Consider the following 72,089-nt stretch of genomic DNA (forward strand, 5'->3'; position numbering starts at 1 on the left):
GGGCAGAGCGAAAGGACGATACAAACGCTTGAATACATGCTACGAGCATGTGTTATTGATTTCGGAAACAGTTGGGATCGACACCTACCATTAGCAGAATTTTCCTACAACAACAGTTATCATTCTAGTATTGAGATGGCGCCGTTTGAGGCACTTTATGGTAAAATGTGCAGGTCTTCGATTTGTTGGAATGAAGTGGGGGATAGACATATTACGGGACCGGAGATAATACAAGAAACTACTGAGAAAATCATCCAAATTCAACAACGATTGAAAACCGCCCAGAGTCGACAAAAGAGCTACGCGGACAGTAAAAGAAAAGATATAGAGTTTGAAATTGGAGAAATGGCCATGCTTAAGGTTTCACCTTGGAAAGGCGTTGTTCGATTTGGTAAACGGGGGAAACTAAATCCAAGGTACATTGGACCATTCAAGATTATAGATCGTGTCGGACCAGTAGCTTACCAACTGGAGCTACCTCAACAACTCGTGGCTGTACATAACACTTTCCACGTCTCGAATTTGAAGAAATGTTTTGCTAAAGAAGATCTCACTATTCCATTGGACGAAATCCAAATCAATGAAAAACTTCAATTCATTGAAGAAGCCGTCGAAATAATGGATCGTGAGGTTAAGAAACTTAAGCAAAATAAGATACCGATCGTTAAGGTTCGATGGAATGCTTGTAGAGGACCCGAGTTCACCTGGGAGCGTGAAGATCAGATGAAGAAGAAATACCCGCATCTATTTCCAGAAGATTCTTCAACACCTTCAAAAGCTTAAAATTTCGGGACGAAATTTATTTAACGGGTAGGTACTGTAGTGACCCGAACTTTTCCATGTTTATATATATTAATTGAGATTGATATTTACATGACTAAATATTTCCAATGTGTTAAGCAATCAAACTTGTTAAGACTTGATTAATTGAAATAGGTTTCATATAGACAATTGACCACCCATGTTGACCGGTGATTCACGAACGTTAAAACTTGTAAAAACTATACGATGACATATATATGGTTATATATATAGTTAACATGATTTTATTATAAGTAAGTATCTCGTTAGGTATTTTAACAATGAGTTATATACATAAAAATGAGACTATTAAATTAAGAAACTCGAAAACGATATATATAACGATTATCGTTATAACAACGTCTTACTAGGTACATATGAATCATATTAAGATATTGATACACTTGGTTAATTATGTTAAATGATAAGTAAATATATCATTAAGTTTTTTAACAATGAACTACATATGTAAAAATAAGACTACTGACTTAATTATTTCAAAACGAGACATATATGTAACGATTATCTTTGTAACGACATTTAACTGTATATATATCATACTAAGATATATTATATATCATAATATCATGAATTTAACATCTCATTTGATATAATAAACAATGGGTTAACAACATTTAACAAGATCGTTAACCTAAAGGTTTCAAAACAACATTTACATGTAACGACTAACGATGACTTAACGACTCAGTTAAAATGTATATACATGTAGTGTTTTAATATGTATTCATACACTTTTGAAAGACTTCAAGACACTTATCAAAATACTTCTACTTAACAAAAATGCTTACAATTACATCCTCGTTCAGTTTCATCAACAATTCTACTCGTATGCACCCGTATTCATACTCGTACAATACACAGCTTTTAGATGTATGTACTATTGGTATATACACTCCAATGATCAGCTCTTAGCAGCCCATGTGAGTCACCTAACACATGTGGGAACCATCATTTGGCAACTAGCATGAAATATCTCATAAAATTACAAAAATATTAGTAATCATTCATGACTTATTTACATGAAAATAAAATTACATATCCTTTATATCTAATCCATATACCAACGACCAAAAACACATTCAATTTTCTTCATCTAATTGATCTCTCTCAAGTTCCATCTTCAAGTTCTAAGTGTTCTTCATAAATTCCATAAGTATAGTTTCATAAAAATCAAGAATACTTCCAAGTTGCAAGTCTACTTCCAAGCTTTCTAATCCATTCCAAGTAATCATCTAAGATCAAGGAACCTTTGTTATTTACAGTAGGTTATCTTTCTAATTTAAGGTAATATTCATATTCAAACTTTGATTCAATTTCTACAACTATAACAATCTTATTTCGAGTGAAAATCTTACTTGAACTGTTTTCGTGTCATGATTCTGCTTCAAGAACTTTCAAGCCATCCAAGGATCCTTTGAATCTAGATCAATTTTTCTCATTTCCAGTAGTTTTATCCAGAAAACTTGAGATAGTAATGATATTCATAACATCATTCGATTCATACATATAAAGCTATCTTATTCGAAGGTTTTAACTTGTAATCACTAGAACATAGTTTAGTTAATTCTAAACTTGTTCGCAGACAAAAGTTAATCCTTCTAACTTGACTTTTAAAATCAACTAAACACATGTTCTATATCTATATGATATGCTAACTTAATGATTTAAAACCTGGAAACACGATGAACACCATAAAATTGGATATACGCCGTCGTAGTGAAACCGGGGGCTGTTTTGGTCTGGATAATTAAAAACTATGATAAACTTTGATTTAAAAGTTGTTCTTCTGAGAAAATAATTTTTCATATGAACATGAAACTCTATCCAAAAATCAAGGTTAAACTCAAAGTGGAAGTATGTTTTCTAAAATGGTCATCTAGACGTCGTTCTTTCGACTGAAATGACTACATTTACAAAAATGACTTGTAACTTATATTTCTGACTATAAACCTATACTTTTTCTATTTAGATTCATAAAATAGAGTTCAATATGAAATCATAGCAATTTGATTCACTCAAAACGGATTTAAAATGAAGAAGTTATGGGTAAAACAAGATTGGATATTTTTGATCTTTTTAGCTACGAGAAATTTTAACAAATCATATCCTAGATAACTTATATTGTATTATACATGTATTATAATATATTATGTAATCTTGGGATACCATAGACACGTTTGCAAATGTTTTGACATATCATATCGACCCATGTATATATATTATTTGGAACAACCATAGACACTCTATATGCAGTAATGTTGGAGTTAGCTATACATGGTTGAGGTTGATTCTAAAAATATATATACTTTGAGTTGTGATCTAGCCTGAGACGTGTATACACTGGGTCGTGGATTGATTCAAGATAATATATATCGATTTATTTCTGTACATCTAACTGTGGACAACTAGTTGTAGGTTACTAACGAGGACAGCTGACTTAATACACTCAAATCTTTAAAACATAATAAAAATGGTTGTAATTATATTTTGATCATACTTTGATATATATGTACATATTTGTATAGGTTCGTGAATTGATCCGTGGCCAAGTCTTATTTCAGAGGAAGGAAATATCTGTGAAAGTGGGTTATAGTCCCACTTTTAAAATCTAATATTTTTGAGATGAGAATACATGCAGGTTTTATAAATGATTTACAAAATAGACACAAGTACGTGAAACTACATTCTATGGTTGAATTATCGAAATCGAATATGCCCCTTTTTATTAAGTCTGGTAATCTAAGAATTAGGGAACAGACACCCTAATTGACGCGAATCCTAAAGATAGATCTATTGGGCATAACAAACCCCATCCAAAGTACCGGATGCTTTAGTACTTCGAAATTTATATCATATCCGAAGGGTGTCCAAGAATGATGGGGATATTCTTATATATGCATCTTGTTAATGTCGGTTACCAGATATTCACCATATGAATGATTTTTATCTCTATGTATGGGATGTGTATTGAAATATGAAATCTTGTGGTCTATTGTTACGATTTGATATATATAGGTTAAACCTATAACTCACCAACATTTTTGTTGACGTTTAAAGCATGTTTATTCTCAGGTGAATACTAAGAGCTTCCGCTGTTGCATACTAAAATAAGGACAAGATTTGGAGTCCATGTTTTGTATGATATTGTGTAAAAACTGCATTCAAGAAACATATGTCGATGTAATATATTTCTATTGTAAACCATTATGTAATGGTCGTGTGTAAACAGTATATTTTCGATTATCATTATTTGATAATCTATGTAATGTTTTTAAAACCTTTATTGATAAAATAAAGGTTATGGTTGTTTTAAAAATGAATGCAGTCTTTGAAAAACATCTCATATAGAGGTCAAAACCTCGCAACGAAATCAATTAATATGGAACGTTTATAATCAATATGAACGGGACATTTCACCATTCTTCAAAATATTCCACGTTTCACACCCTTCACGTACACCATAAATACTCTATGTACAATAAATATTTGGGTCTTACATCAATATTGCAGGAAAGTACGTAGACGCAACGGAGATGATAAACACTAGTTTGACTCACGAGAAATACCCCCGAACCATACCCATAACTTCCATAGTTATAACCCATAATTTCTTTAGCTTTGTCCTGCTCATAAAACCCGTTTTGAAATAATTCGCTCATAACCCCGTCATAGTATTTTATGTATAATACTACTAAATAATACTAATACTTCTAATATTATTATTAGGATTAATAATAATAATAATAATAATAATAATAATAATAATAATAATAATAATAATAATAATAATAATAATAATAATAATATAGATAATAAATTATACAGAGGGATAGATAATTGAATGTGTATGTGAAGAAATTATCCAAACTCGTCGAGCTTTATAGACCATCTTAGGATTTCAAGCCCATGCGATCGCATGGGTTTTGAGGGTCACAGCCATGCAATCGCATGGCTACTGTGGCCAGCTCACATTCGTTTAACCTTATGCTGCCGACAGTTTATTTAATTATATATATATATATATATATATATATATATATATATATATATATATATATATATATATATATATATATATATATTATTTATTTAATTTATATAATTATATATTATATTATATTTATATGTATAGTTAACTTGTAAGTTTCGCTCCGATGACTTGTACGTTTACGCTCGACTTATGTCCCGGTTTCGGTTTTTTGAACGTTACTACGTACTCTCTAATACTTTGCATTCTACGTTTTGTGACTCGTACCCTTATCAATATATAGACTTCAATTATCAATAAATTACATCACTCAAAATGTAACTTTAACTTTCGAGTGTTTTGGTCATTTGCTTCTTTAAATCATCGTTTTGTTATTCACCAAAGTATATTTAATAATATTATTTTAAATCAAAACGTTTTATGACTAAGTTAATATTATATTTTATCACTTTGAAATATATATATATATTTTCATTTAGAAATATAAATTTATATATATTAGAAATATTTATTTAAATATAATATTTATTTTTTCAAAACTAATTATATTTCAGAGTTTATATAATTTAAATCGTGTTCATAATATAACATAATTTGATATGAATCATTTATGTACTAGCGTTTACTCTGACTTCTTTAATTATCAATCGAGTCACTAATCGAATACTAATATCGTTTATTAAATAATTCGAAATATATATATAAACACGTTTTTAATTAAACGTTGCAAGTTATTTATTTAATAATCCAACATATTATATATATATATATATGTATATATATATATATATGTATATATATATATATATATGTATATATATATATATATATATATATATGTATATATATATATATGTATATATATATATGTATATATATATATATATATGTTATTTAAACAAAACATTTTAATAATTAAATTCTATTGTATTGAAAAATGTTTTCGTACGTTTGAAACTAAATCAAATAATATTATAAAGTTTAGTTTTCCAAACTAAATGTATACGAAATCAAAGGTTTTAATAATAGATATTGTTATATCATAAAACATTTTTATAAAATACAATTATATAATTTATAATGGTTACCAGTTTCTAACTTACAGTTTATTCGTAAAACGTAGGGTTAAGTCAAGAGGATGATCAGATGTGTGAAATCATTTTAATGCAACATATCCAATTGTTTCACATGCCGACATTCAATAACCAAATTATCTATATTCCAAGTTTTAACTATTATAATAGTTAAATAATTAACATATCAAAAGTCATGAAAAATATTATTGTAAATGTGATGACCCGAAAAATTTCGACTTATTTAAACCAATTCTCTATACGATTTATTATTTTGACACGTTAGACAAAGTCTGTTAGATTGAGTCTCAAAATTTTAGAACTGTTTCATATATTCAATTACCTTTGACTGCTCTCGACGATTCACGAACAATTATATGTATATATGTATATATATATATATATATATATATATATATATATATATATATACATTATAAGATGTACAAGTAAAACACTATTTGCTACAGTAAAAACGACTTTGCTACAGTAAAACACTATTTGCTACAGTAAAACCGACTTGCTACAGTAAAACACTATTTGCTACGGTAAAAATGACTTTGCTACATTAAATACTTTTTACTACATTAAACACTATTTGCTACAGTAAATACTATTTGCTACAGTGAATAATATGTCGACAAACAAGAAAACAAAACAAAGTGAGCTGGCCATGCGATCGCATGGCAGATACACCAAAAGCCCATGCGATCGCATGGGGACCAAAAACACTATTTGTACAGTAAATATTATGTCGACGAACTAGCAAATAAAAGCAAAATGAGCTGGATCAGGCGGCCATGCGATCGCATTGCAAATACACTACAAACCCATGCGATCGCATGGGCTACAGGAAATGGAAAAGTACTATAAATACGCCAGTTTGCTCGACGAATTCTTCACACTCTTTCTTTTCTTTATTCTGTAATTTAAATTTATATTTATATTTATAATTTTAATTTTAATTTTAATTTAAGTTTAATAATAATAAAGTATATACGAGGGTGTTTTAATTCGGGTTTCAAACCGTTTTAAGCTAAGGAAATATTGGTTATTGTTCGTGAATCCAAGACCAACCATACAGTCATCCACTATCTTTACGTCTACGTAATTTGCCTACAATATTGAACCTCAATATTGAACAGTGAGTTTATAGATCCCTTTTTAAATGCTTTAAATATTTTTGGGCTGAGAATACATGCAATTTATTTTAAACGCAATGGATACAAGTACATACTAAATTCTACACTGAGTTAAACTGAAAATCCATTAGCTTTGGTAACTAGTAGCTGCCAGTACATAGGATATGAAATGGTGGGCGCGAATAATTGTATATGGATCCATAGGGCTTGACATCCCCGTCCCAGCTAGAGCACTAGCCTTTTAACGGACGTATGTTATTTGAGTTTATGACACGTTGGTTTGCGTGTATTAAAATGAATTGGGTAATTATCATTATAGCGTTAAGTTTAGTTACCAGGGTGCTCTGTTACGTAGAATCTATTGATAAACTTTTGATGAAATATTGTGGTCCATCTTTATATTTATGACTCGAGCAATTAAACCTATAACTCACCAATATTCGTGTTGACTTTTTAGCATGTTTTGTTCTCAGGTTCTTAGACTGCTTCCGCTGTGATGTTCTTGTTGCCTGCATGGAGTCTCTCATGCTTTGTATAAAGTTTATTGAATTCGAAACAAAACTACGTTGTGTAATAGATAATTTGACTGTAATGTCAACCTGTAAAATAAAGACTTATGTATTTTGGGGATTTGCTTATACTTAAGCACTCGCCCACATGTTTATAACTTTCTATGTTTAGAAAGTCACTTATTTTAATGAATGCAATATTTTATCAAAACGTATCATATAGAGGTCAAAACCTCACTGTGGAATCAATGATTAACGTGCCGCGTCAATAGCGATTTTGACGGGTCGTTACAGTTAGTATCCGAGCTTGAGGTCATAGGAAACCAGAATTTGCATTAGTGTGTTTAACTGGTAATTGTTAGGATGCATTAGTGAGTCTGGACTATGACTATAATTGTTTTTACCGATTTTTGCTTATCATTTTGTCAAAAACATTATATGTGATATATTTATATGCTAACGTAATTGTTGTTTCAATTATGTGATAGATGACTTCTTCTAATCCCATCATTTTGTACGACTCGGAATCAGACACTGAATCTATTCTATCCATAACTGAAAAGGGCGTTCCAATACCTATTAAAGAAGAAATTGTGTTAGACGGCGAATCTCAACTCCAGGTAAACCCAGAGGAGGTCCCAGCTCCACCCATCCCTGGTTTTTCGGACCCACAGTATCGTTTCGATGGAACTGTGATCCCTGGAATAAACGAGGGCCGTCCATTTCTAAAGGAACATGGACACTGGGCCAGATACACGGCCGACGGGCGGGTTGTGCCGATTACGCCTTTTAAATATCGGCTCATGACCACCGGTCAAACATATTATCCTACACATGACTCAGACAGTTCAATATGTGAGATCAGTGAGGAAGAGGGGGAAGTAAAGGAGATTACTAAAAAAGAAGTTAACAAAGGAAAGGAACCTGTAGTCACCAACCCAGAATTGCCGAATCCAAAAATTAATAAAGCAATTGTTGCTCCTAATATTGCTACCCATAGTCACCCTTCTCTTACCAACTCTATTGAGGTATCAAGTACCTCAGAACCCCGACAAAAAATATAAACGTACCGCTCAAATAAGCGTTATTCCAGTACCTGATAACAAGAAGCCTCACCGCTTTTAAAAACCATTTCCGCTACGACATCACTTCACGCATTGTATAATATTAATTAGTGTGCTTTACTTTATTCTACATATGTTTTATGTAAAATAAACTTATGTGAATAAGTGGTATTGTATCGTTGTACCATAATGCATTGAAGAATAAAGCGTGAAATGATAATGCATTAGTTTTTCATAATAGAATATTATTTGAATTGTAGTAGTTAATTTTTGTACTAAGCTATTAAGTATGAAATTTAACGGGTAGGTAATACCCTAGAAATAATTATAAAACGCTAATAAGAAGAAAAAGCTTTTATAATAATGGGTTCATATTATTAATATGCCATGATGTACCATTAATTACTCGCTACATCTATGGTAATCTATGGAACTAGTCGAGAAACGTGTGAATGAAAGAATTGCTTCAGCTGAGGCGGCAAAAGCAGTAGCCGAAGCAGCAGCTGTAAAAACAAACTCAAGAAATGGATGCTCATACAAAACTTTTCAAGCATGCAAACCACAAAAGTTTAGTGGAACCGAGGGACCAGTCGGTCTAACCCGATGGTTTGAAAAGATGGAGTCCGTTTTCAAAATCAGTAATTGTGCGGACGGAGACAAGTCAAAGTATGCTTCGTGCACGTTGTAAGACGGTGCACTTACTTGGTGGAACAATTATGCTAAAGCATAAGGAGTAGATACGGCATATGATATCTCTTGGGAAGAATTGAAAAAAATGCTTATCGAGGAGTACTGTCCTCGAAATGAGATCAGAAAAATGGAATCTGAGTTACGTAATCTGAAGGTTGTCGATGCGAAACTCAATAACTATGAAAAGCGTTTCATGGAACTAGCCTTGTTGTGTCGTGAATTAGTGCCAAACGAGAAACGAAAGATAGAGATGTATATTGACGGTTTGTCGATCAATATCAAAGGAAATGTTACATCATCCAAACCAAATACGATGCAGGAAGCCATGAGAATGGCACACCAACTTATGTACCAGATCACGGAGAGTTCGATTAAGGCACCAATTACCGAAGTCAAGACAACTGAAGAAAGAGGAAATGGGAAGACTATAAGGGCAAAAGTACTCACCTGAAGAGGCGAGAGACTTTTAAAGGTAAACAAGATGGGGCAACTGCTAGTCCAAACTATAAGGGACCCCATCCGTTCTACAAAAGATGTTACACACATCATGCAAGTTATTGCCAAGTGGTCTGTGATAAGTGCAACAAGAAAGGACATGTGGCGAAAGATTGTTATGCCACCGTTTCTGAAGTAAAGACAAAACTGACCGATGTCAAGAAATGTTTTGGATGCGGGAAGACTGGTCACTTTATAAATCAATGCCCTGATAAGGAGAAGAACAAAGAACCCGCATGTGGGAGGGCATTTAATGTTAGTGCCAATGAAGTACGTGAGGATCCTGATCTTGTCACGGGTACGTTTACCGTTAATAATCAACTAGCTTCTATTATGTTTGATACGGGTACTGATAGAAGTTATATGTGTAAAGACTTTAGTTCTAAACTAAAATGTGCATCATTGCCTCTAGACGATAAATATACTATTGAATTAGCTAATGGTAAACTGATAAAAGCCGATAAAATCTGCCATGGTTGCGAAATAAATCTTGCTGGTGAAACCTTCAAAATCAATTTGATACCCGTAGAATTAGGAAGTTTTGACGTAATCGTTGCCATGGACTGGATGTCCAAAACAAGAGCGGAAGTTGTTTGTGCTGAGAAAGCAATCCGCATCCCTCGAAAGGATGAAACGTCATTAATGATTTATGGGGAGAAGAGCAACTCGAAGCTGAACCTTATCAGCTGTATGAAGGCTCAGAAACTTATAAAAAAGGTTGTTATGCTATTCTGGCACACGTGAAGAAGATCAATACCGAAGGAAGAAGTATTGAAAACGTGCCGGTTGTAAGAGAATATCCCGAAGTATTTCCAGAAGAATTACCAGGGCTACCTCCACATAGATGTGTAGAATTCCAGATTGATCTCGTACCAGGAGCCGCACCTGTAGCCCTATCCCCATATAGACTTGCACCTTCAGAAATGCAAGAATTACAAAACCAGTTGCAAGAATTATCAGACCGTGGATTTATTCGTCCTAGTTTTTCACCTTGGGGTACTCCTATTCTGTTCGTCAAGAAGAAGGATGGATCTATGAGGATGTGCATAGATTACCGGGAATTAAACAAATTAACGATCAAGAATCGGTACCCATTACCGAGGATTGATGATTTGTTTGATCAATTGCAAGGATCAAGTGTTTATTCTAAGATTGATCTACGCTCCGGATATCATCAGCTGAGAGTGAAGGAAGAAGATGTTCCTAAAACCGCGTTCAGAACCCGTTACGGTCACTATGAGTTTTTAGTCATGCCTTTTGGATTGACTAATGCACCAGCAGTATTCATGGATCTAATGAATCGCATCTGTAGACCGTATTTAGACAAATTTATCATTGTTTTTATCGATGACATATTGATTTACTCGAAGAACAAGGAAGAACATGAACAACACTTAAGATTGGTACTAGAGGTACTCAAGAAAGAAAAACTGTATGCAAAATTTTCAAAGTATGATTTCTGGTTACAAGAAGTACAATTTTTGGGCCATGTTGTCAGTAAACATGGAATTAAAGTTGACCCTGCCAAGATTGAAGCCATTAGTAAATAGAATACACCGAAGACTCCAACACAAATCCGCCAATTCTTAGGTCTTGCTGGTTACTACCGAAGATTCATTCAAGATTTCTCTAAAATCGCCAAACCCTTAACTGCTTTGACTCAAAATGGAAAGAAGTATGATTGGTCCACGGAACAGGAATCTTCATTCCGGTTATTAAAGAAGAAGTTAATGTCTGCACCCATTTTGTCATTACCGGAAGGAAATGATGATTTCGTGATCTATTGTAACGCTTCACGCCAAGGTTTAGGATGTGTATTGATGCAACACACAAAAGTTATCGCATACGCTTCACGCCAACTAAAAATTCACAAAGGGAACTATACGACGCACGATTTGGAACTTGGAGCAGTAATTTTTGCACTCAAAATATGGAGACACTATCTATATGGCACCAAGTGTACAGTGTACACCGACCATAAGAGTCTTCAGCATATTTTTGATCAAAAACAACTCAATATGAGGCAACATCGCTGGGTAGAGTTATTAAACGATTATGATTGTGAAATCCATTACCACCCCGGAAAGGCTAATGTTGTAGCTGATGCCCTAAGTCGGAAAGAAAGAGTAAAACCTCATAGGGTCTGAGCTTTGAACATTATAATTCGTACTGATATCACAAAGCAAATTCAAGCAGCACAGTTAGAGGCTTTAAAAGTAGAAAACAAAAAGGGCGAAATGAGCAAAGGGTTAGAAAAACAGCTTGAAGTAAAAGCCGATGGAACCCTGTATTTTGCTGGTAGGATATGGGTACCAAGACATGGTAACCTAAGACAACTAGTACTAGATGAAGCACACAAAACGAGGTACTCAATTCACCCAGGAAACGAGAAAATGTACCACGATCTTAAGAAGTTCTATTGGTGGCCTAATATGAAGACAGAAATTGCTACTTATGTAAGCAAATGTTTGTCATGTGATAAGGTCAAATATGAGCACCAAAAGCCGTCAGGGTTAATGCAACAATCGAAAATTCCTCAATGGAAATGGGAAAGAATAACCATGAATTTCATTAAGAAACTGTCAAGGACTACAAGTAGTCACGATATTATTTGGGTGATAGTTGATCGTCTCACTAAATCAGCTCACTTTCTACCAATAAAGGAGACAGACAGTATGGAGAGATTAGCACGCCTATATTTGAAGGAAGTAGTTTCCAGGCATGGTGTACCTATCTCCATCATATCTGATCGCGACACCCGATTCATATCACGTTTTTGGCAGTCATTACAAAGAGCATTGGGAACTCGATTAGATATGAGCACTGCTTATCACCCACAGACAGATGGTCAAAGTGAAAGAACTATACAAACACTAGAAGACATGTTACGGGTATGTGTGATTGACTTTGGAACCGGTTGGGATCGACACTTACCTTTGGCAGAATTCTCATACAATAACAGCTATCATACGAGCATCAACGCAGCGCCATTTGAAGCACTTTACGGTAGAAAGTGCAGATCTCCTATTTATTGGAGTGAAGTAGGAGAAAGTCAACTCACTGGACCAGAAATTATTCATGAAACCACCGAAAAGATCATTCAAATACAACAACGATTGAAAACAGCCATAAGTCGCCAAAAGAGTTATGCTGATGTAAGAAGAAAACCGCTAGAATTTCAAATGGGTAACAAAGTAATGTTGAAAGTGTCACCCTGGAAAGGCGTTGTACGATTCGGTAAACGAGGAAAGCTAAGTCCTAGGTACGTAGGACCCTTTGAAATCACCGAAAGAATTGGAACAGTTGCTTATCGATCAAAGCTATCGCAAGAACTTAGTAGTGTTCATGACACATTTCACGTGTCAAATTTGAAGAAATGTTTAGCGGAAGTGGATGTCGTAATTCCTCTTGAAGAAATACGAATCAATGATAAACTCCATTTTTTCGAAGAACCTGTTGAAATCATGGACCGTGAGGTCAAACAATTAAAACAAAGCAAAATACCGATAGTTAGGGTTCATTGGAATGCTAGATGAGGACCCGAGTTTACTTGGGAACGTGAAGATCAAATGTAGCAAAAGTATCCACATTTGTTCACTGATATCGCTCATAAAACAGGTACTACTCAAAATTTCGAGACGAAATTTTCTTTAACGGGAGGTACTGTGATGACCCGAAAAATTTCGACTTATTTAAACCAATTCTCTATATGATTTATTATTTTGACACGTTAAACAAAGTCTGTTAGATTAAGTCTCAAAATTTTAGAACCGTTTCATATATTCAATTACCTTTGACTGCTCTCGACGATTCAAGAACAATTATATGTGTATATATATATATATATATATATATATATATATATATATATATATATATTATAAGATGTACAAGTAAAATACTATTTACTACAGTAAAAACGACTTTGTACAAGTAAAACACTATTTGCTATAGTAAAAACGACTTTACTACAGTAAAACACTATTTGCTACAGTAAAAAATGACTTTGTTACAGTAAAACACTATTTGCTACAGTAAACACTATTGCTACAGTGAATAATATGTCGACAAACAAGAAAACAAACACAAAGTGAGCTGGCCATGCGATCGCATGGCAGATACACCAAAAGCCCATGCGATCGCATGGGAACCAAAAACACTATTTGTACAGTAAATATTATGTCGACGAACTAGCAAACAAAAGCAAAATGAGCTGGATCAGGCGGCCATGCGATCACATGGCAAATACACTACAAACCCATGCGATCGCATGGGCTACAGGAAATGGAAAAGTACTATAAATACGCCAGTTTGCTCGACGAATTCTTCACACTCTTTCTTTTCTTTATTCTGTAATTTAAATTTAAATTTATAATTATAATTATAATTTTAATTTAAGTTTAATAATAATAAAGTATATAGGAGGGTGTTTTAATTCGGGTTTCAAACCGTTTTAAGCTAAGGAAATATTGGGTATTGTTCGAGGTATTGTTCGTGAATCCAAGACTAACCATACAGTCATCCACTATCTTTACGTCTACGTAATTTGCCTACAATATTGAACCTCAATATTGAACAGTGAGTTTATAGATCCCTTTTTAAATGCTTTAAATATTTTTGGGCTGAGAATACATGCAATTTATTTTAAAAGCAATGGATACAAGTACATACTAAATTCTACACTGAGTTAACCGAAAATCCCTTAGCTTTGGTAACTAGTAGCTGCCAGTACATAGGATATGGACTGGTGGGTGCGAATAATTGTATATGGATCCATAGGGCTTGACATCCCCGTCCGAGTTAGAGCGCTAGCCTTTTAACGGACGTATGTTATTTGAGTTTATGACACGTTGGTTTGCGTATATTGAAACGAATAGGGTAATTATCATTATAGCGTTAAGTTTAGTTACCAGGGTGCTCTGTTACGTAGAATCTATTGATAAACTTTTGATGAAATCTTGTGGTCCATCTTTATATTTATAACTCGAGCAATTAAACCTATAACTCACCAAATATTCGTGTTGACTTTTTAGCATGTTTTATTCTTAGGTCCTTAGACTACTTCCGCTGTGATGTGCTTGTTGCTTGCATGGAGTCTCTCATGCTTTGTATAATGTTTATTGCATTCGAAACAAAACTACGTTGTGTAATAAATAATTTGACTGTGATATCAACCTGTAAAATAAAGACTTATGTATTTTGGGGATTTGCTTATACTTAAGCACTCGCCCATATGTTTATAACTTTCTATGTTTAGAAAGTCACTTATTTTAATGAATGCAATATTATATCAAAACGTATCATATAGAGGTCAAAACCTCACTGTGGAATCAATGATTAACGTGCCGCGTCAATAGCGATTTTGATGGGTCGTTACAGCAAAGCATGTATCAGAGATCAAACAGGAATCTCCACTAACCCTTGTCTAGTTCCTGATAATTGACACTTTATTCTTACTTGTAAAGCACTTTACTAATTATTCCGAATATCGTTAAAAAGAACAGATTTCTTTAAATCACAGTGGACCTCACTACAGAGACCCATAATCATATCATAATATATCTGATAATTCAATCATTTGATATTATCTTTTAATTCCGTTGATAAATATATTAAACATATTACGTTCAGTAAAGTATTATACATCCAATAATTTGTTAACGTTTTTAATTGATATACTATATATTATATACACATATCTATATACACATAAATGTTCGTGAATCGTTGAGCACAGTCAAAGGGTAATTGATTACATGAACACAGTTCAAAGTTTTTTAGATTTCAATATTACAGACTTTGCTTATCATGTCGGAAACATTAAATCATTTAAAGATAAAGTTTAAATTTGGTTGAAAATTTCTGGGTCGTCACAGATAATATGTTTTGCAAGTTGTCCTGAGTCGTAGATGGTAAACCTTCGTGATTATAAGAGATTATTTGATGCTTCATGGATTAGAATGAGATTTTTAGTATTGTTTTATGTTATTGACAAGACAAAATTGCACGGGGGATCCCTGTGGTTTATTCGATACAACAAGCGGAGTCCAAAAGAATTTTTTCACCTTAGGGGGTCACTATGGTTTGCAGATGTTTCACCGGGGGTCCAACACCATAACGGCTGTCAAATTTTAACGTTTTGGGGACTCACATGACCTGCACATGAGGGTATTATTGTCTTTTAATCTAAACCTGGTGTATAAATGTGCACGTGATTCCTCAGTATTCCAAATTTCAATTTCATCTTTCACTTTCCCATCAATATTTAGGTTAATTTCATCATTATTGTTTCATCTTTCACTATCCCAATTTCAAAATTGCAGATATTTAGGGATGGTTAATTGCTATTGTGGAAGGCGTGCTTTGATTCAATTGTCCAAGATACAACGGAATCCTGATAGACGATTTTACACATATGCGAAAAAGATATGAATGTTGATTTGAAACCCTAATTCTTAAACCCATTATCTCGCTCGTCATCTCTTTCTGTATTATGTAATTAAATTAGGTGTTTTTTTTAGTTTTCAGAATGCACATTCTCTGAATGGCTTGATCCACCAATCTGTGATCGTTGCAATCAACTGCAAAGGGGATTAAGAAGGATGAAGATGATTGTTTTATTTAGTTCGATTTTTTTATTGTTTATTTTATGTTATTCAAGTAAAAAGTCGATTAGGGCTTTTGGTTGTATTTCATATCTGTTGTATTTTGGTTGTATTTCATATCTGTTGTATTTTGGTTGAATCTGGATATTAATGTAATATGGTTAAGGCATTTGTTGAAATGTGTTGTATTTCATATCTGTTGTATTAAGGCATTTGTTGAAATGTGTTGTATTTCATATCTCTTACATTACTCAGAATAGATATTATAACTTAGAATGGCAGATAATTAATACAAAGGGGTATACATAATACATTACATTACATATTACATAAGTTTATCAAAAGAAAGCCAAAATGGCATTACATAACTACCATTACATAAGTAACCAGAATCCAAAATACATTACAACCAATTCCAAAAGACATCCATTAAGTAACCAGAATCCAAGAGCATTACACAAACATAAAAAAGACAATTTAAACTAAAGAAGTTCACTTTTTCTTCTTGTTAGCACTGGTACTTGTATCACCCTTCCTCTTAGTACCCACACTCACACTACCTGCAGATGTGCAGCCCCTCTTATTATGACCGTATTCACCATATTTCCCATAAGAAACACTCTTTCCCTTTCTTGACAATTGTCCATCATTGTTCATACTTTCCTTTTCATCAATTCCCTTTATCCTACTCTTTTTTGGTCTACCAACTTTAGGTACAACCAATGGTGGTAATAGTTTGCTTGTGACAGAAAATAATTTCCACATACTCCTACCATTAATTGGCTTAATGGTATAAGCATATGTTCTTTTCCAATGGTGTAAAGTGTAGATAGGATCCACCTAATCTTCAGGTACACCAAATTTTCCAGAATTGTCTATCATGTTCCAAATAGCAGCTACTGGATGTTTGCAGGGCATTCTAGTAATTTCCCATCTCCTACAACTACAAGTTCTCCTTTCTAAGTTAACCACATATTGTTCACCACTGAATCCATTGACTTGATATATCTCATTACCACTCCAAAGGACTTGTAACTTGTGTGCTTCCTTTCTCACCAAATCAAACATCTTTTTTCCACCTGGTGTAAATGGCCCATCAGTATTGGCACTTTTCTCTATCACAGTAACAATTCTTTGCATCAAATATTTCCTAATATATTCCAAGCAAGCAACTATAGGTTTATCTCTTTCATCCACCAACCAACGATTAAAAACCTCACAAATATTGTTTATCAACACATCAGATTTACACCTTCCTATAGCAGATAATTAATCATATATTAATTAACTAAATTATAATGTTTATTATAAAGTAGTCCCCGATCATAGGTGTGACATTTATCAGAAAATTATAATGAAGATATAAATTGTAACATTTACCAGAAAAGTGACTTCTTGACCAACATAATGGTGGTATCTTGGATAAATAGGTGTGACACTCCATACTGAACCCCTTTGACTCAAGCATAGCCTTTTCAAAGTGAGGAACAGTGGTGGCAGTTGCACACTTCCATAACTGTTGTTTATAAACTTTACCAGTGAACCCTTTTGTTTTCACGTTTTCATAAATGTGCCTCACATATTATCTATGTTCTGCACAAGGAAATACTCTGGGTAGAGATTTGCTTGGATTCAAAACATTGGGTAGAGATTTGCTTGAAAAAGTATTTAAGAGATTTGCTTGAAATGTCCCGTTCATATTGATTATAAACGTTCCATATTAATTGATTTCGTTGCGAGGTTTTGACCTCTATATGAGACGTTTTTCAAAGACTGCATTTATTTTTAAAACAACCATAACCTTTATTTTATCAATAAAGGTTTTAAAAACATTACGTAGATTATCAAATAATGATAATCTAAAATATACAGTTTACACACGACCATTACATAATGGTTTACAATAGAAATATATTACATCGACATATGTTTCTTGAATGCAGTTTTTACACAATATCATACAAACATGGACTCCAAATCTTGTCCTTATTTTAGTATGCAACAGCGGAAGCTCTTAGTATTCACCTGAGAATAAACATGCTTTAAACGTCAACAAAAATGTTGGTGAGTTATAGGTTTAACCTATATATATCAAATCGTAACAATAGACCACAAGATTTCATATTTCAATATACATCCCATACATAGAGATAAAAATCATTCATATGGTGAACACCTGGTAACCGACATTAACAAGATGCATATATAAGAATATCCCCATCATTCCGGGACACCCTTCAGATATGATATAAATTTCGAAGTACTAAAGCATCCGGTACTTTGGATGGGGTTTGTTAGGCCCAATAGATCTATCTTTAGGATTCGCGTCAATTAAGGTGTCTGTTCCCTAATTCTTAGATTACCAGACTTAATAAAAAGGGGCATATTCGATTTCGATAATTCAACCATAGAATGTTGTTTCACGTACTTGTGTCTATTTTGTAAATCATTTATAAAACCTGCATGTATTCTCATCCCAAAAATATTAGATTTTAAAAGTGGGACTATAACTCACTTTCATAGATATTTCCTTCCTCGGAAATAAGACTTGGCCACGGATCGATTCACGAACCTATACAAATATGTACATATATATCAAAGTATGATCAAAATATAATTACAAACATTTTTATTATGTTTTAAAGATTTGAGTGTATTAAGTCAGCTGTCCTCGTTAGTAACCTACAACTAGTTGTCCACAGTTAGATGTATAGAAATAAATCGATATATATTATCTTGAATCAATCCACGACCCAGTGTATACACGTCTCAGGCTAGATCACAACTCAAAGTATATATATTTTTGGAATTAACCTCAACCCTGTATAGCTAACTCCAACATTATTGCATATAGAGTGTCTGTGGTTATTCCAAATAATATATATACATGGGTCGATATGATATGTCAAAACATTTGCATACGTGTCTATGGTATCCCAAGATTACATAATATATTAGAATATATGTATAATACAATATAAGTTAGCTAGAATATGATTTGTATAGATTTGTTAAACATTTCCCGTAGCTAAAAAGATCAAAAATATCCAATCTTGTTTTACCCATAACTTCTTCATTTTAAATCCGTTTTGAGTGAATCAAATTGCTATGGTTTCATATTGAACTCTATTTTATGAATCTAAACAGAAAAAGTATATATTTATTGTTGGAAATATAAGTTACATGTCGTTTTTGTAAAGGTAGTCATTTCAGTCGAAAGAACGACGTCTAGATGACCATTTTAGAAAACATACTTCCACTTTGAGTTTAACCTTGATTTTTAGATATAGTTTCATGTTCATATGAAAAATCATTTTATCAGAAGAATAACTTTTAAATCAAAGTTTATCATAGTTTTTAATTATCCAAACCAAAACAGCCCCCGGTTTCACTACGACGGCGTATATCCGATTTTATGGTGTTCATCATGTTTCCAGGTTTTAAATCATTATGTTAGCATATCATATAGATATAGAACATGTGTTTAGTTGATTTTAAAAGTCAAGTTAGAAGGATTAACTTTTGTTTGCGAACAAGTTTAGAATTAACTAAACTATGTTCTAGTGATTACAAGTTTAAACCTTCGAATAAGATAACTTTATATGTATGAATCGAATGATGTTATGAACATCATTACTACCTCAAGTTTTCTGGATAAAACTACTGGAAATGAGAAAAATGGATCTAGCTTCAAAGGATCCTTGGATGGCTTAAAAGTTCTTGAAGCAGAATCATGACACGAAAACAGTTCAAGTAAGATTTTCACTCGAAATAAGATTGTTATAGTTGTAGAAATTGAATCAAAGTTTGAATATGAATATTACCTTGAATTAGAAAGATAACCTACTATAAATAACAAAGGTTCCTTGATCTTAGATGATTACTTGAAATGGATTAGAAAGCTTGGAAGTAGACTTGCAAACTTGAAAGTATTCTTGATTTTTATGAAACTATACTTGTGGAATTTATGAAGAACACTTAGAACTTGAAGATGGAACTTGAGAGAGATCAATTAGATGAAGAAAATTAAAGAATGAAAGTATTTGTAGGTGTTTTTGGTCGTTGGTATATGGATTAGATATAAAGGATATGTAATTTTATTTTCATGTAAATAAGTCATGAATGATTACTCATATTTTTGTAATTTTATGAGATATTTCATGCTAGTTGCCAAATGATGGTTCCCACATGTGTTAGGTGACTCACATGGGCTGCTAAGAGCTGAGCATTGGAGTGTATATACCAATAGTACATATATCTAAAAGTTATGTATTGTACGAGTACGAATACGAATGCATACGAGTAGAATTGTTGATGAAACTGAACGAGGATGTAATTGTAAGCATTTTTGTTAAGTATAAGTATTTTGATAAGTGTCTTGAAGTCTTTCAAAAGTGTATGAATACATATTAAAACACTACATGTATATACATTTTAACTGAGTCGTTAAGTCATCGTTAGTCATTACATGTAAATGTTGTTTTGAAACCTTTAGGTTAACGATCTTGTTAAATGTTGTTAACCCATTGTTTATTATATCAAATGAGATGTTAAATTGTTACATTATCATGATATTATGATATATAATATATCTTAGTATGATATATATACAGTTAAATGTCGTTACAACGATAATCGTTACATATATGTCTCGTTTCGAAATCATTAAGTTAGTAGTCTTATTTTTACATATGTAGTTCATTGTTAATACACTTAATGATATATTTACTTATCATTTAACATAATTAACCAACTGTATCAATATCTTAATATGATTTATATGTACCTAGTAAGACGTTGTTATAACGATAATCGTTATATATATCGTTTTCGAGTTTCTTAATTTAATAGTCTCATTTTTATGTATATAACTCATTGTTAAAATACCTAATGAGATACTTACTTATAATAAAATCATGTTAACTATATATATAACCATATATATGTCATCGTATAGTTTTTACAAGTTTTAACGTTCGTGAATCACCGGTCAACTTGGGTGGTCAATTGTCTATATGAAACCTATTTTAATTAATCAAGTCTTAACAAGTTTGATTGCTTAACACGTTGAAAACATTTAGTAATGTAAATATCAATCTCAATTAATATATATAAACATGGAAAAGTTCGGGTCACTACATTGCTTAAGTACTTTGAGCGATTCTTCATTTTTTATCCTCGTTCATTACTCGATTCATAATGAATTCGATACAAAAGCCCATATAGATATTATATTACGCATGCACAAACGAATGCTTCAGAACTCTCGGTTAGCCTTTTTCGAATAAAACCGTCAAGTCCGAACTTTATAAGGTTGTTGACCAATAAACTGGACATTGTCACATCTTCTACGATGTTAAACAATTAGGTAAAATCTTTCTTATTGGGTGTAGCTCGCACCACGCACAGACCAACACACACACGGTGCATGTTACTTGGTGCGTTGTGCGTTTTACGTCATAAATAGCATGTGTCGCTGAAAACTTCGTTAACACGCACCACACATGGATTTGCATGCATCATGGATGGTGCGTGATGCGTGGTCATAATGTTTTTACAATTAGGATTTTTTGAGATCCTATCGTTAACACTTTTCTTTTAAATGAAGACATATTGACAAATTTCCTTTCATTAGGTTCTAACGTTAGAAATTAAAGATTCAGTGATCGGATATATGCATTTATAATCTCCCGGAACAGGGATAAACTATTCTAAATTATTCACCGCTTAGTTTTTACGCCAACACTAATTTTACCGTTGGTAACTTGTAGGCTACGTTTAAAGCAAGAGTTGGGGGTATAAATAAGTAAAAATCAAGAATCGATCTGTGACCCAAAATCATTACTTTTGTTTTCCTTTACCCAAATGTCCATTCTTTTCTCCTCTGCTTCACTCGTTCCTCCTCCTACAATTATCACCCACCCTCCTCCATGTAATCCCATACATATCAACCACAAATACAATACCCAAACCCGACCCAATGGATCATCTTTGACCCGACCCACCCTTGTCTCCATTGCAGGTTGCGTCAAATCAAGAACCCCAAGTCACCATTGTTACTGCTCCACTTCGACAATGTCAGACACCACCACTTCATCACCCCCACAGGTCTTATTATTACTCCGTATCAATTATTTAATATTAATTGTAATTATTAATTAATATTATTTTGATTGTAAAGTATCTAAGTAAAACCTAAGCGCCTAATAAACTGAATGTAAACCAGTTTATAACTTGGATATTGAAAATATATAAATGGCATTGTATTTTATTTTATGGGTCTTTTCAATCAATGAAAATTATGTATTTTTATTATTGATTTTGAATTACAGGATAGCCTATCATACTCTAGAGCATACTGGGTATCTAAATCCATAATTGCTTGGAATGTGGATGATGTTATTGGTGGTTCTTGTTTTCTATATTCTAGTACATCTGCTACTTTATCAATTACAGAAACCGGAATTCAAGGTACAATTGAGTTTGTTCATAATGGTTGACATTTGATAGGATCAAGAATCTTGATTTTTAATACAAGAATTGACACTTTACCATAAACAGGCTATGATTTAAGTGTTGAACTCCAAAGAGATGATCAGAGGCTTCCTGATAATGTAATATTAAGTACATGTTTTTAACTCGATTTATGCTTATTTATCCTCGGTTATATAATCTAACAAATAGTATTTCAGGTCAGAGATAAGTTTCCTCATATACGAGGTTATAAGGCGTTTAAGGTGCCATCATCTGTGGATCATAAGAGTATTTTAAAAAACCAAATGGCTGTTGCTTTATTTGACGGTTGGCATACATACGTTAATAAATTTAAAAATGTAAATTTACCATGTTCATATATGGTAATCCGTATTCAGCAACGCTATTTTGTGCAGCAAGCGGACAATGCGTTAATGTTACTGGTCTGCAGCTACCCGGTGTTATTGATGACATTTTCTCTTATACGGGTCCTCTTGGTGCTATTTTTTCAAACCAAGTTGTCTCGCTTTATCTTTGGGCTCCAACCGCTCAAGTAACTTTATGTTTTTAAGTAATTACATGTGCCTTGACGTGAAATATGTAACATTTTGAAGGTGACTTTCTGAGCTCGTGTGTCTTTAAACAGAATGTGCGTGCAATCATTTATAGTGGACCTTCCGGTGGTGAAGCTGTCGAGATTGTCGATCTTAAGGAGTCTAATGGCGTTTGGAGTGTTAACGGGCCAGGAAATTGGGAGGGGTGTTATTATGTCTATGAAGTGTCCGTCTACCATCATAGTACTTTGAAGATAGAAAAGTGTATAGCGAATGATCCATATGCCAGAGGGTACGTTTATTGTGTGTGCGTTGGAAATTTAGATACTTTTATATTAGATGTGACAAGATGGCTGGGTTGATTAACTGGTCAAACAGGTTTGCAGTTGAAACTGGTCATTTTCAGACAAGTTAAACTGGGCCAGTCCATTTTCAGGAAAACTTGTTATCAATAACTAATGTTTGAAATATGAGATTATGGTAATATCACAGTAATAGTCAAGATTGTTGATTAAAAAAAACCCAAATGAACCCATTTATATGTAAACGGGTCAAAATTGCCACTTATAATTAAACCATCTTCATGTTTTGTGTTTTGTTTTGTCAGACATTTTGTTTTTTGGTAGGCTTTCAGGTGATGGGAAGCGGACTTTTTTGGTCAATCTTGATTCTGATGCTATAAAACCTCAGAAATGGAATGATTTGGCAGATGAGAAGCCTGCGATAGCAGATTTTTCTGACATTAGTCTTTATGAACTTCATATTAGAGATTTCAGGTACATAATCATAAACCTTATTTCCTATTTAAATAACTGTTCCTTGTAGAAACTTGTTACTTCTTGCACTTCACTAAGCAAAAGAAGAAAAAAACGGCGAATAAAAAGGTAAGGTTACTTATTGTGGTTATTCATATGCATTGTTGTCCTTTGTGATTCTGTACAGTGCTAATGACTCAACCGTTCATCCTGATATTCGTGGAGGTTATCTCGCTTTCACATCTGAGGTACATTTTGATCCCCATGTTATTAACTCTTATAGCTAAAACATTAAAAACACGTGACTTTGATAAGTTAAAGACGATCGATCACATATGAAGATACACTTTATAACATTTTTTAAACAAAGGCAATTTTACCATATTGGTTTGACAATTAGAAAGCTATGATGTCTAAACAATATTTTGTTGAAGGAATCAGCTGGTGTACTTCATTTGAAGAAATTATCAGATGCTGGCCTTACACATATCCATTTACTGCCGACCTTTCAATTTGGAGACGTTGACGATGAGAAGGAAAAATGGAAATTTTTGGGTAAGAGAAGTTTTTAATTTCCTTTATTGTTATTCAAAGTATTTTTTTAACGACATCCCTAAGAGCTAACATAATTGTATTGTAGATAGCGGTTACATACTAACATTTATGAATTGTGCAACACTTTTATGCACGTTAAAGACGGCTGTCATTAGAAAAATTCTTATTTAAATAATGTAATAAGTTCTTTTTATCTAAAGTCAGATATGGAGATGCTCAAATCTCTGCCTCCGGATTCAGCTGAGCAACAAGAATACGTTACGGCTATTCAAGATGAGGATGGATACAACTGGGGGTAATCAATGCTTTTGAATTCATTGCTATGACACTTTTACTTCTAGTCACATGTTATGATAATTTAGCTTTTCAATTAACATTCTTTTGAATTTTTCTTAATTATGAAAGCTATAATCCTGTTTTATGGGGAGTGCCTAAAGGAAGCTATGCAACTAACCCTAATGGTCAGTTCCGTATAATAGAGTTTCGGAAGATGGTGCAGGTTTATATTTATTTTTCTACAGTGCAGTATATAATAGTTGAACCCTCGACTTTTCTTGGTTGACGATTGTTGTTGTATAACTCAATCATATAGGCCTTCGTGTTTAATGCAGGCACTTAATCGTATAGGCCTTCGTGTTGTGTTGGATGTTGTTTACAATCATCTACATGCAAGTGGACCCACAGATGATAACTCAGTACTAGACAAGGTCGTTCACATACTTCTTATGTCATTTTTTTTTATGTTTGATTGTACATGTTTTACTTGAATGGAAGATGTCTGACTATGAATTTGCTATAGATTGTTCCAGGTTATTACTTAAGAAGGAATGCAGATGGTTTAATTGAGAACAGTACGTGCGTAAATAACACGGCCAGTGAGCATTTTATGGTTGATCGCTTAATCGTTGATGATCTTTTAAACTGGGTAGTCAACTATAAGGTAATGCCACCACAATTCGACATTTGTATTTATATTCTATTAAAGGTAATGATTTTAACTGCCTATTACATCGATTTCCTACAGGTTGATGGGTTTCGGTTTGATCTTATGGGTCATATGATGAAAAGTACTATGGTATGAAACATTAAATGTACTTTTCTCTTATACTCTCCTTTATACATTCAAACTTTATTTATGTCTTGTGTACAAACAGATGAGGGCTAAAAGCATGCTTAAGTACTTGTCAAGGGATAAAGACAAAGTGGATGGTTCAAGCATTTTCTTGTAAGAATGAGCACACTGTTAATTTTGATTTCACATTCGTGTAGCTACAATATCATTGATTTTATTAGCATTTTTGTTGTTGTATTAACTCTTCAGAATGTGTTTAGCAACCTTTGAAAAGTACAATAAGTATTATTTATGTTAATGCAACATGATGTATACAATCGGCAATGCATAAATGCAGCTCATGTAAACTTGTATATCTGTTTCAGATATGGTGAAGGATGGGATTTTGGTGAGGTGGCAAATAACGGTCGCGGGGTTAATGCATCACAGGTTAATCTAGCAGGAAGTGGAATTGGGAGGTACGTGTAGTTTAAAGGAATGTGATATTACGATATTACCCATCTTCCATACTATATTGAATGTGATATTACGATATTACCCATCTTCCATACTATATTACTATTACATGTTAGTGTTAGACCGTGCTTGGTCCATGAATTATATATTTGAGCGTATAAACCACAAGATGCATACTGCAAGTAGTGCGGATCATATCTCCATACTTTAATGTGATAACCATTATCGTTATCTACAAAATAAACAATTATTGTTAATGTAATAACCGTTTCTTTATCGCTCGGTGTATTTATTTTCAGCTTTAATGATCGAATTCGAGATGCATTGCTTGGTGGATCTCCATTCGGTAATCCTCTTCAACAGGGTTTCCTCACAGGGTTATCTTTGCAAGTAATGCTAATGTAACCTTTTATTTCCCATCTTTGTGATTTTTAATCATGCAGTCACGTGTTCATTTATTAAAGATTATTTTTATATAGCCAAATGGTCATGACCATGGTACAGAGGCTGATACAGCACGTATGCTTGCTTCATCTATGGATCACATTCAGGTAAAGTACCAACAAATCGAAAGAATTTATTTGACGTACGTTTGATACGAGTATCTGTATATGTTGATATGCTTTGCGTTCGATTCTTCACAAGTTTAACGTTTTAGGTTGGGATGGCTGGTAACTTAAAGGATTTTGTGCTTACAAATTGTGATGGTCAAGAGGTACACAAAACTTTCTTTTACCATCTCAAATTTTAGCGCATTTATGCGTGTTTTCTCTTTTGTTTTTAGGTTAAAGGATCAGGAATTTTAACATATGGTGGAACTCCGGTTGCATATGCTTCGCAACCAGTGGAAACAGTAAGATTATATGTTGTATTTACAAAACCTATCCAAATTCACCCTTTTAAACTCCGATTTGCTTGTTTTGCAGATTAACTATGTGTCTGCTCATGATAATGAGACTCTCTTTGATATTATTAGTTTGAAGGTATGTTATAACATTTTTTTAAAACCAGATCCAAATATATTATATCTTGTTGTAAATCTGTTTTTTCATTTCATTGATAAAAGACACCGATGGAAATCAGTGTGGATGAGCGATGCAGGATAAACCATTTAGCTTCAAGCATTATTGCACTCTCCCAGGTTATGATATGTCTTGTACATATATATACTTTAATACTAGATTTCGGATAAAAAAATACATTTTACTATTTAATTGTTTTTAAAATAAATCTTACATTGTTACAAACGTGATTTCTCTAAATTGTCTCGTTAAATATCAAATAAGAGTAATGCTAGACTTGCAAAATGTGTACTATATTGTGCTTACTCGTTTATTTTATTCACTTAACGTAAACTATCCTATAAAATTGTCATTAACTTTAGGTCCATAGATAAGTTCTTTTCAGACAGAATATTGACTAATCTTTTGAAGCGTTAAATTTTTTATTCGTAATATACAGTAAAGTTAATAGTAATTTACAGGGTGTTCCTTTTTTCCATTGTGGAGACGAGATACTGCGTTCTAAGTCTTTAGACCGTGACTCGTACAATTCTGGTGACTGGTTCAACAGGTACAGTTTATATAATCTTTCTATATGAAAAAGATAATGTTAGCTTAATGTCTAGAACACATCTTTTTCAGGCTAGATTTTAGCTACAATTCGAATAATTGGGGTGTTGGCTTACCTCCGAAAGGGAAGAATGAAAAGAGCTGGTCACTGTAAGATTTTTTATGGTGCTTACTTCACCTTACTTTAATATCATTTAGTTGACTTTGTTTGACTGTTTTTTTAAAGTATCTACCATAAGCTTCAGTAAACACATTAGAGATATTATAACTTGGATGTCTTGTTTGTTTGTTCAGAATAAAACCTAGATTGGCTTCCCCATTGTTCAAGCCTGAGAAAAGTCACATAATATCTACACTTGAAAATTTCCAAAACTTGTTACGTATCAGATACTCTTCAATTCTCTTCCGTTTGAGGACGGCAAATGCTATCCAGGTTAGTATTTCGTACTTTCGATCAATACTTGTGAACACAGTGGATTCAGTCTAGGTTGTATAACGGGTCAAATGTGTAGAATATTTATCCATAGTCTACATCTACAACATTGCTTTATTGGTAACTTTATATTGCTATTGAAATAATTTAATTTTGTAATCACACACACATTCATGGATTAAAAATTGAACAAAAAGACAACGGGAACGATTCAAGATGTTTTTACATGCACAAGATTTTCAGACATACAAGAGTTTACTAATTTTGACCTGTCTAACCTGCGTTACCCCCCAAAATATGCATTCGGCATCCCAAATGCTAACGAAACGTTCATCCAGGAACGAGTGCGATTCCACAACACCGGTCCATCTCAGGTTCCAGGTGTCATAGTAATGAGTATCGAAGATGGCCACAAAGATGTCCCTGGGCTATCTCAACTTGACCCAGTGTAATTATTTTCGAACTCATATTAGTATGTTATACCCTTCTTGTACCATTTAACAAACGTTTTAGCTGTCCTATAACAGTTATTCATACATTGTGGTCGTTATCAACGCTTGCCCAACTGATATGTCATTTACAAGCCCTGTATTACAAGGCAAAGCTCTCCAATTGCACCCGGTGCAGGTATCTTTTTCTACAAATAAAACATTATAATTTGATCTGTTTCATCGATAATTTTGTTATCTTGGTATGTTTTTGGGTGTGCAGATGATGTCAACTGATAATGTGGTGAAGAACTCAACGTATGATCCATCATCAGGATGCTTCAGGCTTCCTTCAAGGACAACTGCTGTGTTTGTTGAGCCTCGAAACCTTTAAAAATACTGGTGTATGAATTTGAAAATAATTAGTATTTTGTATCTACTTAGAAATTTAGAAGTGAAAACTAGTCTGTTTTTTGACTTTAAAGGTCAAAATCACTTCCTATATGGAATATGATATTTAATTTTCAGAACATGGTACCCCTCAATTATAAGCAGAGTAACTATAAAGTCATTGTCTTGAAAGCTAAGATAAAGTTGGTTTTATTTGATTTGATGTTGCCTTTTGCATCCGAACTTCATGGATCAGTTAGTTTGCATCTACATTTAGGCCCCCATACTGCTGTTATCATGATCAGAGGCTACTTGTAATATGGGTAGATCATGGATCATGACAAAATGAAGTTGACTTACAAGGACATGCATTGTCCACTTGGACCGTACAAGTGGATGATGCACGCCGAGACAAATCTGGGTCATTTTAACTAAATAATATTCACTCCGAGATTCATAACACACTTGTGGAGTACAAGTGAGAATTGCAGGGCAAGATAAATATGGATCTGTAGGTTGTTTTTGTTAGACTTTTATGTTACTTGCTACTATTTAATATTGTGAAAGTCGTGCGTTGCTAATCGGTTGGTTGAGTGGCTACTTGTGTGTATTTAATTATATATAGTGATAGTGATATATGCTCAAGCAACTTATATATCTGGTAAATGTTATAATTCAGTAGGCTTATAACTACCTTTAGTGGATTGGTTCTTGAATATAGACTTTGAAAATCTTAAGAACAAGAGTATATGAGTAAAGAGAGAAATTTTCTTGTAAGAATGAGCAAGTATTATGCTTGCTTGAAGGTCTATTTATAGCAAGAATTCAAGTACTTTAGGTAATACAATAACATTAATTTTGTGTATCAAAATTGACTATCCATTCTATTATATTTATATTCTATATATTATAACACTCCCCCTTGGATAGCAATTTTGCTTCATTAGAAATAAACTAGTACTGCCTCGTTAAAAACCTTGCTAAAGAAAAACCCAGTGGGATAAAAACTTTAGTCAAGGGAAAAAGAGTGCAGTATAGAGTTGACTCCCCCTCAAGTAGACATCGTTGAGTCGTCACATCTTTTGAACTTGCCTCATGCCAATATTGTGAACGTGTGTTCTGAAAATAGTAGTTGGAAGTGCTTTGGTAAAAAGAGTTTTTGCTAGATTGAACGTATATCATTTCAATCTGGTCGTCCTTGATGAGATCTTGAGTGTATGAGAAGAATCTAGGAGGTATGTGTTTTGTTCGGTCACTTTTGATATACCCTTCTTTCATCTGTGCTATGCAAGCCGCATTATCTTCATAGATAGTTGTTGGACTTTTATGACGTTCTAGTTCACAAGAATCAGTAATGAGTTGTGTCATTGATCTCAACCAAAAAAATTCCCGAGTAGCTTCATGTAATACAATCACTTCGGCATGATTTGATGATGTTGCAACAAGTGTTTGTTTTTAAGAACGTCATGATATTGTGGTACCTCCATTTAGGAATACTTATCCAGTTTGAGATTTAATATTATGTGGATCAGATAAATATCCTGCATCTATATAACCAACCAAATCTTGTTTTGAATCGTTAGAGTAAAATAATCATAAATCAGTAGTTCCTCAAGGGTATCGAAACATGTGTTTGATCCTATTCCAGTGTCTTTTTGGAAGGAATTGAGTTGAACCTTGGTAACAAATTAACTGCAAAAGAAATGTCAGTTCTTGTATAATTTGTAAGATACATAAGAGCCCTAATTCACTAAGATATGGAACTTCTGATCCGTAAAGATCTTCATGATCTTCACGGGGATGAAATGGATCAGTGTCAATATTGAGTGATATATCAACCAATGGTTTTGTCTTTAAAAATGTTTTAAAATCTTTTTAGTATATGTTGTTTGATGTACAAGTAAACCATTAGGCATATGCTCAATTTGTAAACCAAGGCAATACTTGGTTTTTCCGAGATCTTTCATTTCAAATTCTTTCTTTAGAAGTTGAATGGCTTCATAGATCTCTTTATTTGTACCTATGATGTTAAGATCATCAACATAAACAGCTATGATCACATATCCGGATGTTGTTTTCTTAATGAAAACACAAGGGCAAGTAAGGTTATTTTTATACCCTTTGCTTATCAAGTAATCACTTAATCGGTTATACCACATACGTCCCGATTGTTTTAACCCATATAAAGATCTTTGTAATTTAATCGAATACATTTCTTTGGGTTTTGCATTTGATGCTTCTGGTACCTTAAATCCTTCAGGTATCTTCATATATATATCACTATCAAGTGATCCATATAGATAAGCAGTCACAACATCCATGAGATGCATTTCTAAATTTTTAGAAACTGTCAGGCTGATTAAGTATCTAAAAGTAATTGCATCCATAACAGGAGAATAAGTTTTCTCATAATCAATTCCTGGTCTTTGAGAGAAATCTTGAGTTACAAGTCTGACGTTACCTTGTAAGTTCATTTTTCTTATTTCCTTTTCGAATTAAAATTCATTTGTATCCCATACATTTCACATCTTTAAAAGTGATAATGATTGATCCGAAAACTTTTCTTTTATTGAGAGATTCTAATTCAGCTCGTATTGCTTCTTTCCATTGAGCCCAATCATGTCTATTTTGACATTCAACCATAGATGTTGGTTCTGGATCATCATCATTATTCATGATGTCATATGCAACATTAAATGAAAATTTCTCATCAAGATTTTTCATTTCATTTCGGTTCCATAATATTTTTGAATATGCATAATTGATTGCAATTTCTGTATTGACATCATCAATCTCCTCTGCAGTAGGAGTACTGATTTGTGGTTCTTCTTGAACACTTTCTTTTACTTCATTATCAGCTGATTTTCTTTTTCGAGGATTTTTATCCTTTGAACCAATTGGTCTTCTACGTTTCTGACGTGGCAAAGATTCATGAGTGACGTTATTGCCAACTTTTGGTATTTCAATTCGAGCTGGAGTATTTACTGCTGGTATATATGATTTTGTCACCATTTTTGTATCTGTAAATGCATCAGGCAATTGATTTGCAAGTTCTTGTATATGCATTATCTTTTGAACTTCTGTCTCGCATTCTTTTGTGCGACGATCAAGATACTTTAATTGAGGTTCACACCATGAAACATCATTTTCTTTATTTTTCATTTCTCCCCCTAATCTAGGGAACAATGTTTCATTAAAATGACAATCAGCAAAACATGCTGTGGCCTGTGAAAACGTCACCTGTCATAGGTTCAATATACCTTAAGATTGAAGATGTTTCATATCCAACATATATTCTCAACCTCCTTTGAGGACCCATTTTTGTACGTTGTGGTGTCGCAATTGGAACATACATTGCACAACCAAATGTTCTAAGGTGGGAAATATTTGGCTCTCGGCCAAAATCAAGTTGTATGGGAGAATATTTATGAGTTGCACTTTGTCTAATGTGAAATAATATCGCAGCATGTAAATTTGCATGTCCCCATATATATCACCTTGAATTCTTTTAAGAAACATTGGTGATTCTTTCTCAATGTGTTTTTCATTAATCACCATATGTGCTTTTCACCATATGTGCTTTTTAATTAATGCTTTTTCATTAATCACCATATGTGCTTTTTCATTAATCACCATATGTGCTTTTCATTAATCATCATATGTGCTTTTTCATTAATCATCATATGTGCTTTTTCATTAATCATCATATGTGCTTTTTCATTAATCACCATATGTGCCTTTTCATTAATCATCATATGTGCTTTTTCATTAATCACCATATGTGCTTTTCATTAATTATCATATGTGCTTTTTCTTTTCTTTTTGGGACTTATTTGTAGAGCTAAATAAGATGTTCATGTATTCAAGAAATAGTTACGCACAAGGAATTTAAATGATTCCAAACTTTAATCGCGCTCACAATTTGAGCATCATCTTCCCTTTCATTAACCTCGCAAGGTTCAGTGTGGTCAGACAAAAGAGCATCTTTTGCTGCCAACGTTTAAAGTTCACACCAATGAATTTTTCGAATTTCTTCAACATGAGAACGAACCGCGTTAGTAAGCGGTATCCAGCTAGTAAGAGTACTAGTAGCATATCAATTACATTTATATATTATGTAGTATAAAGAATCATAATCACCAAATTCACATCTATATAATGACAAAGGATGCATTATTATTATTATAATGGTCATAACAATCTATGTTTCACCATAATCCAGAAATATTATTCTGATCACCACAACATGTTAAAATCAGTAGGTTAATATTGTAAAACACATCAAAACCATTTACAGCCAACAGTTCAAAATCGATTATGACAATACCGTAATACATATATAATCGACTTGTAACTTTTATGAAACATAGATAGCAACAATTGAAGTTTTTCAAAACCTTCATACCATATTAGTAAAACAAAGTATTACTCAAATAACCTTTTTCAAAACTACACATATTTTATTAAGCTTCAGCCCAAAATCAACACAAATTGTTTCGGAAACGACTTGGTTCTAATTAATTCTTATGGATATAAAATGATTACAATCCGGTCAAAGCTTTCTGTACAACTGTCAAATAGATTAATAAATCTTTTATGAACCTACATAACCCACAATATACAAGCAAAAACCCCACACAATATGATTGATATAATCATATTGTATAGCACATGTGCATAAATCATCATTTAAAACTTGCAAATAGCTAATAAGGCCATCATTATACTAATAAAATGTTACCCTTCATCATTATTAGTCCAACTATATAGGCTGCCGATAAATGCCAATCAAAATGGTTAGGAGTGCCTGCTTTTGCATTGCATACAAGGAATATAATATTATCAATAGAGATAATATGATTATAATAATAATAATAATTATTATAATAATACTATACTATACTATTTATTTATAACTACATTTATTATAATAAAACACATTTCAGTAGGCTTATAACTACCTTTAGTGGTTTGATTCTTGATGTTATAATTCAGTAGGCTTATAACTACCTTTAGTGGTTTGATTCTTGATGTTATAATTCAGTAGGCTTATAACTACCTTTAGTGATTTGATTCTTGATTTAGAATACTAATAATGAAGTGTAAGAACAAAGATGATAATGGAGAGAAAGAAAGAAACACTTTGTAAGTGTGAGAAATGGTGCAAGTTTAATGCTTGCATTCATGAGTATTTATAGCCTAAAATCTCAATATAAAAATACATACTTTGTGTACCAAAATTGACTATATGTATACACCAAAATTGACTATCCATATCTATATTATTATTATTATTATAACACTCCCCCTTGGATAGCAAATTTATTTTGTTGAAGATCAACTATAAATTACTGCCTCGTTAAAAACCTTGCTAAAGAAAACCCAGTGGGAAAAAACTTTAGCTAAGGGAAAAAGAGTGCAGCATGGAGTTGACTCCCCCTCAAGTAGACATCGCTTCAGCTGTTACATCTTTTGAACATGTCTCATGCCAATGCTATGAACGTGTGTTCTGAAAATAGCAGTTGGAAGTGCTTTCGTGAAAAGATCAGCAGAGTTTTTGCTAGATTGCACATATCTCATTTCAATCTGGTTGTCCTTAATGAGATTTTGAGTGTATGAGAAGAATCTAGGTGGTATGTGTTTTGTTCGGTCACTTTTGATATACCCTTCTTTCATCTGTGCTATGCAAGCTGCATTATCTTCATAGATAGTTGTTGGACTTTTATCGCGTTCTAGTCCACAAGAATCAGTAATGAGTTGTGTCATTGATCTCAACCAAAAACATTCTCGAGTAGCTTCATGTAATGCAATCACTTCGGCATGATTTGACGATGTAGCAACAAGTGTTTGTTTTTGAGAACGCCATGATATTGCAGTACCTCCATTTAGGAATACATATCCAGTTTGAGATTTAGCTTTATGTGGATCAGATAAATAACCTGCATCTGCATAACCAACCAAATCTTGTTTTGATTCGTTAGAATAAAATAATCCTAAATCAGTAGTTCCTCAAAGGAGGTTGGGAATATATGTTGGATATGAAACATCTTCAATATTAAGGTATATTGAACCTATGACAGGTGACGTTTTTACAGCACGTTTTGCTGATTGTCATTTTAATGAAACATTGTTCCCTAGATTAGGGGGAGAAATGAAAAATAAAGAAAATGATGTTTCATGGTGTGAACCTCAATTAAAGTATCTTGATCCTCGCACAAAAGAATGCGAGACAGAAGTTCAAAAGATAATGCATATACAAGAACTTGCAAATCAATTGCCTGATGCATTTACAGATACAAAAACGGTGACAAAATCATATATACCAGCAGTAAATACTCCAGCTCGAATTGAAATTCCAAAAGCTGGCAATAACGTCACTCATGAATCTTTGCCACGTCAGAAACGTGGAAGACCAATCGGTTCAAAGGATAAAAATCCTCGAAAAAGAAAATCAGCTGATAATGAAGTAAAAGAAAGTGTTCAAGAAGAACCACAAATCAGTACTCCTACTGCAGAGGAGATTGATGATGTCAATACAGAAATTGCAATCAATTATGCATATTCAAAAATATTATGGAACCGAAATGAAATGAAAAATCTTGATGAGAAATTTTCATTTAATGTTGCATATGACATCATGAATAATGATGATGATCCAGAACCAACATCTATGGTTGAATGTCAAAATAGACATGATTGGGCTCAATGGAAAGAAGCAATACGAGCTGAATTAGAATCACTCAATAAAAGAAAAGTTTTCGGATCCATCATTCTCACTCCTAAAGATGTGAAACCTGTAGGATACAGATGGATTTTTGTCCGAAAAAAGAAATGAGAAAAATGAAGTTACAAGGTATAAAGCTAGACTTGTAGCTCAAGGTTTTTCTCAAAGACCGGGAATTGATTATGAAGAAACTTATTCTCCTGTTATGGATGCAATTACTTTTAGGTACTTAATCAGTCTGGCAGTTTCTAAAAATTTAGAAATGCATCTCATGGATGTTGTGACTGCTTATCTATATGGATCACTTGATAGTGATATATATATGAAGATACCTGAAGGATTTAAGGTACCAGAAGCATCAAATGCAAAACCCAAAGAAATGTATTCGATTAAATTACAAAGATCTTTATATGGGTTAAAACAATCGGGACGTATGTGGTATAACCGATTAAGTGATTACTTGATAAGCAAAGGGTATACAAATAATCTTACTTGCCCTTGTGTTTTCATTAAGAAAACAACATCCGGATATGTGATCATAGCTGTTTATGTTGATGATCTTAACATCATAGGTACAAATAAAGAGATCCATGAAGCCATTCAACTTCTAAAGAAAGAATTTGAAATGAAAGATCTCGGAAAAACCAAGTATTGCCTTGGTTTACAAATTGAGCATATGCCTAATGGTTTACTTGTACATCAAACAACATATACTGAAAAGATTTTGAAACGTTTCAATATGGACAAGGCAAAACCATTAAGTACTCCTATGGTTGTTAGATCACTCAATGTTGAAGCTGATCCATTTCGTCCATGTGAAGATCAAGAAGACATTCTTGGACCAGAAGTACCATATCTTAGTGCAATTGGAGCTCTTATGTATCTTACAAATTGTACAAGACCTGACATTTCTTTTGCAGTTAATTTGTTGGCAAGGTTCAGCTCTGCTCCTACCAAAAGACACTGGAATGGGATCAAAAACGTGTTATAATTATCATTATGCGTTCATATTAAGAAAGCACTACATCATGTTAGGTCATAAAATATAAATAAATATATAGAGAGATATATATATAAACCAAATTGTCAAGAATGATCACTAATCATATAAAGCCGCCAACAACGATTAATGCTTCCTCCTTTTAAAAGTCATGATCAATATTTTTAAGTATAAATATAATAATCTATATAAATCATCATAAAGTAGCATGACTCATGTTTAGAATTATTATATATGTGTATCTTTATACAACAAGTAATTCTAAAGCTACTATAGTATACATCCATACATCTACAGCAATCTAAAGATTAAATAAATCATAGTGGACAATTATTGGCCGGACATGCATATACTTTTATGATCATAGTGAATTTAATATTTTAAACGTCCAATCATATCCTATTCTGATTTATGTAATCAATATATCGATATATCATTTTAAAGATCCACTTATCTTCATACTGGTAATCATAGTGGATATATTACAATCACAATGATCATCACTATATTATTATAATAATATTTGTTTCATCAACATTCATAATCAGCTTTAAAGCAAACATCCTATGGTTTAATGAGAAAAGGAATTCTCGAACATAAGTATTACGCAAATCAACAGTTCATAATCTCAAGTAATATGTTTTACGCAAACAGTAGGTTAACAGAAGATGATCATAATCGATTTAATAACAGTTTATTAGCGATTAATACACACACATAATCTGTACATCAGCAGTTTAAAAACAACAAATATAATTTGTTAACAGCATATAATATCGATAAGCTCATCAACAACTTACGGCATCAGTTTATTGAAATTCAGTTTCGTAAGAAAACAATAATCTGTTTAAGTTTGTAGGTAAATATGTATATGAAACTGAAACAATTATGCATATTATCACAAACGTAATAATAAGAACAAAAGGATAGAACGATCTAACCGAATTGAAGGTTGAACCGGGCTTGTGTTTGACACAATTCCCTTAAACAGATTCTGCGTCTGTTCCCAGGGTACACCGGTCCGAAGCAGCGTACTGCCGGACTTGAACACTTGCCTTGATTAGTGACTTGTACTTGCTTAGATAAACCTTGATTATACGGAGCACTTCGTGCTGATAACGTGTTATAATTCAGTAGGCTTATAACTACCTTTAGTGGATTGGTTCTTGAATATAGACTTTGAAAATCTTAAGAACAAGAGTATATGAGTAAAGAGAGAAAGGAAGAAACACTATGGATGTAAGTGTGAGAAATGGTACGTCTTTACAAGCATAACTCATGGGTATTTATACTACAAAAAGATACTATGGAAGTGACCCCAAGTTGACTATAAAATTGTACCAAAATTGACTATCCATACTTGCATTATTGTAGTTCCATACTTGCACAATTATTATCATAACACTCCCCCTTGGATAGCAATTTTGTTTGTTAAAGATCAACTGTAAGTTACTGCCTCGTTAAAAACCTTGGCCAAAGAAAAACCCAGTGGGATAAAAACTTTAGCTAAGGGAAAAAGAGTGCAGCATATAGTTGACTCCCCCTCAAGTAGACATTGCTGAGCTGTTACATCTTTTGAACTTGCCTCATGCCAATATTGTGAACATGCGTTCTGAAAATAGCAGTTGAAAGTGCTTTGGTGAAAAGATCAGCAGAGTTTTGATGGATTGAACATATATCATTTCAATCTAGTTGTCCTTAATGATGTCTTGAGTGTATGAGAAGAATCTAGGAGGTATGTGTTTTGTTCGGTCACTTTTGATATATCATTCTTTCATTTGTGCTATGCAAGCTGCATTATCTTCATAGATAGATGTTGGACTTTTATCGGGTTCTAGTCCACAAGAATAAGTAATGAGTTGTGTCATTGATCTCAACCAAAAACATTCCCAAGTAGCTTCATGTAATGCAATCACTTCGGCATGATTTGATGATGTTGCAACAAGTGTTTGTTTTTTAGAACGCCATGATATTGCAGTACCTCCATTTAGGAATACATATCCAGTTTGAGATTTAGCTTTATGTGGATCAGATAAATAACCTGCATCTGCATAACCAACCAAAACTTGTTTTGATTCGTTAGAATAAAATAATCCTAAATCGGTAGTTCCTCGAAGGTATCGAAATATGTGTTTGATCTCATTCCAGTGTCTTTTGGTAGGAGCAGAGCTGAACCTTACCAACAAATTAACTGCAAAAGAAATGTCAGGTCTTGTATAATTTGTAAGATATACATAAGAGCTCCAATTGCCCTAAGTTATGGTACTTCTGGTCCCAGAATATCTTCATGATCTTCACATGGACGAAATGGATCAGCTTCAACATTGAGTGATCTAACAACCATAGGAGTACTTAATGGTTTTGTCTTGTCCATATTAAAATGTTTCAAAATCTTTTTAGTATATGTTGTTTGATGTACAAGTAAACCATTAGGCATATGCTCAATTTGTAAACCAAGGTAATACTTGGTTTTTCCGAGATCTTTCATTTCAAATTCTTTCTTTAGAAGTTGAATGGCTTCATGGATCTCTTTATTTGTACCTATGATGTTAAGATCATCAACATAGATAGCTATGATCACATATCTGGATGTTGTTTTCTTAATGAAAACACAAGGGCAAGTAAGATTATTTGTATACCATTTGCTTATCAAGTAATAACTTAATCGGTTATACCACATACGTCCCGATTGTTTTAACCCATATAAAGATCTTTGTAATTTAATCGAATACATTTCTTTGGGTTTTGCATTTGATGCTTCTGGTACCTTAAATCCTTCAGGTATCTTCATATATATATCACTATCAAGTGATCCATATAGATAAGCAGTCACAACATCCATGAGATGCATTTCTAAATTTTTAGAAACTGTCAGGCTGATTAAGTATCTAAAAGTAATTGCATCCATAACAGGAGAATAAGTTTTCTCATAATCAATTCCTGGTCTTTGAGAGAAATCTTGAGTTACAAGTCTGACGTTACCTTGTAAGTTCATTTTTCTTATTTCCTTTTCGAATTAAAATTCATTTGTATCCCATACATTTCACATCTTTAAAAGTGATAATGATTGATCCGAAAACTTTTCTTTTATTGAGAGATTCTAATTCAGCTCGTATTGCTCCTTTCAATTGAGCTCAGTCATGTATATTTTGACACTCAATGACAAATTTTGGTTCTAGATCATCATCTTTATTCATGATGTCATTATATGAAAAATTCTTATCAATATTTGTCATTCCGTTTCGGTTCCATAATATTGCATAATTTATTGCAATTTCTGTATTTATTATCAATATCCTCTGCAGAAGGAGTATTGATATTTGGTTCTTCTTGAACACTTTATTTTACCTCATTATCAGCTGATTTTATTTTTGAGGATTTTTATCTTCGGAACCAATTGATCTTCCACGTTTCATACGTGGCAAAGACTCAAGAGTGATATTATTGCCAGCTTTTGGAATTTCAATTCGAGCTGGAGCATTTACTGCTATTATATATGATTTAGTCACTCTTTTTGTATCTTTAAATGCAACACGTAATCGATTTGCAAGTTTCTTGCATATGCATTATTTTTGAACTTTCGTTTCACATTCTTTTGTGCGAGGATCAAGATACCTTAATTGATGTTCACACCATGAAACATCATTTTATTTTTTTTTTCATTAAATAAATCATTATGAGTGTTATAATATAATGAGAGATTGTTTTTGATCGAATACCACAAGTTTATAATATGGACATAGTGCGAGGATCAAGATTTCTTTAGCAAGGTTTTTAACGAGGCAGTACAAGTTGTTCGCTACTAAAATTGTCATCCAAGGGGGAGTGTTATAATACATCAATTATTGAAGTAGAAGTCAAGAAATGGTGGCTAACAATTTTATATAATTCACAAAAGTCAAATATGTAACACTCTTTGTAGTATAAATATGCATCAATATGTACAAGATAAAAACACCATTCTAATATACTTACATCAAGTATTATACTTCTTTCTCTCCATTATCATCTTTGTTCTTACACTTCATTATTAGTATTCTTAATCAAGAATCAAACCACTAAAGGTAGTTATAAGCCTACTGAATTATAACACGTTATCAGCACGAAGAGCTCCGTATAATCATGGTGATTCTTCTAGTTGCTCAACCACCACTTCCACCTCTCAAGTTTTCTGCCGGCCACCGTCCTCCGCCGCTGAAACCGTCAGAAGATCCTGAAACTTCCAATGTGTCTTCTCATCAAGAAGTTACCAGCTTGGATTCTTCCATCACTAAGTTATACTCATCAGGTATTCCAAAAATTGTTGACGTTATTTAATTTAAATTACTTTGAATTAATTAATTAACAAGAAAACCAAGACTTTACAACGATCATAAAATGAACCTGTTTTGAGAGGAATAGTTTAAAAAAGGGAGATATTAAGATACACATATATATATTACTTACGCATATATAAACACCCACCTCGGGTATCACCTTCTTGATGAAACCTTCACCACCATTGAATCCTTTTAGAGGCGGAGCCAGAAAATATTTTCAGTGGTGGCACAGATAATAAATTTACTTTATATATATATTTAGAGTAAAATTTAACGTAACTAAAATATCAATAAAAGAAAAGTTTAATATTAAGAATTTAGGTGTTATTTTTAATTTCAATGATAATAATGATGTTTAACCAAAATTTAATACTACAGCTTCTTTTTGCATTTTAAAAAACGTATACAATTAAAAAAGAAAAACATAAAAACAAATGTTAGATTGTAATATTGATTTCTAAGTATACTTATAATCAAAAGCTTATTACTTAAAAATAAAGGGGTGAAAAGTTAAAAGATTACATTTCAGTAGGGGTGTAAGAGAAAAAGAGTCAAAAGTGTTTACAATGTGTGCAATTGTGATTGGCTATGGGACATATGGGGTCTTCTTCCCCACCAAACCAAATTTACGCTCTCCTCCATGAAAACTCAAATTCTCAGTTTTTTTTTTTTGTAACTACAGTCAACAAATATTATCTACCAATTAATTTTTGGATGTATCGAATCGCTAATTTATTTACCATTTTCAGTGGTGGCACGTGCACCCACTAACTACTAAGTGGTTCCGCCCCTGAATCCTTTTTGCTCGATGAAGCCATAACCACCAAGAACTAGCAAATCAAAACCGTTTCTCTCTCACTATCGTTTCCTTCTATTTCTGTTCAAAGCACTAAACCAACACCTTTGTATTCTACTACATACTTTTCTTTTCGTGACCCTGTTGCTACTTCTTTCTGGGTTATACCCAACGAAATTATGTTGATACATGAAGTAATCGGGTCATTTTAAGAGATAAAAGGGAAGTATATATATTCACAATTCAAAGCTTTGTAGAAGTAGATATGTGGAATATTAAATTGTCTTACTTTATTAATCTCCAAGAAAAAGAGTTATGCAAGTGGTAGTACTATGGCCGACCACTTAAAAGTTCATCTAATTCAGTACATGTATGCATATAGCAAGTCAATACAAAGCAAAACATGCTCGTATGTAATCTGATTTATTGGATACTCAAGCATAATACCAAATTCCGAAATATACAATCACACAAGATACATAAATTCAAATGTCCACTATTCCGATGTATAAACATAAAGGTCATATAATGACCATGACCATAGTTATGAAACAATAAGTTAAATATTATGGTTTAAGCAAAGCAGCTACAGTATATACAACGATAGTAGAATAATATAATCTCAAATTCAATAATTATCATTATGCGTTCATATTAAGAAAGCACTACATCATGTTAGGTCATAAAATATAAATAAATATATAGAGAGATATATATATAAACCAAATTGTCAAGAATGATCACTAATCATATAAAGCCGCCAACAACGATTAATGCTTCCTCCTTTTAAAAGTCATGATCAATATTTTTAAGTATAAATATAATAATCTATATAAATCATCATAAAGTAGCATGACTCATGTTTAGAATTATTATATATGTGTATCTTTATACAACAAGTAATTCTAAAGCTACTATAGTATACATCCATACATCTACAGCAATCTAAAGATTAAATAAATCATAGTGGACAATTATTGGCCGGACATGCATATACTTTTATGATCATAGTGAATTTAATATTTTAAACGTCCAATCATATCCTATTCTGATTTATGTAATCAATATATCGATATATCATTTTAAAGATCCACTTATCTTCATACTGGTAATCATAGTGGATATATTACAATCACAATGATCATCACTATATTATTATAATAATATTTGTTTCATCAACATTCATAATCAGCTTTAAAGCAAACATCCTATGGTTTAATGAGAAAAGGAATTCTCGAACATAAGTATTACGCAAATCAACAGTTCATAATCTCAAGTAATATGTTTTACGCAAACAGTAGGTTAACAGAAGATGATCATAATCGATTTAATAACAGTTTATTAGCGATTAATACACACACATAATCTGTACATCAGCAGTTTAAAAACAACAAATATAATTTGTTAACAGCATATAATATCGATAAGCTCATCAACAACTTACGGCATCAGTTTATTGAAATTCAGTTTCGTAAGAAAACAATAATCTGTTTAAGTTTGTAGGTAAATATGTATATGAAACTGAAACAATTATGCATATTATCACAAACGTAATAATAAGAACAAAAGGATAGAACGATCTAACCGAATTGAAGGTTGAACCGGGCTTGTGTTTGACACAATTCCCTTAAACAGATTCTGCGTCTGTTCCCAGGGTACACCGGTCCGAAGCAGCGTACTGCCGGACTTGAACACTTGCCTTGATTAGTGACTTGTACTTGCTTAGATAAACCTTGATTATACGGAGCACTTCGTGCTGATAACGTGTTATAATTCAGTAGGCTTATAACTACCTTTAGTGGATTGGTTCTTGAATATAGACTTTGAAAATCTTAAGAACAAGAGTATATGAGTAAAGAGAGAAAGGAAGAAACACTATGGATGTAAGTGTGAGAAATGGTACGTCTTTACAAGCATAACTCATGGGTATTTATACTACAAAAAGATACTATGGAAGTGACCCCAAGTTGACTATAAAATTGTACCAAAATTGACTATCCATACTTGCATTATTGTAGTTCCATACTTGCACAATTATTATCATAACACTCCCCCTTGGATAGCAATTTTGTTTGTTAAAGATCAACTGTAAGTTACTGCCTCGTTAAAAACCTTGGCCAAAGAAAAACCCAGTGGGATAAAAACTTTAGCTAAGGGAAAAAGAGTGCAGCATATAGTTGACTCCCCCTCAAGTAGACATTGCTGAGCTGTTACATCTTTTGAACTTGCCTCATGCCAATATTGTGAACATGCGTTCTGAAAATAGCAGTTGAAAGTGCTTTGGTGAAAAGATCAGCAGAGTTTTGATGGATTGAACATATATCATTTCAATCTAGTTGTCCTTAATGATGTCTTGAGTGTATGAGAAGAATCTAGGAGGTATGTGTTTTGTTCGGTCACTTTTGATATATCATTCTTTCATTTGTGCTATGCAAGCTGCATTATCTTCATAGATAGATGTTGGACTTTTATCGGGTTCTAGTCCACAAGAATAAGTAATGAGTTGTGTCATTGATCTCAACCAAAAACATTCCCAAGTAGCTTCATGTAATGCAATCACTTCGGCATGATTTGATGATGTTGCAACAAGTGTTTGTTTTTTTAGAACGCCATGATATTGCAGTACCTCCATTTAGGAATACATATCCAGTTTGAGATTTAGCTTTATGTGGATCAGATAAATAACCTGCATCTGCATAACCAACCAAAACTTGTTTTGATTCGTTAGAATAAAATAATCCTAAATCGGTAGTTCCTCGAAGGTATCGAAATATGTGTTTGATCTCATTTCAGTGTCTTTTGGTAGGAGCAGAGCTGAACCTTACCAACAAATTAACTGCAAAAGAAATGTCAGGTCTTGTATAATTTGTAAGATATACATAAGAGCTCCAATTGCCCTAAGTTATGGTACTTCTGGTCCCAGAATATCTTCATGATCTTCACATGGACGAAATGGATCAGCTTCAACATTGAGTGATCTAACAACCATAGGAGTACTTAATGGTTTTGTCTTGTCCATATTAAAATGTTTCAAAATCTTTTCAGTATATGTTGTTTGATGTACAAGTAAACCATTAGGCATATGCTCAATTTGTAAACCAAGGTAATACTTGGTTTTTCCGAGATCTTTCATTTCAAATTCTTTCTTTAGAAGTTGAATGGCTTCATGGATCTCTTTATTTGTACCTATGATGTTAAGATCATCAACATAGATAGCTATGATCACATATCTGGATGTTGTTTTCTTAATGAAAACACAAGGGCAAGTAAGATTATTTGTATACCATTTGCTTATCAAGTAATAACTTAATCGGTTATACCACATACGTCCCGATTGTTTTAACCCATATAAAGATCTTTGTAATTTAATCGAATACATTTCTTTGGGTTTTGCATTTGATGCTTCTGGTACCTTAAATCCTTCAGGTATCTTCATATATATATCACTATCAAGTGATCCATATAGATAAGCAGTCACAACATCCATGAGATGCATTTCTAAATTTTTAGAAACTGTCAGGCTGATTAAGTATCTAAAAGTAATTGCATCCATAACAGGAGAATAAGTTTTCTCATAATCAATTCCTGGTCTTTGAGAGAAATCTTGAGTTACAAGTCTGACGTTACCTTGTAAGTTCATTTTTCTTATTTCCTTTTCGAATTAAAATTCATTTGTATCCCATACATTTCACATCTTTAAAAGTGATAATGATTGATCCGAAAACTTTTCTTTTATTGAGAGATTCTAATTCAGCTCGTATTGCTCCTTTCAATTGAGCTCAGTCATGTATATTTTGACACTCAATGACAAATTTTGGTTCTAGATCATCATCTTTATTCATGATGTCATTATATGAAAAATTCTTATCAATATTTGTCATTCCGTTTCGGTTCCATAATATTGCATAATTTATTGCAATTTCTGTATTTATTATCAATATCCTCTGCAGAAGGAGTATTGATATTTGGTTCTTCTTGAACACTTTATTTTACCTCATTATCAGCTGATTTTATTTTTGAGGATTTTTATCTTCGGAACCAATTGATCTTCCACGTTTCATACGTGGCAAAGACTCAAGAGTGATATTATTGCCAGCTTTTGGAATTTCAATTCGAGCTGGAGCATTTACTGCTATTATATATGATTTAGTCACTCTTTTTGTATCTTTAAATGCAACACGTAATCGATTTGCAAGTTTCTTGCATATGCATTATTTTTGAACTTTCGTTTCACATTCTTTTGTGCGAGGATCAAGATACCTTAATTGATGTTCACACCATGAAACATCATTTTATTTTTTTTTTTTCATTTCTCCCCCTAATCTAGGAAATAATTTTTTTCATTAAAATGACAATTAGCAAAACGTGCTGTAAAAACATCACCCGTCATGAGTTCAATATATCTTATAATTGAAGATGTTTCATATCCAATATATATATCCCCATCCTCCTTTGAGGGCTCATTTAGTGCGTTGTGGTTGTGTAACTAGAATATACACTGCACAATCAAATGTTCTAATGGTGGGAAATATTTAGCTCTCGGCCAAAATCAAGTTGTAGGGGAGAATATTTATGAGTTGCACTTTGTCAAAAGTGAAATAATATCGCAGCATGTAAATTTGCATGTCCCCATATATATCACCTTGAATTCTTTCAAGAAACATTGGTGATTCTTTCTCAATGTGTTTTTCATTAATCACCATATGTGCTTTTCATTAATCACCATATGTGCTTTTAATTAATGGTTTTTCATTAATCACCATATGTGGTTTTCATTAATCACCATATGTACTTTTTCATTAATTACCATATGTACTTTTTCATTAATCACCATAGTACTTTTTCATTAATCACCAAATGTACTTTTTCATTAATCACCATATGTGCTTTTCATTATATATCCTTTTCACCATATGCGCTTTTAATCATATGCGCTGCGCTTTTCATCATATGCGCTGTTTTTTTCATCATATGCGCTTTTAATCATATGCGCTGCGCTATTCATCATATGCGCTTTTTATCATATGCACTTTTAATCATATGCGCTGCGCTTTTCATCATATGCGCTTTTAATCATATGCGCTGCGCTTTTAATCATATGCGCTTTTAATCATATGCGCTGCACTTTTCATCATATGCGCTTTTCGGTGCTACATAGGTATTTCTCATTTCCGGTTATCATTGACTGATAATCATATCCATTATGATATATTTCAGAGAAACTTAACAATTTCTCTTTGATTTGGGAGAAAACAAAGCATTGTTTATCAGAAAATTCGTACCATTTGGTAATATGAATTTTTGCCTTTTTCGTTCCTTATATCAAGTTTGCAAGACCTGATATAGTATTTATAATTCCTTCATTTGATTTAAATCAATGAAATATTTCTTAGATTTGATCATAGTGTGTATGTTACCACTATCTGCAAACAAGTTACATATATAATATATGATATAAAGTATCAATTATTATAACAACCTTGAAAAGCACGTATATAAATATTGTTTTTGAAACTATGGGGTGAGACACATGCTTGCTTTTAAATTTTTAACATGCAATATTTTAATAACTGTTTTACAATATTTATATACGTGAATTTCATAGCCCCACTTTTTACTATTTCATTACTTTTTGAAACTATGGGGTGAGACACATGCGTGCTTTTAAATTTTTAACATGCAATATTTTAATAACTGTTTTACAATATTTATATACGTGAATTTCATAGCCCCACTTTTTACTATTTCATTACTTTTTGAAACTATGGGGTGAGACACATGCGTGCTTTTAAATTTTTAACATGCAATATTTTAATAACTGTTTTACAATATTTATATACGTGAATTCATAGCCCCACTTTTTACTATTTCATAACTGTTTTATAACTTTTGGGGTGAGAATACATGCACAACTTTTATAACTGTTTTACACGTATTAACTATTAAATTGTGATATGTTGGGCTATGACCAGCAAGCCCCCAACCGATAAGTATAAACGATAACTTGTTACGGGGTAAACTTGAAAGTCTAGTCTAAATATCAGTACTTACACGTATCAACTATTAAACTATGATATGTTGGGCTATGACCAGCAAGCCCCCAACCGACAAGTATAAACTATAACTTGACACGGGGTAAACTTGAAAGTCTAGTCTAAATATCAGTACCAACTGTTAAAACTATGCTATACCCGGCTATGTCCGACTAAGTCCCTACAGTGATATTTTTAAGTGCTGCGGCATGCTTATTTATTGGGGGTAGGCCTATCGGGAGTAACGTCCCCGATACATTTGACTAAGTCTTTGTATTACTTGATAATGAAATTAAACCGACAAGGACAGACACAACTTGTCATGGGGCAAACTTGAATGTTTAGTCTAAATATCACGCACTGGCATAACTTTTGGATCTGCGAGATCTACTTTTTGATCCTGCGGGAGATCAACGTTACAAACTAAATCTTGTGGTCTAAAACAACGATAACTACTTTTGTTAAACCTATGAACTTCACTCAACCTTTTTGGTTGACACTTTAGCATGTTTTGTCTCAGGTGCTGTTTGATTCAAGCTTTCTTATCTACTACTTATGTGATGCTACTTGGACTTAGGATCAAGAGATATCATCCAGTTATTACTTTTTAACATGTTATAATAAACACCAAAATTACACCTATCGTTATTGTTCTACACTATAACCCAATAGGCTAATATAAACTATAATATAACGTGTCTTTATTATAATAAAATGTTATATTATAAATTTAAGCTAAATATTGTAAAACAGGATTAAAAAGTAGATCTCGCAGATCCAAAAGTTATGCCAGTGCGTGATATTTAGACTAAACGTTCAAGTTTGCCCCATGACAAGTTGTGTCTGTCCTTGTCGGTTTAAATTTCATTATCAAGTAATATAAAGACTGAGTCAAATGTATCGGGGACGTTACTCCCGATAGGCCTACCCCCAATAAATAAGCATGCCGCAGCACTTAAAAATATCACTGTAGGGACTTAGTCGGACGTAGCCGGGTATAGCATAGTTTTAGCAGTTGGTACTTGTGTCTAAATTGTAAATAGTAAAAGCAGCATGTGTCTCACCCCAAATAAGTTAAATAAGTTCGCTAGCAATAAAGAGTGGGGCTATGAATTCACGTATATAAATATTGTAAAACAGTTATTAAAATATTGCATGTAAAAATTTAAAAGCAAGCATGTGTCTCACCCCATAGTTTCAAAACAGTAATGAAATAGTAAAAAGTGGGGCTATGAAATTCACCTTAGTAAGTAGAGAGAGTTATTCCTCGGAATAGAGAGTTGAACGAGTGAGCAGGAAAGTCAACCTATTGACATTTAAGAGTAGTTAAGTGTTTTGCCCATGTTTAAGTTTAAGTATGTGTTTAAGTATAGTTTGTTTTACTAAGTTTCTATTCCTAGTAAGTTACTATTTTTATAAAGTTTCTATTTTTAGAAAGTTTCTTATTTTACTAAGTTTCTATGACTAGAGAGTTTCTACTTTTATGAGTGTTTCCATTTTAGGATACTTGCCGTATTAGATAAGCTTCCAATCACCCCTTTTCCTTCGAATGGCTAATTTAGATCTAGGGGCTTGAGCCATAGGACCCTTTAAATCGGAAATCCAAACTCTCTGCCTAGAATCTCATAGAAACCATTCGTCAAGAAAGTTTGAAGATCTATACATCTCTAATACATATCCCAAAATGTTTTTGTGCTACAATATAAGTAGTAGGTTATAGGTGCTAGTAATAGTAATAGTGTATACATGTTAAGTACTAGTATAAGTAGTATTAGGGTTTCATTAATTAGGGTTAGTTAATTAAAGTAGTAATTAATAACTAGGGTTTAGTAATTAATGTCCTAGGGTTTCATAAATGTTTAGAGTTTAATTAATTAGGGTTTAAGAATTATAGTTTAGGTGTAATTAGGGTTTAAGGTTTTAATATGTATATGTATATATAATTCGTATATATATGTATATATATAATATATTTTTTTACATGTATATATGTATATATAAATCTTGGTGTGTTTATGTATATACTTATGAATAACAAGTTTATAATATGAATATGAATTAACAAAGATCAAAGTTTATGTAAATAGTTTAGGGTTTATGTTATACCTTTGAAGATTCAAGATAATTAACAAAGAAAAGATGAACACGATGAAGATGGAAGATCAAAGCCTTGAAAATCTTGAAGAACTCCTTGAAGATTCTTGAAGAACACGAAGAACAAGCTTGAAGATTCGAATACCACAAGAGTGACTAATATTATACTTATTTTAAATATGCCTCATATAAATATTATATGAGATTATAGTTACCAATAACTAATATTATAATTATAGTTATAAACACCTATAGATAAGCTTTCTCTATATCCCTCTTCGTGTTCTTCAAGAATCTTCAAGGAGTTCTTCAAGATTTTCAAGGCTTTGATCTTCCATCTTCATCGTGTTCATCTTTTCTTTGTTAATTATCTTGAATCTTCAAAGGTATAACATAAACCCTAAACTATTTACATAAACTTTGATCTTTGATAATTCATATTCATATTATAAACTTGTTATTCATAAGTATATACATAAACACACCTAGATTTATATATACATATATACATGTAAAAAAAATATTTTTATATATATATATATACATATATATACGAATTATATATACATATACATATTAAAACCTTAAACCCTAATTACACCTAAACTATAATTCTTAAACCCTAATTAATTAAACTCTAAACATTTATGAAACCCTAGGACATTAATTACTAAACCCTAGTTATTAATTACTACTTTAATTAACTAACCCTAATTAATGAAACCCTAATACTACTTATACTAGTACTTAACATGTATACACTATTACTATTACTAGCACCTATAACCTACTAATTATATTGTAGCACAAAAACATTTTGGGATATGTATTAGAGATGTATAGATCTTCGAACTTTCTTGACGAATGGTTTCTACGAGATTCTAGGCAGAGGGTTTGGATTTCCGATTTAAAGGGTCCTATGGCTCAAGCCCCTAGATCTAAATTAGCCATTCGAAGGGAAAGGGGTGATTGGAAGCTTATCTAATACGGCAAGTATCCTAAAATGGAAACACTCATAAAAGTAGAAACTCTCTAGTCATAGAAACTTAGTAAAATAAGAAACTTTCTAAAAATAGAAACTTTATAAAAATAGTAACTTACTAGGAATAGAAACTTAGTAAAACAAACTATACTTAAACACATACTTAAACTTAAACATGGGCAAAACACTTAACTACTCTTAAATGTCAATAGGTTGACTTTCCTGCTCACTCGTTCAACTCTCTATTCCGAGGAATAACTCTCTCTACTTACTAAGGTGAATTTCATAGCCCCACTTTTTACTATTTCATTACTTTTTGAAACTATGGGGTGAGACACATGCGTGCTTTTAAATTTTTAACATGCAATATTTTAATAACTGTTTTACAATATTTATATACGTGAATTTCATAGCCCCACTTTTTACTATTTCATTACTTTTTGAAACTATGGGGTGAGACACATGCGTGCTTTTAAATTTTTAACATGCAATATTTTAATAACTGTTTTACAATATTTATATACGTGAATTCATAGCCCCACTTTTTACTATTTCATAACTGTTTTATAACTTTTGGGGTGAGAATACATGCACAACTTTTATAACTGTTTTACACGTATTAACTATTAAATTGTGATATGTTGGGCTATGACCAGCAAGCCCCCAACCGATAAGTATAAACGATAACTTGTTACGGGGTAAACTTGAAAGTCTAGTCTAAATATCAGTACTTACACGTATCAACTATTAAACTATGATATGTTGGGCTATGACCAGCAAGCCCCCAACCGACAAGTATAAACTATAACTTGACACGGGGTAAACTTGAAAGTCTAGTCTAAATATCAGTACCAACTGTTAAAACTATGCTATACCCAGCTATGTCTGACTAAGTCCCTACAGTGATATTTTTAAGTGCTGCGGCATACTTATTTATTGGGGGTAGGCCTATCGGGAGTAACGTCCCCGATACATTTGACTCAGTCTTTGTATTACTTGATAATGAAATTTAAACCGACAAGGACAGACACAACTTGTCATGGGGCAAACTTGAACGTTTAGTCTAAATATCACGCACTGGCATAACTTTTGGATCTGCGAGATCTACTTTTTAATCCTGCGGGAGATCAACTTTACAACTAAATCTTGTGGTCTAAAAATAATTAAAAGTATAGACACTTTAGCATGTTTTGTCTCAGGTGCTGTTTGATTCAAGCTTTCTTATCTACTACTTATGTGATGCTACCTGGACTTAGGATCAAGAGATATCGCATTTATTACTTAATGATTAATAAACCTTTAGATGTAATTAAACTGTGAATTATAATATACTATAATCATTGTAGCACAAACAAACCAAATTTAAAATATCAAAATATCATGGATAAAACGTGTCTACCGAAGATGCAAATAAGATACATATTTGTCATGGGACTTACATGGAAATTATTGTTTGTAAATAGTAAAAGCAGCATGTGTCTCACCCCAAATAAGTTAAATAAGTTTGCTAGCAATAAAGAGTGGGGCTATGAATTCACCTTAGTAAGTAGAGAGAGTTATTCCTCGGAATAGAGAGTTGAACGAGTGAGCAGGAAAGTCAACCTATTGACATTTAAGAGTAGTTAAGTGTTTTGCCCATGTTTAAGTTTAAGTATGTGTTTAAGTATAGTTTGTTTTACTAAGTTTCTATTCCTAGTAAGTTACTATTTTTATAAAGTTTCTATTTTTAGAAAGTTTCTTATTTTACTAAGTTTCTATGACTAGAGAGTTTCTACTTTTATGAGTGTTTCCATTTTAGAATACTTGCCGTATTAGATAAGCTTCCAATCACCCCTTTCCCTTCGAATGGCTAATTTAGATCTAGGGGCTTGAGCCATAGGACCCTTTAAATCGGAAATCCAAACCCTCTGCCTAGAATCTCGTAGAAACCATTCGTCAAGAAAGTTCGAAGATCTATACATCTCTAATACATATCCCAAAATGTTTTTGTGCTACAATATAATTAGTAGGTTATAGGTGCTAGTAATAGTAATAGTGTATACATGTTAAGTACTAGTATAAGTAGTATTAGGGTTTCATTAATTAGGGTTAGTTAATTAAAGTAGTAATTAATAACTAGGGTTTAGTAATTAATGTCCTAGGGTTTCATAAATGTTTAGAGTTTAATTAATTAGGGTTTAAGAATTATAGTTTAGGTGTAATTAGGGTTTAAGGTTTTAATATGTATATGTATATATAATTCGTATATATATGTATATATATATATATATATATAAAAAAAAATATTTTTTTTACATGTATATATGTATATATAAATCTAGGTGTGTTTATGTATATACTTATGAATAACAAGTTTATAATATGAATATGAATTATCAAAGATCAAAGTTTATGTAAATAGTTTAGGGTTTATGTTATACCTTTGAAGATTCAAGATAATTAACAAAGAAAAGATGAACACGATGAAGATGGAAGATCAAAGCCTTGAAAATCTTGAAGAACTCCTTGAAGATTCTTGAAGAACACGAAGAACAAGCTTGAAGATCCGAATACCACAAGAGAGGGAGAGGGAGAGATTGTTTTTGAGAGAGGATTTTGGTGTGATTTGTGAATGAGAAACTAGGTGTTTATATAGTGCAAGTATTAGAGTGTTAGTCAACATAAGGATGTTCTAATTAATGATTTTATTTTGTTTTATAATTTTTAGTCAACAATAGGTGGTACTAGTTTATAATTAGTCAACATAAGGATGTACTAGTTTACACTTTATTTTTAGTCAACATAAGGATGTAAGATTTTTTTAGTCTCATTATTATTACTATTATTATTATTATTATTTTTACATTTACTACATGATAAGTATTATTTTCTTTTTACTAATTCATGACTTGTATATATTTAGTTCCCAATTGTTTTATTATTTATATAAATGTCACTTTTTATTTATTACTTATAGGTTATTAGTTATAATATTACATAAATGCATAAATTTTAATTAGCAGTGAGTGTTGACTAACAGTTTATTATTTTCATCTTTTATTAACTTGTCAATTTTTGTACAAAGTTAATTAATATGTTTTCTAACTCTTAACACTTAACAATTGTTGATTAAAGTTTAATCATTAAGTTTTAATTATATTGTTTGGGCTTTTAATATTGGAAAAATATAGAATGGAAAAAATGAGGGTCGTTATAGTACCTCCCCGTTATTGAAAACTTCGTCCCGAAGTTTTTAGGTAGTTTCCTCGTTTGCATCAGCAGTTGAGAAGAGATGGGGATATTTCCGTTTCATATGGTCTTTGCGTTCCCAGGTATATTCGGGGCCTCTACGCGAATTCCAACGGACTTTAACGATAGGTATATTGCTTTTACGCGTTTGTTTGACCTCTCCTTCCATGATTTCTATAGGTTATTCAACGAAGTGCATTTTATCATTAATGCGAATATCATTCAAAATGATGATGTTATACAAGTCATTTCAGTAAATTAGATACATGAAATGTGTTATGAATAGTACTGAGCTCATTTAAAACCTTGAGCATTTTATGCCACAATATTAGGGCAGACAAACAAAGAGGAGTTCATGAAAATCACAGTCATGAAATTTGATAGAGATCTTCATTGTTTACAACAAGAATATTTTAATGATGAATATAAGTTGAAAAATAAAGTTTTATCACTATTGAATAATATGGATAAAACGATTCGTTTATAGGAAGAGTATAAATGAAGCTATCATAAAAGAGTGAAATGAGAAAATTAAATGTTCGCCTTAACTTTTGACGTAGTCACGATTGATTTCCGGAATTCAAGGAATTAAAGGAAATCTTCGTAATCTATAAGATTTGATTCTCCGGTATTTACGAAATTTTGAGATTTGTTTGATTAAATGCGGTGATTTGCCTCGATTGATGTGTTTGGAATTTTGCTATAAATTAGCTTCTTTCGTTTCATTATCTTCACCACTTCTATACTTTCTTTCTCAATTCAAACTTCCAAAAGATTAAGAAAATGCTTAATCCAGTTCTGATCCTGGTTATTATATTGACCATCTATGCAGTCATTCTTCTTTTTCTTTTACCGCCAGAGGAATCTGTTTACTTCTACTATGCTCTTGGGGTTATAGTGTTTTTAATTATCCCGTGTCTTTATATTGCTATACGCATTGATATACACGGTTTGTAATTTCGGAGTCGTTATCGGGCTTTATATTTTCCCTTATATGTCGGAGCTTTATGCTTTTGTTTCTTCTTCCCGACTTCAAGTCAAGCGAGTAATGGTCCAGAATTCATAGGTATGAAGTTTCGAATGATCATAATATATAAAGTAGAAAGGAAAGGTAATAGCACGATTTGATTTGTCATATTACCAGAATATCCGGAAAAGACCGAATCATCAAGAAAAATATGTTCTTGATATATTTAGAGGTTAAATAGAATGTAAGAGTCGTGTAACATGGAAAATGATGATTATAAAATCTATGAATCATCATCTTCCATTAAAAACTTAGCATGACTTACTGTAATATAATCACGTTGGCCTGACGTCATTATATTATACTAACTCATGCTTCAATTCCCAACACTTCTTCAAAGCATTTATAATTTAAACTCGAATTTTACAGAATATAGAAACTAAAACAGTTTCCTTTATAAAGATATCGCAAAGAGATACTTAATTGCGGACATGAATCGTTATGAAGATATCTTTCGAAATATAGAGGATATTTATAATGATATTTTGGAATTTCTAAGTTCGAAAGTTGATGAAGAAAAATTTTCCGCAAGCTTTTAACATGACTTCGGAGCAAGATATTCTCTAAAGATTTCACCGGATCCAAAATTACCTGGATTCTTTGAATATAGGGTTTGGCCCTTGTGTTTGTCCTTGGTCTCCTCCATGGTTAGCTCAATCCGTTTTTCAGTTCCAAATTTTCTTTTGAGCTTTTCTAACGTACCATTCTTTATTATCAAACTGTTGGCCCTTAAGACCATCTACAATTTTTCTGTTTCCTCTGCATTTAATGCAGCCATATTTGAATCATCGGTTATCAATCCGAAATGGTTTCAAGAAATTTCATTTTTAGATGATTAAACGCTGATTGTGATAGATTCAAAGGATGTTTTCAAGAATTTTAAATTTGAAGTGTTTAAGCGTAAGATGCATCCATCAATGGATCTAACGGTTGACGAAGAAATGTTGTGATTTTCAAAAGTAAGGAATGGTAAGTTCGGTGGTTTGATTTGATAATTCATCATAGAATACGAATGAATATAATTCATGAATGTAGTGATCTTTAGGAAGATAACACTTGCTAAAGCTTTACTTAAGTTCCGATATGTCAAAATCAGAGTATGTAACTGAATTTGTATGAAAATGGTTTTTCTTTGGTGAACATATACATATATCATGTGAATGTAAGTAGTATAGTTAACAACTGCTGAATCAGAATGGAAGAATGTACAATGTAACATATTTATATGAGATATGAATATCTCTCGGGTTTTACCTACCCGTTAAAATATTTTTTACAATTAACAGTTTGTACAAAAGAGAAGATATACGTTCATATATGTATTCTTCAGAAGTAATCATGGTTTTAATGAGCTAATATAATATTAAACTCATTTGATTTGCTGTTGAAACGAGAATAAATAATCTCCAAAACCTTAGAGATTTCATAATTGTCGTGAAATATTTCGCTAATGAAGTTATGAATTAATACTTCATCGTTCATTGTTATTGATATACTTCGGTATATGATGTTGGTGCTCTTGGAATTCTTGTGAAATTCATAAGGCACTAATGATATTTTCTAGAAAGTTTCGAGTACATCGAAAATTAAAGTATACAATCAATCATATATTTGAGTAATACACTTGGTTTATTACGAAATGGAGTTTATTGTATTGAAGCAATGATTAACGATTGTTAAGTTATTAACAAAAGATGTACATCATAGCATATTGTGATATGAATTAACCATGTAGTACATACTAGTTAAGATTCACACGTAATAGCTTAGTACGAAAAGATTTATTATTGTTCCAATCCATATATATAAAGTATACATATGTAATTCTTCAGGAAGAATGAGTCAATACATCTTAACTCATTATTAATAATATTCCTTGGTATCTATGGGGCGTATGATGTTGATGTTTGAGGTACTGAGTGCGATGTTGAGGCGTGGAATGCTGATGTTGTCGTTAGTGAAGCTGGTGATGTTGGTGGTGATGCCGATGGTACTGGTGGTACTGGTTATGCTGCTGGTGCTGCTGCTGGTGTTCGTAGGTTTCGCACCATATTCTCCAGAGCCACTACTCGAGCGCGAAGCTCGTTGATTTCTTCTATTATTCCGGGATGATTGGCGGTTCGGACAAGTGGATGAATAAGATCTAAAATTTTAGATATTATATATTCGTGACTGGATATCCTGGAAATGAGGGTGAAAATAGTGTTCCGAACGGGTTCGCCAGTAAGTGCTTCAGGTTCTTCACCAAGAGGTGAATTCGGTTGGTGGAAGGGATCACCTTCTTCTTGTCTCCATTGATTAAGTTTACTACGAACCCATCCCCAATTCATCCAAAATAGATGATGGCTGATTGGTTGGTTCATTCCGGTTACGCTGCCATTGGAGCTCGAAGAGTTCGAGGAATCCATATTATGTGTTTGGAATTAGGGTTTTTGATATGAGATTAGTGTTGAATACTGGATGATATATTCGTCTCCTCGAATACGTGTATATAGCAAAAAGATTTCCGTAATTTATGGAGGGAATTTAGGAAAAGTGTTAGACAAAATCTATTGGGATAGATACGATAAGATATAATAAGATATGATGTGTCTATACTTTAATAATGGCAGTATGACGTGTCGAGATCATAAAGTGATAAGTATGTAATCTAATAATCTTTTGATTAAAGACTTTCAATTCGTATACTGTGATAACCCAATGACATTTTTCGATTCATAAACCGATGCATAAAGGCATAAGGCATATAGGTACGTGATATAACAGGGAGTTATATACGTTTGTGTGTGAGTAGTAACAATTATAAAAGTTTCAAAATCATGGATAATATTTCATGTAATACATATGTAATACACATAACCATGATAGATGACTTATGAATGTCAAGAATTTCTGAAATCATTGTGTCGCATTTAGATGCGGTGGTGTAATTGGATAGTACTCAGGAAAGTGAGCAGAGTTCTTAGATTAGCTCATCATTCTAAGATAAGTAAAGTTTCTAAAGTATAGTGTAGCATTTAACAGTTAAAGGCAACAATTAAAGGCACTATGGTCAAGAAAAGTTGTAGTCCTACATTAGGAAAGAGACTTTGATTAGAATCTTTAAGTCAAGTTTGGTAAAGCATGATTGTTAAGATTATAAGGCAATCCTAAGTGCTTTAAGTGTAAGGCAGGAAAGGTTATAGTTTCCTAGATTGCTAAGGCACCCTAGCTAGCAAGTAAGGCACACATAAAATTGCAATCCTGGTTCTCTATAACACACCTAGATTTATAATACATATGTTATAATAAAGTTACATGTTATAATTTTGTATTACATAATTGTATAAAGTTATCGTTTAGTAACGGGTTCACAAGTATAACGAATTTCATGATTACGATTATTTAACATTACTTCACGTATATAATACCCTAGCTCAATATAAACTTATTTGTATCCTGCTCACTCGTTCAACTCTCTATTCCGAGGAATAACTCTCTCTACTTACTAAGGTGAATTTCATAGCCCCACTTTTTACTATTTCATTACTTTTTGAAACTATGGGGTGAGACACATGCGTGCTTTTAAATTTTTAACATGCAATATTTTAATAACTGTTTTACAATATTTATATACGTGAATTTCATAGCCCCACTTTTTACTATTTCATTACTGTTTTGAAACTATGGGGTGAGACACATGCTTGCTTTTAAATTTTTAACATGCAATATTTTAATAACTATTTTACAATATTTATATACTTGAATTCATAGCCCCACTTTTTACTGTTTCATAACTATTTTATAACTTTTGGGGTGAGAATACATGCACAACTTTTATAACTGTTTTACACGTATTAACTATTAAACTGTGATATGTTGGGCTATGACCAGCAAGCCCCCAACCGATAAGTATAAACGATAACATATTACGGGGTAAACTTGAAAGTCTAGTCTAAATATCAGTACTTACACGTATCTACTATTAAACTATGATATGTTGGGCTATGACCAGCAAGCCCCCAACCGACAAGTATAAACGATAACTTGACACGGGGTAAACTTGAAAGTCTAGTCTAAATATTAGTACCAACTGTTAAAACTATGCTATTTTCAAAGTCTATATTCAAGAACCAATCCACTAAAGGTAGTTATAAGCCTACTGAATTATAACACGTTATCAGCACGAAGTGCTCCGTATAATCAAGGTTTATCTAAGCAAGTACAAGTCACTAATCAAGGCAAGTGTTCAAGTCCGGCAGTACGCTGCTTCAGACCGGTGTACCCTGGGAACAGACGCAGAATCTGTTTAAGGGAATTGTGTCAAACACAAGCCCGGTTCAACCTTCAATTCGGTTAGATCGTTCTATCCTTTTGTTCTTATTATTACGTTTGTGATAATATGCATAATTGTTTCAGTTTCATATACATATTTACCTACAAACTTAAACAGATTATTGTTTTCTTACGAAACTGAATTTCAATAAACTGATGCCGTAAGTTGTTGATGAGCTTATCGATATTATATGCTGTTAACAAATTATATTTGTTGTTTTTAAACTGCTGATGTACAGATTATGTGTGTGTATTAATCGCTAATAAACTGTTATTAAATCGATTATGATCATCTTCTGTTAACCTACTGTTTGCGTAAAACATATTACTTGAGATTATGAACTGTTGATTTGCGTAATACTTATGTTCGAGAATTCCTTTTCTCATTAAACCATAGGATGTTTGCTTTAAAGCTGATTATGAATGTTGATGAAACAAATATTATTATAATAATATAGTGATGATCATTGTGATTGTAATATATCCACTATGATTACCAGTATGAAGATAAGTGGATCTTTAAAATGATATATCGATATATTGATTACATAAATCAGAATAGGATATGATTGGACGTTTAAAATATTAAATTCACTATGATCATAAAAGTATATGCATGTCCGGCCAATAATTGTCCACTATGATTTATTTAATCTTTAGATTGCTGTAGATGTATGGATGTATACTATAGTAGCTTTAGAATTACTTGTTGTATAAAGATACACATATATAATAATTCTAAACATGAGTCATGCTACTTTATGATGATTTATATAGATTATTATATTTATACTTAAAAATATTGATCATGACTTTTAAAAGGAGGAAGCATTAATCGTTGTTGGCGGCTTTATATGATTAGTGATCATTCTTGACAATTTGGTTTATATATATATCTCTCTATATATTTATTTATATTTTATGACCTAACATGATGTAGTGCTTTCTTAATATGAACGCATAATGATAATTATTGAATTTGAGATTATATTATTCTACTATCGTTGTATATACTGTAGCTGCTTTGCTTAAACCATAATATTTAACTTATTGTTTCATAACTATGGTCATGGTCATTATATGACCTTTATGTTTATACATCGGAATAGTGGACATTTGAATTTATGTATCTTGTGTGATTGTATATTTCGGAATTTGGTATTATGCTTGAGTATCCAATAAATCAGATTACATACGAGCATGTTTTGCTTTGTATTGACTTGCTATATGCATACATGTACTGAATTATTACTTTGTTTGCATCGTGACCTTTTGATAATATTCTTGGTGAATACTTATCCAAGAACTTTGGATATATTAGCTTTGGTGATTATGTCCATGATGTTTTAATAATTGATACTTTATATCATATATTATATATGTAACTTGTTTGCAGATAGTGGTAACATACACACTATGATCAAATCTAAGAAATATTTCATTGATTTAAATCAAATGAAGGAATTATAAATACTATATCAGGTCTTGCAAACTTGATATAAGGAACGAAAAAGGCAAAAATTCATATTACCAAATGGTACGAATTTTCTGATAAACAATGCTTTGTTTTCTCCCAAATCAAAGAGAAATTGTTAAGTTTCTCTGAAATATATCATAATGGATATGATTATCAGTCAATGATAACCGGAAATTAGAAATACCTATGTAGCACCGAAAAGCGCATATGATGAAAAGTGCAGCGCATATGATTAAAAGCGCATATGATTAAAAGCGCAGCGCATATGATTAAAAGCGCATATGATGAAAAGCGCAGCGCATATGATTAAAAGTGCATATGATAAAAAGCGCATATGATGAATAGCGCAGCGCATATGATTAAAAGCGCATATGATGAAAAAAACAGCGCATATGATGAAAAGCGCAGCGCATATGATTAAAAGCGCATATGGTGAAAAGGATATATAATGAAAAGCACATATGGTGATTAATGAAAAAGTACATTTGGTGATTAATGAAAAAGTACTATGGTGATTAATGAAAAAGTACATATGGTAATTAATGAAAAAGTACATATGGTGATTAATGAAAACCACATATGGTGATTAATGAAAAACCATTAATTAAAAGCACATATGGTGATTAATGAAAAGCACATATGGTGATTAATGAAAAACACATTGAGAAAGAATCACCAATGTATTAATTTGCATGACATGAATTAAATATATTGGGATGTTGCTTATATGAACTAAGTGATACTTGTTAAAATTTGCATTTATTATATTACGTGAATTATAGTTTGTTTCAAATTTTCTATTTAATTCGGTGTTGAATCCAGATGCAGAAAAACTTGAGAAGTTCACTCGTGTGAACTTTAAACGTTGGCAGTAAAAGATATTCTTTTAGCTGACCACGTTGAACCTTGCGATGTTCTTGGTTGAACCGCTCCCAAAGTTAATGAAAGGGAAGATGATGCTCAAATTGTGAGCGCAATTAAAGTTTGGAATCATTTGAATTCCTTGTGCGTAACTATTTCTTGAATACATAAACATCTTATTTAGCTCTACAAATAAGTCCCAACAGAAAAGAAAACGAGAGTGAATTTGTTGAAAAATCTTGATTACATAAACCCTGAGCTACCTTGAGACTTGAATGGTTTGAATTTTCTAAGACGTCTAGCTTGTTATGTATCACTCATAAATAAATGGTTTTAGACGATAACGCATATGTTTATTAAAGTGTTATCTTTTATGTACTTCAGATTGTAACTTGTTTGCAGGTAATATAATTTGATTATCTTGCTGAAATATAACTCATTATTTGCTTATCTTATTTGAATTTTTAGTATGAATCTTGCTGAAATACATCATCAATTAAATGGTAAAGACCTATGTATTGTAGATAGTGGTAACATACACACTATGATCAAATCTAAGAAATATTTTATTGATTTAAATCAAATGAAGGAATTATAAATACTATATCAGGTCCTGCAAACTTGAAGGAACAGAAAAGGCAAAAATTCATATTACCAAATGGTACAAATTTTCTGATAAACAATGCATTGTTTTCTAAAAATTTAGCAAGGTTTTTAACGAGGCAGTACTAGTTGCTCTTTAATAAAATTGTCATCTAAGGGGGAGTGTTATAATATAATATAAATGTAAACAAAGTCAAATATAGATGGCCAATTTTTAGTATAAATACTACATCAATGAAAGCTTGTAAACACACATTTTCATATGCAGAAGTAATAAATGCGATATCTCTTGATCCTAAGTCCAAGTAGCATCACATAAGTAGTAGATAAGAAAGCTTGAATCAAACAGCACCTGAGACAAAACATGCTAAAGTGTCAACCAAAAAGGTTGAGTGAAGTTCATAGGTTTAACAAAAGTAGTTATCGTTGTTTTTAGACCACAAGATTTAGTTGTAAAGTTGATCTCCCGCAGGATCAAAAAGTAGATCTCGCAGATCCAAAAGTTATGCCAGTGCGTGATATTTAGACTAAACGTTCAAGTTTGCCCCATGACAAGTTGTGTCTGTCCTTGTCGGTTTAAATTTCATTATCAAGTAATACAAAGACTGAGTCAAATGTATCGGGGACGTTACTCCCGATAGGCCTACCCCCAATAAATAAGCATGCCGCAGCACTTAAAAATATCACTGTAGGGACTTAGTCGGACGTAGCCGGGTATAGCATAGTTTTAGCAGTTGGTACTTGTGTCTAAATTGTAAATAGTAAAAGCAGCATGTGTCTCACCCCAAATAAGTTAAATAAGTTTGCTAGCAATAAAGAGTGGGGCTATGAATTCACCTTAGTAAGTAGAGAGAGTTATTCCTCGGAATAGAGAGTTGAACGAGTGAGCAGGAAAGTCAACCTATTGACATTTAAGAGTAGTTAAGTGTTTTGCCCATGTTTAAGTTTAAGTATGTGTTTAAGTATAGTTTGTTTTACTAAGTTTCTATTCCTAGTAAGTTACTATTTTTATAAAGTTTCTATTTTTAGAAAGTTTCTTATTTTACTAAGTTTCTATGACTAGAGAGTTTCTACTTTTATGAGTGTTTCCATTTTAGAATACTTGCCGTATTAGATAAGCTTCCAATCACCCCTTTCCCTTCGAATGGCTAATTTAGATCTAGGGGCTTGAGCCATAGGACCCTTTAAATCGGAAATCCAAACCCTCTGCCTAGAATCTCGTAGAAACCATTCGTCAAGAAAGTTCGAAGATCTATACATCTCTAATACATATCCCAAAATGTTTTTGTGCTACAATATAATTAGTAGGTTATAGGTGCTAGTAATAGTAATAGTGTATACATGTTAAGTACTAGTATAAGTAGTATTAGGGTTTCATTAATTAGGGTTAGTTAATTAAAGTAGTAATTAATAACTAGGGTTTAGTAATTAATGTCCTAGGGTTTCATAAATGTTTAGAGTTTAATTAATTAGGGTTTAAGAATTATAGTTTAGGTGTAATTAGGGTTTAAGGTTTTAATATGTATATGTATATATAATTCGTATATATATGTATATATATATATATATATATATAAAAATATTTTTTTTACATGTATATATGTATATATAAATCTAGGTGTGTTTATGTATATACTTATGAATAACAAGTTTATAATATGAATATGAATTATCAAAGATCAAAGTTTATGTAAATAGTTTAGGGTTTATGTTATACCTTTGAAGATTCAAGATAATTAACAAAGAAAAGATGAACACGATGAAGATGGAAGATCAAAGCCTTGAAAATCTTGAAGAACTCCTTGAAGATTCTTGAAGAACACGAAGAACAAGCTTGAAGATCCGAATACCACAAGAGAGGGAGAGGGAGAGATTGTTTTTGAGAGAGGATTTTGGTGTGATTTGTGAATGAGAAACTAGGTGTTTATATAGTGCAAGTATTAGAGTGTTAGTCAACATAAGGATGTTCTAATTAATGATTTTATTTTGTTTTATAATTTTTAGTCAACAATAGGTGGTACTAGTTTATAATTAGTCAACATAAGGATGTACTAGTTTACACTTTATTTTTAGTCAACATAAGGATGTAAGATTTTTTTAGTCTCATTATTATTACTATTATTATTATTATTATTTTTACATTTACTACATGATAAGTATTATTTTCTTTTTACTAATTCATGACTTGTATATATTTAGTTCCCAATTGTTTTATTATTTATATAAATGTCACTTTTTATTTATTACTTATAGGTTATTAGTTATAATATTACATAAATGCATAAATTTTAATTAGCAGTGAGTGTTGACTAACAGTTTATTATTTTCATCTTTTATTAACTTGTCAATTTTTGTACAAAGTTAATTAATATGTTTTCTAACTCTTAACACTTAACAATTGTTGATTAAAGTTTAATCATTAAGTTTTAATTATATTGTTTGGGCTTTTAATATTGGAAAAATATAGAATGGAAAAAATGAGGGTCGTTATAGTACCTCCCCGTTATTGAAAACTTCGTCCCGAAGTTTTTAGGTAGTTTCCTCGTTTGCATCAGCAGTTGAGAAGAGATGGGGATATTTCCGTTTCATATGGTCTTTGCGTTCCCAGGTATATTCGGGGCCTCTACGCGAATTCCAACGGACTTTAACGATAGGTATATTGCTTTTACGCGTTTGTTTGACCTCTCCTTCCATGATTTCTATAGGTTATTCAACGAAGTGCATTTTATCATTAATGCGAATATCATTCAAAATGATGATGTTATACAAGTCATTTCAGTAAATTAGATACATGAAATGTGTTATGAATAGTACTGAGCTCATTTAAAACCTTGAGCATTTTATGCCACAATATTAGGGCAGACAAACAAAGAGGAGTTCATGAAAATCACAGTCATGAAATTTGATAGAGATCTTCATTGTTTACAACAAGAATATTTTAATGATGAATATAAGTTGAAAAATAAAGTTTTATCACTATTGAATAATATGGATAAAACGATTCGTTTATAGGAAGAGTATAAATGAAGCTATCATAAAAGAGTGAAATGAGAAAATTAAATGTTCGCCTTAACTTTTGACGTAGTCACGATTGATTTCCGGAATTCAAGGAATTAAAGGAAATCTTCGTAATCTATAAGATTTGATTCTCCGGTATTTACGAAATTTTGAGATTTGTTTGATTAAATGCGGTGATTTGCCTCGATTGATGTGTTTGGAATTTTGCTATAAATTAGCTTCTTTCGTTTCATTATCTTCACCACTTCTATACTTTCTTTCTCAATTCAAACTTCCAAAAGATTAAGAAAATGCTTAATCCAGTTCTGATCCTGGTTATTATATTGACCATCTATGCAGTCATTCTTCTTTTTCTTTTACCGCCAGAGGAATCTGTTTACTTCTACTATGCTCTTGGGGTTATAGTGTTTTTAATTATCCCGTGTCTTTATATTGCTATACGCATTGATATACACGGTTTGTAATTTCGGAGTCGTTATCGGGCTTTATATTTTCCCTTATATGTCGGAGCTTTATGCTTTTGTTTCTTCTTCCCGACTTCAAGTCAAGCGAGTAATGGTCCAGAATTCATAGGTATGAAGTTTCGAATGATCATAATATATAAAGTAGAAAGGAAAGGTAATAGCACGATTTGATTTGTCATATTACCAGAATATCCGGAAAAGACCGAATCATCAAGAAAAATATGTTCTTGATATATTTAGAGGTTAAATAGAATGTAAGAGTCGTGTAACATGGAAAATGATGATTATAAAATCTATGAATCATCATCTTCCATTAAAAACTTAGCATGACTTACTGTAATATAATCACGTTGGCCTGACGTCATTATATTATACTAACTCATGCTTCAATTCCCAACACTTCTTCAAAGCATTTATAATTTAAACTCGAATTTTACAGAATATAGAAACTAAAACAGTTTCCTTTATAAAGATATCGCAAAGAGATACTTAATTGCGGACATGAATCGTTATGAAGATATCTTTCGAAATATAGAGGATATTTATAATGATATTTTGGAATTTCTAAGTTCGAAAGTTGATGAAGAAAAATTTTCCGCAAGCTTTTAACATGACTTCGGAGCAAGATATTCTCTAAAGATTTCACCGGATCCAAAATTACCTGGATTCTTTGAATATAGGGTTTGGCCCTTGTGTTTGTCCTTGGTCTCCTCCATGGTTAGCTCAATCCGTTTTTCAGTTCCAAATTTTCTTTTGAGCTTTTCTAACGTACCATTCTTTATTATCAAACTGTTGGCCCTTAAGACCATCTACAATTTTTCTGTTTCCTCTGCATTTAATGCAGCCATATTTGAATCATCGGTTATCAATCCGAAATGGTTTCAAGAAATTTCATTTTTAGATGATTAAACGCTGATTGTGATAGATTCAAAGGATGTTTTCAAGAATTTTAAATTTGAAGTGTTTAAGCGTAAGATGCATCCATCAATGGATCTAACGGTTGACGAAGAAATGTTGTGATTTTCAAAAGTAAGGAATGGTAAGTTCGGTGGTTTGATTTGATAATTCATCATAGAATACGAATGAATATAATTCATGAATGTAGTGATCTTTAGGAAGATAACACTTGCTAAAGCTTTACTTAAGTTCCGATATGTCAAAATCAGAGTATGTAACTGAATTTGTATGAAAATGGTTTTTCTTTGGTGAACATATACATATATCATGTGAATGTAAGTAGTATAGTTAACAACTGCTGAATCAGAATGGAAGAATGTACAATGTAACATATTTATATGAGATATGAATATCTCTCGGGTTTTACCTACCCGTTAAAATATTTTTTACAATTAACAGTTTGTACAAAAGAGAAGATATACGTTCATATATGTATTCTTCAGAAGTAATCATGGTTTTAATGAGCTAATATAATATTAAACTCATTTGATTTGCTGTTGAAACGAGAATAAATAATCTCCAAAACCTTAGAGATTTCATAATTGTCGTGAAATATTTCGCTAATGAAGTTATGAATTAATACTTCATCGTTCATTGTTATTGATATACTTCGGTATATGATGTTGGTGCTCTTGGAATTCTTGTGAAATTCATAAGGCACTAATGATATTTTCTAGAAAGTTTCGAGTACATCGAAAATTAAAGTATACAATCAATCATATATTTGAGTAATACACTTGGTTTATTACGAAATGGAGTTTATTGTATTGAAGCAATGATTAACGATTGTTAAGTTATTAACAAAAGATGTACATCATAGCATATTGTGATATGAATTAACCATGTAGTACATACTAGTTAAGATTCACACGTAATAGCTTAGTACGAAAAGATTTATTATTGTTCCAATCCATATATATAAAGTATACATATGTAATTCTTCAGGAAGAATGAGTCAATACATCTTAACTCATTATTAATAATATTCCTTGGTATCTATGGGGCGTATGATGTTGATGTTTGAGGTACTGAGTGCGATGTTGAGGCGTGGAATGCTGATGTTGTCGTTAGTGAAGCTGGTGATGTTGGTGGTGATGCCGATGGTACTGGTGGTACTGGTTATGCTGCTGGTGCTGCTGCTGGTGTTCGTAGGTTTCGCACCATATTCTCCAGAGCCACTACTCGAGCGCGAAGCTCGTTGATTTCTTCTATTATTCCGGGATGATTGGCGGTTCGGACAAGTGGATGAATAAGATCTAAAATTTTAGATATTATATATTCGTGACTGGATATCCTGGAAATGAGGGTGAAAATAGTGTTCCGAACGGGTTCGCCAGTAAGTGCTTCAGGTTCTTCACCAAGAGGTGAATTCGGTTGGTGGAAGGGATCACCTTCTTCTTGTCTCCATTGATTAAGTTTACTACGAACCCATCCCCAATTCATCCAAAATAGATGATGGCTGATTGGTTGGTTCATTCCGGTTACGCTGCCATTGGAGCTCGAAGAGTTCGAGGAATCCATATTATGTGTTTGGAATTAGGGTTTTTGATATGAGATTAGTGTTGAATACTGGATGATATATTCGTCTCCTCGAATACGTGTATATAGCAAAAAGATTTCCGTAATTTATGGAGGGAATTTAGGAAAAGTGTTAGACAAAATCTATTGGGATAGATACGATAAGATATAATAAGATATGATGTGTCTATACTTTAATAATGGCAGTATGACGTGTCGAGATCATAAAGTGATAAGTATGTAATCTAATAATCTTTTGATTAAAGACTTTCAATTCGTATACTGTGATAACCCAATGACATTTTTCGATTCATAAACCGATGCATAAAGGCATAAGGCATATAGGTACGTGATATAACAGGGAGTTATATACGTTTGTGTGTGAGTAGTAACAATTATAAAAGTTTCAAAATCATGGATAATATTTCATGTAATACATATGTAATACACATAACCATGATAGATGACTTATGAATGTCAAGAATTTCTGAAATCATTGTGTCGCATTTAGATGCGGTGGTGTAATTGGATAGTACTCAGGAAAGTGAGCAGAGTTCTTAGATTAGCTCATCATTCTAAGATAAGTAAAGTTTCTAAAGTATAGTGTAGCATTTAACAGTTAAAGGCAACAATTAAAGGCACTATGGTCAAGAAAAGTTGTAGTCCTACATTAGGAAAGAGACTTTGATTAGAATCTTTAAGTCAAGTTTGGTAAAGCATGATTGTTAAGATTATAAGGCAATCCTAAGTGCTTTAAGTGTAAGGCAGGAAAGGTTATAGTTTCCTAGATTGCTAAGGCACCCTAGCTAGCAAGTAAGGCACACATAAAATTGCAATCCTGGTTCTCTATAACAGCCTGGTTATGCTCTGATACCAATCTGTAACGACCTCCCAATAGGGTCTGGAAGAAACGTTACTAATATCAAATAAACCAACATATTATAATACGAGAACAATACTAAATGAGAAAATTTAACTTTATTGAGTACGCAGCGGAAAATGAAATGTCGTTACAATAATGGAAATAACGATAAAGTAATTGTTCATATGCAGAAGTAATAAATGCGATATCTCTTGATCCTAAGTCCAAGTAGCATCACATAAGTAGTAGATAAGAAAGCTTGAATCAAACAGCACCTGAGACAAAACATGCTAAAGTGTCAACCAAAAAGGTTGAGTGAAGTTCATAGGTTTAACAAAAGTAGTTATCGTTGTTTTTAGACCACAAGATTTAGTTGTAAAGTTGATCTCCCGCAGGATCAAAAAGTAGATCTCGCAGATCCAAAAGTTATGCCAGTGCGTGATATTTAGACTAAACGTTCAAGTTTGCCCCATGACAAGTTGTGTCTGTCCTTGTCGGTTTAAATTTCATTATCAAGTAATACAAAGACTGAGTCAAATGTATCGGGGACGTTACTCCTGATAGGCCTACCCCCAATAAATAAGCATGCCGCAGCACTTAAAAATATCACTGTAGGGACTTAGTCGGACGTAGCCGGGTATAGCATAGTTTTAGCAGTTGGTACTTGTGTCTAAATTGTAAATAGTAAAAGCAGCATGTGTCTCACCCCAAATAAGTTAAATAAGTTTGCTAGCAATAAAGAGTGGGGCTATGAATTCACCTTAGTAAGTAGAGAGAGTTATTCCTCGGAATAGAGAGTTGAACGAGTGAGCAGGAAAGTCAACCTATTGACATTTAAGAGTAGTTAAGTGTTTTGCCCATGTTTAAGTTTAAGTATGTGTTTAAGTATAGTTTGTTTTACTAAGTTTCTATTCCTAGTAAGTTACTATTTTTATAAAGTTTCTATTTTTAGAAAGTTTCTTATTTTACTAAGTTTCTATGACTAGAGAGTTTCTACTTTTATGAGTGTTTCCATTTTAGAATACTTGCCGTATTAGATAAGCTTCCAATCACCCCTTTCCCTTCGAATGGCTAATTTAGATCTAGGGGCTTGAGCCATAGGACCCTTTAAATCGGAAATCCAAACCCTCTGCCTAGAATCTCGTAGAAACCATTCGTCAAGAAAGTTCGAAGATCTATACATCTCTAATACATATCCCAAAATGTTTTTGTGCTACAATATAATTAGTAGGTTATAGGTGCTAGTAATAGTAATAGTGTATACATGTTAAGTACTAGTATAAGTAGTATTAGGGTTTCATTAATTAGGGTTAGTTAATTAAAGTAGTAATTAATAACTAGGGTTTAGTAATTAATGTCCTAGGGTTTCATAAATGTTTAGAGTTTAATTAATTAGGGTTTAAGAATTATAGTTTAGGTGTAATTAGGGTTTAAGGTTTTAATATGTATATGTATATATAATTCGTATATATATGTATATATATATATATATATATATATAAAAATATTTTTTTTACATGTATATATGTATATATAAATCTAGGTGTGTTTATGTATATACTTATGAATAACAAGTTTATAATATGAATATGAATTATCAAAGATCAAAGTTTATGTAAATAGTTTAGGGTTTATGTTATACCTTTGAAGATTCAAGATAATTAACAAAGAAAAGATGAACACGATGAAGATGGAAGATCAAAGCCTTGAAAATCTTGAAGAACTCCTTGAAGATTCTTGAAGAACACGAAGAACAAGCTTGAAGATCCGAATACCACAAGAGAGGGAGAGGGAGAGATTGTTTTTGAGAGAGGATTTTGGTGTGATTTGTGAATGAGAAACTAGGTGTTTATATAGTGCAAGTATTAGAGTGTTAGTCAACATAAGGATGTTCTAATTAATGATTTTATTTTGTTTTATAATTTTTAGTCAACAATAGGTGGTACTAGTTTATAATTAGTCAACATAAGGATGTACTAGTTTACACTTTATTTTTAGTCAACATAAGGATGTAAGATTTTTTTAGTCTCATTATTATTACTATTATTATTATTATTATTTTTACATTTACTACATGATAAGTATTATTTTCTTTTTACTAATTCATGACTTGTATATATTTAGTTCCCAATTGTTTTATTATTTATATAAATGTCACTTTTTATTTATTACTTATAGGTTATTAGTTATAATATTACATGTCTCATGCCAATGCTATGAACGTGTCTACTGATTATAAATGAGAAAATATACATATATTGTATACACTTTTTATATATCATATTACTTCCAACTGTAGAAAATACCCTAATCTAGGGAACAAACCATATTTATATTTCATCCCTCATTTATGCTAAAAATTAGTACATAAACAGCAGTTGGAAGTGCTTTGGTTAAAAGATCGGCAGAGTTTTGCTGGATTGAACAAATCTCATTTCAAACTGGTTGTCCTTGATGAGATCTTGAGTGTATTAGAAGAATCTAGGAGGTATGCGTTTTCTTCGGTCACTTTTGATATACCCTTCTTTTATCTGTGTTATGCAAGCTGCATTATCTTCATAGATAGTTGTTGGACTTTTATCGCGTTCTAGTCCACAAGAATCAGTAATGAGTTGTGGCATTGATCTCAACCAAAAACATTCCCGAGTGGCTTCATGTAATGCAATCACTTTGGCATGATTTGATGATGTTGCAACAAGTGTTTGTTTTTGAGAACGTCATGATATTGCGGTGCCTC

General features: G+C 32.3%; 2 protein-coding genes across 4 annotated transcripts; one reads left to right on the forward strand and one right to left on the reverse strand.

Annotated features, from left to right (window-relative positions):
* Nucleotides 1-17,228: 17,228 nt before the first annotated feature.
* Nucleotides 17,229-18,087, reverse strand: LOC139899866 (uncharacterized). Its single transcript, XM_071882694.1, has 3 exons — nt 17,998-18,087; nt 17,769-17,904; nt 17,229-17,644 (listed from the first exon to the last, which is right to left on the reverse strand). Exons 1-3 carry the CDS (start codon nt 18,085-18,087, stop codon nt 17,229-17,231), a joined length of 642 nt encoding a protein of 213 aa, XP_071738795.1.
* A 4,141-nt stretch (nt 18,088-22,228) lies between these two features.
* On the forward strand, nt 22,229-29,265 carry LOC139895939 (pullulanase 1, chloroplastic). 3 transcript variants are annotated; one of them, XM_071878490.1, is made up of 28 exons: nt 22,229-22,496; nt 22,721-22,859; nt 22,950-23,002; nt 23,081-23,189; nt 23,279-23,415; nt 23,509-23,708; nt 24,043-24,192; nt 24,359-24,419; nt 24,606-24,726; nt 24,931-25,021; nt 25,132-25,225; nt 25,338-25,433; nt 25,526-25,666; nt 25,751-25,801; nt 25,881-25,951; nt 26,164-26,256; nt 26,554-26,644; nt 26,734-26,805; nt 26,913-26,969; nt 27,039-27,107; nt 27,181-27,237; nt 27,321-27,395; nt 27,738-27,826; nt 27,898-27,975; nt 28,120-28,258; nt 28,597-28,706; nt 28,786-28,885; nt 28,970-29,265. In XM_071878490.1, exons 1-28 carry the CDS (start codon nt 22,254-22,256, stop codon nt 29,078-29,080), a joined length of 2,898 nt encoding a protein of 965 aa, XP_071734591.1. In that variant the 5' UTR covers nt 22,229-22,253; the 3' UTR covers nt 29,081-29,265. The 3 variants fall into 3 exon arrangements, 2 of the variants coding, with proteins under 2 accessions (XP_071734591.1, XP_071734592.1); XR_011776076.1 differs by lacking the exons at nt 28,597-28,706; nt 28,786-28,885; nt 28,970-29,265 and having other exon boundaries at nt 27,903-27,975; nt 28,120-28,195; XM_071878491.1 differs by lacking the exons at nt 28,597-28,706; nt 28,786-28,885; nt 28,970-29,265 and having other exon boundaries at nt 27,898-27,990; nt 28,120-28,255.
* The last annotated feature ends 42,824 nt before the right edge of the window (nt 29,266-72,089 follow it).

This window comes from Rutidosis leptorrhynchoides, chromosome 3 (assembly GCF_046630445.1).
Source record: "Rutidosis leptorrhynchoides isolate AG116_Rl617_1_P2 chromosome 3, CSIRO_AGI_Rlap_v1, whole genome shotgun sequence".
In the NCBI taxonomy this organism is placed as follows: domain Eukaryota; kingdom Viridiplantae; phylum Streptophyta; class Magnoliopsida; order Asterales; family Asteraceae; genus Rutidosis; species Rutidosis leptorrhynchoides.

Coding starts and splice junctions, on each gene's coding strand:
- LOC139899866 (XM_071882694.1), bottom strand. CDS start 18,087: ATGAACGGGACATTTCAAGCAAATCTCTTAAATACTTTTTCAAGCAAA. Junction 17,905..17,997: donor CAAGCAAATCTCTACCCAGA/GTATTTCCTTGT, acceptor TATAAACAACAG/TTATGGAAGTGTGCAACTGC. Junction 17,645..17,768: donor GTCAAGAAGTCACTTTTCTG/GTAAATGTTACA, acceptor TATCTGCTATAG/GAAGGTGTAAATCTGATGTG.
- LOC139895939 (XM_071878490.1), top strand. CDS start 22,254: ATGTCCATTCTTTTCTCCTCTGCTTCACTCGTTCCTCCTCCTACAATT. Junction 23,003..23,080: donor ATCAGAGGCTTCCTGATAAT/GTAATATTAAGT, acceptor ATAGTATTTCAG/GTCAGAGATAAGTTTCCTCA. Junction 25,022..25,131: donor GAGGATGGATACAACTGGGG/GTAATCAATGCT, acceptor TAATTATGAAAG/CTATAATCCTGTTTTATGGG.